At 41.5% G+C, this 72089-nt stretch overlaps 1 protein-coding gene across 1 annotated transcript; it reads right to left on the bottom strand.

Annotated features, from left to right (window-relative positions):
• Positions 1-28525: 28525 nt before the first annotated feature.
• On the bottom strand, positions 28526-56577 carry LOC126284116 (NADH dehydrogenase [ubiquinone] 1 alpha subcomplex assembly factor 3). The gene is made up of 4 exons (XM_049982793.1): positions 56371-56577; positions 56124-56241; positions 47665-47809; positions 28526-29023 (listed from the first exon to the last, which is right to left on the bottom strand). The coding sequence occupies exons 1-4, from the start codon at positions 56439-56441 to the stop codon at positions 28767-28769; spliced, it is 591 nt and encodes a 196-aa protein (XP_049838750.1). The 5' UTR covers positions 56442-56577; the 3' UTR covers positions 28526-28766.
• Positions 56578-72089: the final 15512 nt, after the last annotated feature.

Genomic DNA, 72089 nt, shown 5'->3' with positions numbered 1-72089 from the left:
GCATTAGTATTTTGCAGCTGTGACTTATTAAACTGATAGTTTGGTAATTTTCACATCTGTCAACGCCTGCTTTCTTTGGGATTGGAATTATTATATTCTTCTTGAAGTCTGAGGGTATTTCGCCTGTCTCATACATCTTGCTCACTAGATGGTAGAGTTTTGTCATTACTGGCTCTCCCAAGGCTGTCAGTAGTTCTAATGCAATGTTGTCTACTCCCGGGGCCTTGTTTCAACTCATGTCTTTCAGTGCTCTGTCAAACTCTTCACACAGTATAGTATCTCCCATTTCATCTTCATCTATCTCCTCTTCCATTTCTATAATATTGTCCTCAAGTACACCGTCCTTGTATAGACCCTCTATATACTCCTTCCACCTTTCTGTTCCCTTCTTTGCTTAAAACTGGGTTTCCATCTGAGGTCTTGATATTCATACAAGTGGCTCTCTTTTCTCCAAAGGTCTCTTTAATTTTCCTGTAAGCAGTATCTGTCTTGCCCCTAGTGAGATAAGCCTCTACATCCTTACATTTGTCCTCCAGGTGTCCCTGCTTAGCCATTTTGCACTTCCTGTCAATCTCATTTTTGAGATGATTGTATTCCTTTTTGCCTGTTTCAGTTACTGCATTTTTATATTTTTTCCTTTCATCAATTAAATTCAATATTTCTTCTGTTACCCAAGGATTTCTACTAGCCCTCGTCTTTTTACCTACTTGATCCTCTGCTGCCTTCACTACATCATCCCTCAGAGCTATCCATTCTTCTTCTACTGTATTTCTTTCCCCCATTCCTGTCAATTGTTCCCTTACGCTCTCCCTGAAACTCTGCACAGCCTCTGGTTTAGTCAGTTTATCCAGGTCCCATCTCCTTAAATTCCCACCTTTTTGCAGTTTCTTCAGTTTTAGTCTACAGTTCATAACCAATAGATTGTGGTCAGAGTCCACATCTGCCCCTGGAAATGTCTTACAATTTAAAACCTGGTTCCTAAATCTCTCTCTTACCATTATATAATCTATCTGATACCTACTAGTATCTCCAGGATTCTCCCATGTTTACAACCTTCTTTTATGATTCTTGAACCAAGTGTTAGCTATGATTAAGTTATGCTCTGTGCAAAATTCTACCAGATGGCTTCCTCTGTCATTTCTTAACCCGAATCCATATTCACCTACTATGTTTCATCCTCCCTTTTCCTACTCTCAAATTCCAGTCACCCATGACTATTAAATTTTCTTCTCCTCTCACTACCTGAGTAATTTCTTTTATCTCATCATACATTTCTACAATTTCTTCGTCATCTGCAGAGCTAGTTGGCATATAAACTTGTACTACTGTAGTAGACGTGGGCTTCATGTCTATCTTAGCCACAATAATGCATTCACTATGCTGTTTGTAGTAGCTTATCCGCACTCCTATTTTTTTATTCATTATTAAACCTACTCCTGCATTACCTCTATTTGATTTTGTATTTACAACCCTGTATTCAGCCGACCAAAAGTCCTGTTCCTCCTGCCACCAAATTTCACCAATTCCCACTATATCTAACTTTAACCTATCCATTTCCCTTTGTAAATTTTCTGATCTACCTGCCCAATTAAGGGATCTGACATTCCATGCTCCGATCTGTAGAACGCCAGTTTTCTTTCTCCAGATAACGACGTCCTCTTGAGTAGTCCCTGCCTAGGAGATCCAAATGGGGGACTATTTTACCTCCAGAACAGTTTACCCAAGAGGACTCCATCATCATTAACCATACAGTAAAGCTGCATGCCGTCGGAAAAAATTATGGCTGTAATTTCCCCTTGGTTTCAGCCGTTCCCAGTACCAGCACAGCAAGGCCGTTTTGGTTAGTGCTACGAGGCCAGATCAGTCAATCATCCAGACTGTTGCCCCTGCAACTACTGAAAAGGCTGCTGCCCCTCTTCAGGGACCACACGTTTGTCTGGTCTCTCAACAGATACCCATCCATTGTGGTTGCACCTACGTTACGGCCATCTGTATCACTGAGGCACGCAAGCCTCCCCACCAATGGCAAGGTCCATGGTTCATGGGGGGAGGGGGGAAGAGATGTTGTAAGACAGAAGCTGAACCAGTTCAGAAGGATGCCTCTGATGCCAAGAATTGTTGTTGTCTAGCGGAACTTTGCAGTCTGTAACATCTACTGACTGTTACAGACTGCAAAGTTCCGCTAGACAACAACAATTCTTGGCATCAGAGGCATCCTTCTGAACTGGTTCAGCTCCTGTCTTACAAACAAGGAACAGAAAGTAACAATACTACTTACCACTCTGATTATGCACAAGGCATGCCCCTGGATTCAGTACTTAGAGCACTCTGTTCCAGTGTTACATAAACAACTTCCCATTGAACATCAGTGTCACTATCAGTAACCTCTTTGTTGATGATATCAGTATCATCCTTAGTAGCAGCAATGACTGTGAACTTAAAGAGGCCATAATTAAACGGACAGGTGATTTGTGATTGGCTTCACAGAAATAATCTAATAGTCAACACAAACAAAATACATTCCTGAACACACCTGCAAGCCAAGAAATGAAAAAATATAGCCCGCATTTAGACTTCTGGATCCAACATCCATCCCATAACACTGTTTTCAAATTTCTCCCAAAACTCTGATCCATGCAAAAGTCCCATTACTTTCTAAAGGCCTCACCTGTAACCCAAAATCTAGGTTTAGTTATGCTGGATTTATAAAGGATCTGCTTTCCTTTACTATTTCTATCCAGTGGAAACATTTCTTCACCACACACCCCACTCACAACAGTCCACCAAAATCCCACAAAAACCTTCTTTAAAATAGTTCAACCTCCCTCCAGTCATGATCCTCCTCTCCTGCTACTTATTCATCCCCTGGTATCGTTTTAGGAATTCCTTGCTTCTAACCTGGGCCCACCTTCCTTTTCTAAATCCATTCCCAGTAAGTCCAACATCATTGCTATGGAACATGCAGCTATTTGTAACTTGTAAAGCAATCCAGACATTATACATCCTGCAGACATAGGCTGAACCAAGGTGAGTTTGTGGCTGAGGGGTCTCGACCAACTTTCCGACAAATCTGCATACAAACTTTACAGTCATGATCCCACCCCAGATGCCCAACAGGGCCTCCAGCTGCTCTTTAAGGCCTTGGGTCCATCCCAAAACCTGACATCTAAGTCTACTACCTCCCCACACTGTCAACCCCTGCTCTCCTACCTTTTACCTACTCCACAAACCCTACCCACAGGTATCCCTACAGTTTGTCCCATTGAGACTGGGTACAATGTTTGCACATAATTAACCTCTGCTTTTGTTGACCAACACCTCTAAACTATTGTCCATAATCTCCCATCCACCATTAAATATATCACTCCTTTCCTTGAACACCTTTCCACACTTCCCATTCCATTACCTCCAGATTCGTTGTTGGCTGTGGATATGACATCCTTATACACAAACATATGTCATGCTGATAGTGTTGCAACTATGGAACATTAGCTTTCCCAATGTCCTCCTAACACCAATCCCATTACCTTTTTCCTAATCCTCCTAGTCAGCCACATCCTGCCCCCAATTAGTTCTTCTGATCTTGTCAACATTTAAGACCCCTTGTCTCTTTAGATTAATTGATGACATTTTCATGATCAGGATTAATGGCAGGGACAACCTTTGCTCTTTTCTCTAAATCTCAACTCTACATCTACATGGTTACTCTACAATTCACACTTAAGTGTCTGGCAGAGGGTTCATCGAACCATTTTCATACTACTTCTCTACCATTCCACTCTCTAATGGCGTGTGGAAAAAAGAACACCTAAATATTTCCGTTCAGGCTCTGATTTATCTTATTTTATGATGATCATTTCTCCCTACGTAGGTGGGTTGTTGTTGTTGTGGTCTTCAGTCCTGAGACTGGTTTGATGCAGCTCTCCGTGAGACTCTATCCTGTGCAAGCATCTTCATCTCCCAGTACCTACTGCAGCCTACATCCTTCTGAATCTGCTTAGTGTGTTCATCTCTTGGTCTCCCTCTACGATTTTTACACTTCACGCTGCCCTCCAATACTAAATTGGTGATCCCTTGATGCCTCAGAACATGTCCTACCAACCGATCCCTTCTTCTGGTCAAGTTGTGCCACAACTTCCCCTTCTCCGCAATTCTATTCATTACCTCCTCATTAGATATGTGATCTACCTATCTAATCTTCAGCATTCTTCTGTAGCACCACATTTCAAAAGCTTCTATTCTCTTCTAGTCTAAACTATTTATCGTCCATGTTTCACTTCCATAAAAGGCTACACTCCATGTAAATACTTTAAGAAACAACTTCCCGACAGTTAAATCAGTACTCGATGTTAAAAAATTTCTCTTCTTCAGAAACGCTTTCCTTGCCATTGCATGGGTGTCAACAAAATATTTTCATATTCGGAAGAGAAATGTGGTGATTGAAATTTCATAAATAGATCTCGCCACAACGAAAACCACCTTTGTTTCAATGACTGCCTCCCCAACTTGCGTATCATATCAGTGACATTCTCACCCCCTATTGTGTGATAACACAAAATGAGCTGCCATTCTTTGCACATTTTCGATGTCCTCTGTCATTCGTACCTGGTAAGGATCCCATACTGCACATCAATATTCCAGCAGAGGATGGACAAGTGTAACGTAGGCTGTCTCTTTAGTGGGTTTGTCGCGTCTTTTAAGTGTTCTGCCAACAAAGTGCAGTCTTTGTTTTGTCTTCCCCACAATATTATCTATGTGGTCTTTCTAATTTAAGTTGCTTGTAATGGTAATTCCTAGGTATTTAGTCAAATTGACAGCCCTTAGATTTATGTGATTTAGCATATACCCAAAATTTATCGTATTTCTTTTAGTACCCATGTGGATGACCTCACACTTTTCTTTGTTTAGTGTCAATTGCCACTTTTCACACCATACAGAAATTCTCTTTAGATCATTTGATAATTGGAACTGATTGTCTGATGATTTTAATAGATGGTAAATTACAGGATCATCTGCAAACAATCTTAGGGGACTGCTCAGATTATCACCTAGATCATTTATGTAAATCAGAAACAGCAGAGGGCCTATGACACTACCTTGCGTAATATCAGATATCACTTCTGTTCTACTCGATGATTTACCATCTATCACTACAAACTGTGACCTCTCTGAGAGAAAATCACGAATCCAGTCACACAACTGAGACAATACTCCATATGCATGCAATTTGATTAGTATTCACTTGTGAGGAATGGTAGCAAAAGCCTTCTCGAAATCTAGGAATATGGAATTGATCTGAGATCCCTTGTCAACAACACTCATTACTTCATGTGTTGCACAAGAACAATATTTTCTGAATCCATATTGGTTATGTATCAATGAGTCATTTTCTTAAAGGTGATTCATAATGTTCAAGTACAGTGTATGCTCCAAAATCCTACTGCAAATTGAGGTTATGATATGGGTCTGTAATTCAATGGGTTTCTCCTATTTCCTTTCTTGACTATTGGTGTGACCTGTGCTACTTTCCAGTCTTTAGGAACAGACCTTTCGTCAAGTAAGTGGTTGTATATGATTGCTAAGAAAGGCACTATTGTGTCTGCACACTCTGAAAGGAACCTGACTGGTATACCATCTGGAATGGAAGACTTGCCTTTTTTTAAAGTGATTTGAGTTGTTTTGCAACACCTAAGATATCTACTTTTATGTCGCTCATGCTAACAGCTGTTCTGGCTTCGGATTCTAGAATATTTACTTCATCTTCTTTCATGAAGGAACTATTGAAAACTGTATTTAGTAATTCCTCTTTAGTGACACTATCATTGGTAACATTTCCATCGCTATCGTGCAGTGAGACTATTGACTGTTTTTTGCCACTGGTGTACTTTACATATGACCAGAATCTCTTTGGGTTTTGTACTATATTTTGAGACAATGTTACATTGTGGAAACTATTAAAAGCATCTCGCATTTATATCTGTACTAAATTTCGAGCTTCCGTGAAACTTAGCAAGTCTTGGGGATTTTGTGTTCTTCTGAATTTGGCATGCTTTTTTCATTGCTTCTGCAACAGTTTTCTGACATGTTTTGTACACCATGGTGGATCAGTCCCGTCTCTTATTAACTTATGCGGTATGAATCTATCTATTGCTGTCGATACTGTATCTTTGAATTTGAGCCATATCTGATCTACACTTACATAATTAGCTTGGAAGGAATGGAGATTCTCTCTTAGGAAGGCATCAAGCGAATTTTTATCTGCTGTTTTAATAGATATATTTAGCTTTTACATTTAGTTGTTTTGGTTGATAAGGTGTTAAGCCTTGCTGCAATGACCTTGTGTTCACTAATCCCTGTATCTGGCATGATGCTCTCTGTTAGATCAGAATTATTTGTGGCTAAGTGGTCAAGTGTGTTTTTGCAACCATTTACAATTTGTTTGGGCTCATGAACTAATTGTTCAAAGTAATTCTCGGAGAAAGCATTTAGTAAAATTTTGGAAGATGTTTTCTGTCTTCCACCAGCTTTGAACATGTATTTTCGCCAACAAATCGAGGGCAGATTGAAGTCTCCACTGATTATAAATGTATGAGTAGAGTACTTATTTGTAACGAGATTCAAGTTTTCTTTGAACTGTTCAGGTATTATATCACCTGAGTCAGAAGGGGGAGGGGGGGGGGTTGGTAGAAGGAGCCAATTATTATTTTGGTATGGCTGTTGAGTATAACCTCTACCCATAGTAATTCGCAGGAACTATCTATTTCAACTTCATTACAAGGTAAACTACTGCCAACAGACAAAAGCACACCACCACCTACTTTATTTAATCTATCCTTTCTGAACACGGTTTGCACCTCTGTAAAAATTTTGGCAGAATTTATCCCCAGCTTTAGCCAGCTTTCTGTTCCTAGAATTATTTCAGCTTCAGTGCTTTCTATCAGTGCTTCAAGCTTTGGTACTTTTCCAACACAGCTAAGACAATTTACAAGTACAATACCGACTGTTGCTTGGTCGATTCTTGTCGTTTCTTTGCCCCGTACCCTTTGAGACTGGAACCCATTTTGATCCTTCCCGAGACTGTCTAACCTAGAAAGTTGCCCAGTCCATACCACACAGCCCCTGCTAACCATGTAGCCGCCTCCTGTGTGTAGTGGGCACCTGACCTATTTAGCAGAACTCAAAACCCTACCTCCCTATGGTGCAAGTTGAGGAATCTGCAGCCTACATGGTCACAGAACTGTCTGAGCCTCTGATTCAGACCTGCCACTTGGCTTTGTACCAAAGGTCTGCAATTGGTACTGTTGACATTGCTACAGGTGGTCAGCTCTGCCTTCATTTCGCTAGCAAGCCAGGTAGTCTTCACCAGCTCAGATAGCTGCTGGAAACCAGAGAGAATCTCTTCCGATCCATGAGCCACCACCTGCAGTTGGCTGCAACCTGTTTGCTTCATGGCATCCAGAAGGACCCTTTCCACACCTTGGATGACTCCCCCTGGTATGCACACGGAGTGCACATTGGCTTTCTTCCCATCCTTAGCTGCCATATCCCTAAGAGGCTCCATCACCTGCCTAACATTGGAGCTCCCAATGACAAGCAATCCCACCCTCTGCACTTGTCCAGACCTCTCAGGAAGACCGGCCACTGCCACAACAGGAGAGGCCACCCTTGCTGGCTCAGAAGTACTTTCAGCAGTGGGCAGTACCTCGAACCTGTTACAGAGGCATAAGGGTACACCTTGCGGCCAGCACCAACTTTTGCCTTCCGCCCAGGGATTCACGACCCCGCCACGGTTCGCCAATCACTGTCAGGCAAGTGACGACTGGCAGGGCTGTCCAAATCCAAGGGCACAGTGGCATAAAAGATCCCAGGTGATGCTACAGGTTCCAGAGGCACCAAAGCACTCACTTTGGTTGTCTCAATGTCACCGCCGCCCAGGGCAACAGCTGTTTACAGACTGTGGCCAATTCCCCCTGAATCCATACATAACAGACACAGTCCTTATCCATCCCTATTTTTTTTCCCTCTCTTTTATCTCACAATCCATTCAAAACAAACAGATGTCTGACGACTATGCGAATTTACACTATACGGGTACTAAAACATGATGCTAAAACTCACAAATCCACTTCACCTGGTCCTTCTCAAGTCAGTGAGCCAACTTTCTAGATGTAGATCTCCACATCTCAGGTGGCTCCATAAATACATCTGTTACTATCAAGTGCATCAACCACCAACAGTGCCTCTACTTTGACAACTGTCACCTGCTATGTGTCAAAAAGTCTCTTCCTTACAGTAGTGCCTCCTGTGGTTGCAACATCTGCAGCAGAAAGCAGGAGCTGTCTCAGTTTCACATCCTTTTTTATGTGCAACTGAGATGGCAAAAATAAATTATTAAAAACAAAAAAAGAGAACCTAGAACTTAAGACATGAAGGCTATAAAGTAACACAGAATGCTAACTCTTGATGAAAACAGCAATTTCTGGCCAACTGAGCCATTCGATACCACTTTGCGATGTTGTTGTTGTGGTCTTCAGTCCTCAGACTGGTTTGATGCAGCTCTCCATGCTACTCTCTCCTGTGCAAGCTTCTTCATCTCCCATTACCTGCTGCAACCTACATCCTTCTGAATCTGTTTAGTGTATTCATCTCTTGGTCTCCCTCTACGATTTTTACCCTCCACGCTGCCCTCCAATACTAAATTGGTGATCCCTCGATGTCTCAGAACATGTCCTACCAACCGATCCTTTCTTCTAGTCAAGTTGTGCCACAAACTTCTCTTCTCCCCAATTCTATTCAATACCTCCTCATTAGTTATGTGATCAACCCATCTAATCTTCAGCATTCTTCTGTAGCACCACATTTCGAAAGCTTCTATTCTCTTCTTGTCTAAGCTATTTATCATCCACGTTTCACTTCCATACGTGGCTACACTCCATACAAATACTTTCAGGAACAACTTCCTGGCACTTAAATCAATACTCGATGTTAACAAATTTCTTTTCTTAAGTAACGCTTTCCTTGCCATTGCCAGTCTACATTAGATATCCTCTCTACTTTGACCATCATCAGTTATTTTGCTCCCCAAATAGCAAAACTCCTTTACTACTTTAAGTGTCTCATTTCCTAATCTAATTCCCTCAGCATCACCCGATTTAATTCGACCACATTCCATTATCTTCGTTTTGCGATGTAGCAAATAGTAAGGAGTACGTGTTGTAATGTTGTTAATTGGCTGCATTGATGGAATTGTGGTACATTGAACACGGTTATGATGATTTATTGTGAAATTCTTAGGAAATATAGGTTTTATTTGAACAGTACACAGTGAATGTGAACAAATAGTAAAACAAACATTTATAAAATTTGTATAGCAAAATCTATTTGTTATTACCATTCAGTTTAATGTAAGGACCCAGGACACATGTTATTAATAAAATCTATTCTGTAATTAAAGAGTTATTTTGTTTTGTAAATTATATATTATTGTACAACTACAATTTATTCATTTTGGCAACATAACAAATTTATTAATCTAAATTCTGTAACTCGTCCTCTAAAACTATTCAATTTTTAATTGAAATCATCAAAATTACTATGTTAAACAATGTAAACAGCTATGTTTTGATTGTTAGAATCTATATAAATGTTGGTGTCAACTGCTGGAGGCAGGCCGTTTTATAACAGGTTTTGAAATATTATTATAGATTTTCTGTGGTTCATGTGTATGTGATGTAATCTTGTGAGGCAATAAAGGTGTTGTATAACAGATTTATATGTTTTAGCTCCATCATTTTATAGAACATAAACTATGAAATTAATTGCCTGATCATATGGATAATCCAAACTGGAGCAAAGAGATATGCCACATCTACAATAAAAGCTGAGTATTTTAAGATGAATTCCAACAATAAACAAGTAACTTTTAATGATGTCAGTTCTGCATTTGAGTTCAACATGCTGATGAGTGTCCTTTTGTTATTTAATTACCTGCCACTGGCTCCCTGTCAAAGTGGATTAAGCAAGATAGTGAGAAAGAACAACGTCACAGTTAAGAGACTCCCAACTCTAAGGAAATATAATTGGGTTCCAGATGCATGTAAAGAATTAAAACTCCCAGTGAAAAGGAATATTACGTCTACATACCTCCAAGAGGTACATCGTAAATTTACTTAGGCATCTATGCTTCGGGATTAGAGCTTCAACTTATTTACAAGCTGATGACATAAGTGGTAAATAGCCAAATGGAGGACACTGATGTGTTTTTGAAGCTGCATATACCATTTATTAGCTATCTTTTTAATATCAGGGCTTAAAGTGATTGCAGCTATCATTTATGAATCGTCATCTTTTATGGGGTATAGCTATGTGACTGACAGACTGCAGTGGTGGTGGAAGTATCACTGATATTCTGCTGACTAAACTTGGGACGGCCTCACCTTTACCCACAAAACAAGCAACACAGCAAACACATGGCACTTGAGAAAGAACTGTCCGAGAGGCTGGCGGCTGGCCCCTACCGTTCTATGTGCTGAAATGTCAATGGCGAAGTTATTTAAATCAAAATATATCTAACAAGGCTGCCACAACGTCTGGTGTAAGCTGTGTGGAGCACTGGTGCCAGCTGGTGTGCTGCAGCTTGCTCGTTCTAATCCAACCACTCAGCAATTATTTGTTATTTCATATGTATCATTTGGGGATGGTTCTTGAAATATCTTGTGTTTGTATATCTGTTTGTATTATGGAATATTCCATCCACGAAGTCAGCACTGTTCTGGTTGTACGTTGGCTTCAGTAATAACTGTGATTTCAGTTCTAATTATTGTACTTCAATGATGGCCCTGTTTTCGGATTTTGGCTTGATTGTGGTTTCAATGTGACAATATATTTAGCTCATTTGCCACTAACCCTATGACTTATTTTAGAAGATAGATTGAAGAAAGAAAAACTCACATTTGTAGATTTAGAGAAGGAATCTGACAATATCGACTGGAATACACTCTACATGTAAAAGGGGTATAATACAAGGAATGAACGCTTATCTGCAACATTTACACAATACAGACTGCAATTATAATACTCAAAGGACATGGAAGGAAGGCAGTAGCTGAGAATGTAGGGTAGTAGCATATTCCCAATGTTATTCAATACGCACACTGAGTAAACAGTAAAGGACACCAACGAGAAATTTGCAAATGGAGAAGAAATGAAAGCTGAGGTTTGTGGTTCTGTCAGGCAAAGAGACTTTAAAGATCTGTTGTTTGGAGTGAACAGTTAACCAAAAAGAGGTTTTAAGATGAATACTGACACAAGAAAAACAAGGGTAATGGGGTGTAGTTCAATGCTGAGGGAATTATATTAGAAAATGGCACACTTAAAAGTAGTAGATGGGTTTTGCCATTTGGCCAGCAAAAGAACTAATGATGGCTGAAGTAGAGAGGACATAAAATGCACATTGGCAATAACAAGAAAAGTATTTATGTAAAAAAAAAAGAAACCTGTTAACTTCAAACACAAATTTAAGTGTTAGCAGTTCTTTTTTGAAGGTATTTGTATGGTGTATAACCATGTATGGAAGTGAAGTGTGGATGATTAACAGTTCAGACAAGAACAGAATAGAAGCTCTTGAAATACTGAAGATCAGATGCTTAGATTATAGTATTACTGAGGAGGTTCCAAACAGAATTGGGGGGAGAAAGAAATTCATCGCACAACTTAAAGGGGGGATCAGTTGATATATAAACTCTGAGGTATTGAGGAATCATCAATTTGGTAATGGTGAAAGTGTGGATAGCTGAATCATACAGATCTTTGAATGGTAGACCACCAAACCAACTACAACCACCACTACCTAAATATTTACCACATCATGAAGCATTTAGTAGAGAGGCTTCCTGAGAGTTTCTCAACAAACTTTTCCAACTTATTCTCTGTTTAGGAGATTTCAGTGTACTACGTTTCCTGGTACTGTACCATGACCATTTATAACTATTATGGAAAGTACTGGACTGAAACTACTCTCATATCATTCAAAACTCTGACTTTAGTATGAGAAGTCAGGGCCATTTTCCACATATAGCATTAGCTGCCCCATAAGTTGGACAGAGAATCTTTGTACCACATGGAATGCTACTGACATTTCAGCTCAGGTTCATGACACCTGCCCCACAGTCACAACCACAGCCCAAGCAGACACCTGCAGCAGTGAGCAGTTGGGCCCCATCCATACATTCCATCATGCAGTGTGCCACAAATGCCAGTGGTGCTGGTCATAGCACCCTTCAGAATACCAAAACCATCAGATACCAAATTAGTATGATGTCACACCCATTTACAGTAATCCCTTCCTTCCACATACTGTAGTTTTCTGGACAGTGTACCCATAACAGATAAATCGGTTGATTATATTTATGACATCATCATACTGAAACTTTGGGAAGTTAGCATTGCTCTACAGATTAAGCACTCCAGGTTCAATCTGTGTATCAAAGAACTCATTCTTTCTGAGCTATTGAGTCAATGGTTTTCAGAGTGGTGCTGCAACTAATGTGGTGACTAAAGTAACCTCTCGGGCCACAGACGCAAGCCAACATGACATTTAAGAGGAAAGGGCCTGGAGAGTGCAACTCTCAGTTGCTGATGTACTAGTGATGTTGGCATGTTGAGCAAGACCCAGTGCTACCAGCACTGGGCATTTGGCAAGTTGGGGTGCATGAGCGTCTCCCCCCCCCCCCTCCCCTACCCCTACCCCTACCCCCCCCCCCCCCCCGGTCCATCTCTCTCTCTCTCTCTCTCTCTCTCTCACACACACACACACACACACACACACACACCCAGTTCTGTGAGAGAGCAATGAGTCCATTCACTAGGCTGCAGTTGTCAACAGTTGAGGCTGTGGTTGTAGGCAGTTGTTGTGTTACCAGAAAATGCTATTCAAGTGGTGTTTTTTTTTCAACGCCAGAGCACAGTTGTAGTCATCACATGGATTTACTTGGTATGTTGAACTGGAGCTGTATATGGTTCTGGTCAACATTGTTAATCCTTCGTCTTTTCCTGGCTTGTCAGTTGCTTGTTTGTTCGCAAGTCATTAGTCTGACGAGTGATAGCCTCTTTGTATATTACATTGTGTTTATTTCTAAGTAAAAGCCAGATTGGAAAAAAAGGAAACTTTATAATTAATTGACTATCCTGTGTCTTCAGTTTAGTCATTAAGGTTATGATTACTAAGAATTTTGCAATTTATTGGATAACTTTTAATTGTTTTTTAAGGTGTGTTTCTTGCAAGATTGAATGCAAAAGCTTTTACAGTTTACTGTGTCTCTAATCTAGTTGTTATGGCTAGTAAAAGATTGGTCACTAAATCTATCACCATTTACTGCACAGCATTTTTAAAATTTATATGTTTGTGAAGCATTGGTTGCTAAAACTGTTAAAGGAAATTTTATTGAATCGTTTACCAAGAGAGCTTTTGTGAAACATTTCTTGTTAACATTATTATAGCTTACTGTGACATGTAAATAACCTTAATGAGCATTTGAAGTAAAGATTAATTTATTGAGCTCTGACATTTTCTCAATTAAGCTCTTTGTATGTTGGTAATTATTGAACTGCATAGCATAGCCAAGTATAATCTTTTGGTTGTCTTTATAATGAAATATTTTGCTCTGTAATGTGTCCATAACAACCACCAGCAAATTCCACTTACCATGCCCATACTCCCTATCGACTCACTTTACACATTCGCTTTGTGACATACCTGATCATTCTTCAGCTTGCAGTTCCTCGGTGGCAGCAATCTCAGTGAAAAATCAGCTGTCAACATGGGAGGGTACAGCACTATCTACATCGAATAATGTGGCTGACACACAGACATTTGGTTTCACAGGTTTTCTAAATCTACATCTACATTTATACTCCGCAAGCCACCCAACGGTGTGTGGTGGAGGGCACTTTACGTGCCACTGTCATTACCTCCCTTTTATGTTCCAGTCGCATATGGTTCACGGGAAGAACGACTGTCTGAAAGCCTCCGTGCGCCCTCGAATCTCTCTAATTTTACATTCGTGATCTCCTCGGGAGTTATAAGTAGGGGGAAGCAATATATTCGATACCTCATCCAGAAACGCACCCTCTCGAAACCTGGCGAGCAAGCTACACCGCGATGCTGAGCGCCTCTCTTGCAGAGTCTGCCACTTGAGTTTGCTAAACATCTCCGTAATGCTATCACAGTTACAAAATAACCCTGAGACGAAATGCACCGCTCTTCTGTGAATCTTCTCTATCTCCTCCGTCAACCTGATCTGGTACGGATCCCACACTGATGAGCAATACTCAAGTATAGGTCGAACGAGTGTTTTGTAAGACACCTCCTTTCTTGATGGACTACATTTACTAAGGACTCTCCCAATGAATCTCAATCTGGTACCCACCTTACCAACAATTAATTTTATATGATCATTCCACTTCAGATCATTCCGTACGCATACTCCCAGATATTTTACAGAAGTAACTGCTATCAGTGTTTGTTCCACTATCATATAATCATACAATAAAGGATCGTTCTTTCTATGTATTCGCAATACATTACATTTGTCTATGTTAAGGGTCAGTTGCCACTACCTGCACCAAGTGCCTATCCACTGCAGATCTTCCTGCATTTCGCTACAATTTTCTAATGCTGCAACTTCTCTGTATACTACAGCATCATCCGCGAAAAGCCGCATGGAACTTCCGACACTATCTACTAGGTCATTTATATATATTGTGAAAAGCAATGGTCCCATAACACTCCCCTGTGGCACGCCAGAGGTTACTTTAACGTCTCTCCATTGATAACAACATGCTGTGTTCTGTTTGCTAAAAACTCTTCAATCCAGCCACACAGCTGGTCTGATATTCCGTAGGCTCGTACTTTGTTTATGAGGCGACAGTGCGGAACTGTATCGAATGCTTTCCAGAAGTCAAGGAAAATAGCATCTACCTGGGAGCCTGTATCTAATATTTTCTGGGTCTCATGAACAAATAAAGCGAGTTGGGTCTCACACGATCACTGTTTCCGGAATCCATATTGATTCCTACAGAGTAGATTCTGGGTTTCCAAAAACGACATGATACGCGAGCAAAAAACATGTTATAAAATTCTACAACAGATCGACATCAGAGATATAGGTCTATAGTTTTGTGCATCTGCTCGATGACCCTTCTTGAAGACTGGGACTACCTGTGCTCCGTTCCTCTAGAGACTTGCAGTACATGGCTGTTAAAAGGGGGGCAAGTTCTTTATCGTACTCTGTGTAGAATCGAATTGGTATCCCGTCAGGTCCAGTGGACTTTCCTCTGTTGAGTGATTCCAGTTGCTTTTCTATTCCTTGGACACTTATTTCAAAGTCAGCCATTTTTTCGTTTGTGCGAGGGTTTAGAGAAGGAACTGCAGTGCAGTCTTCTTCTGTGAAACAGCTTTGGAAAAAGGTGTTTAGTATTTCAGCTTTACGCGTGTCATCCTCTGTTTCAACGACATCATCATCCTGGAGTATCTGGATATGCTGTTTCGAGCCACTTATTGATTTAATGTAAGACCAGAACTTCCTAGGATTTTCTGTCAAGTCGGTACATAAAATTTTACTTTCGAATTCACTGAACGCTTCACGCATAGCCCTCCTTACACTAACTTTGACATCATTTAGCTTCTGTTTGTCTGAGAAGTTTTGGCTGTGTTTAAACTTGCAGTGAAGCTCTCTTTGCTTTCGCAGCAGTTTCCTAACTTTGATGTTGAACCACGGTGGGTTTTTCCTGTCCCTCACAGTTTTACTAGGCACGTACCTGTCTAAAATGCATTTTACGATTGCCTTGAACTTTTTCCATAAACACTCAAAATTGTCAGTGTCGGAATAGAAATTTTCATTTTGATCTGTTAGGTAGTCTGAAATCTGCCTTCTATTACTGTTGCTAAACAGATAAACCTTCCTCCCTTTTTTTATATTCCTATTAACTTCCATATTCAGGGATGCTGCAACGGCCTTATGATCACTGATTACCTGTTCTGCACATACAGAGTCAAAAAGTTCGGGTCTGTTTGTTATCAGTAGGTCCAAGATGTCATCTCCACGAGTCGGTCTCTGTTTAATTGCTCAAGGTAATTTTCGGATAATGCACTCAGTATAATGTCACTCAATGCTCTGACCCTACCACCCGTCCTAAACATCTGAGTGCCCCAGCCTATATCTGGTAAATTGAAATCTCCACATGCTGAGAAAATTTATGTGAAATATGTTGTGTTTGGCAGGAGAGCCAACACCGTGTTAATAGAGGAGGCCTAAAGGCACGCGTTTAGCTCACGTAGGCTGGTGTGAGGTCTGGAACAGGACAAGGAAATTAGAATTTAGAAAAACGGACGTAGCTGGTGGCATACTTAACTTTAATCCATTAATGATGAACGTCAGTCTGGACTGTACACGATTCACAATATCAATAGTAACTGACAATGGCGCCTTGCTAGGTTGTAGCAAATGACGTAGCTGAAGGCTATGCTAACTATCGTCTCGGCAAATGAGAGCGTAGAAGCCAGTGAAACATCGCTAGCAAAGTCGGCTGTACAACTGGGGCGAGTGCTAGGAAGTCTCTCTAGACCTGCCATGAGGCGGCGCTCAGTCTGCAATCACTGATAGTGGCGACACGTGGGTCCGACGTATGCTACCGTACGGCGGCCGATTTAAAGGCTACCACCTAGCAAGTGTGGTGTCTGGCGGTGACACCACAAAATATATTCCAAATTTTCTTTCAGTTTTTCTGCCACTAATGCTGCTGAGTCAGGAGGTCAGTAAAAGGTGCCAATTATTAACCTAGCTCGGTTGTTGAGTGTAACCTCCACCCATAATAATTCACAGGAACTATCCACTTCTACCTCACTACAAGATGAACTACTACTAACAGCGACAAACACGCCACCACCAGTTGCATACAATCTGTCCTTTATAAACACCGTCTGTGCCTTTGTAAAAATTTCAGCAGAATTTATATCTGGCTTCAGCCAGCTTTCTGTACCTATAACGGTTTCAGCTTCTGTGCTTTCTATCAGCACTTGAAGTTCCGATACTTTACCAATGCAGATTCGACAGTTTACAATTACAATAACGATTGCTGCTTGGTCCCCGCATGTCCTGACTTTGCCCCACACCCTTTGAGGCTGTTGCCCTTTCTGTACTTGCCCGAGGCCATCTAACCTAAAAAACCACCCAGTCCACACCGCACAACCACTGCTACCCGTGTAGCCGCGTGCTGCGTGTAGTGGACTCCTGACCTATCCAGTGGAACCCGAAACCCCACCACCCTATGGCGCAAGTCGAGGAATCTGCAGCCCACACAGTCGCAGAACCGTCTCAGACTCTGATTCAGACCTTCCACTCGGCTCTGTACCAAAGGTCTGCAGTTAGTCCTGTCGACGATGCTGCAGATGGTGAGCTCTGCTTTCATCCCGCTAGTCAGACTGCCAGTCTTCACCAAATCAGATAGCCGCCGGAAGCCAGAGAGAATTTCCTTCAATCCATAGCGACACACATCATTGGTGCCGACATGAGCGACCACCTGCAGATGGGTGCACCCTGTACCCTTCTTGGCATCTGGAAGGACCTTTTCCACATCTGGAATGACTCCCCCCGCTATGCACACGGAGTGCACATTGGTTTTCTTCCCCTCTCTTGCTGCCATTTCCCTAAGGGGCCCCATTACGCACCTGACATTGGAGCTCCCAACTACCAGTAAGCCCACCCTCTGTGACCGCCCGTATATTGCAGAGTGAGGGGCAGCCTCTGGAACAGGACAAGCAGCCATGTCCAGCTGAAGATTAGCATCAGCCTGAGACAGAGCCTGAAACCGGTTCTTCAGACAAATTGGAGAGGCCTTCCCTTCAGCCCTCCGGAATGTCTTTCGCCCCCTGTCACACCTCGAGACAACCTCCCACTCTACTACAGGCGAGGGGTCAGCCTCAATGTGGGCAGTATCCCGGGCAGCCACAGTCGTAGTCCAATCGGGGGATGCGTGGGACGAGCTGGCCGTCCCCGACAAACCCCCATCCGTGAGACCCCCACAGTGATGTCCATTGGCAACAGCCTTAAGCTGTGTGACCGAAGCCAACACTGCCTGAAGCTGGGAGCGAAGGTATGCCAACTCAGCCTGCATCCGAAAACAGCAGTTGCAGTCCCTATCCATGCTAAAAACTGTTGTGCAAAGAATGTCTGAACTAATCTACAGAGAACACAAACAATTTGACACAAAATTTAAACGGTTATTAAAATACAAGATTGCCTAGTAAATGCAGCAATGCTGCTACTTGCGCATTGCTGACACACTGCTCGGTGGCGGAAGGAGACTACGCGATTTTACACTATTCAGGTACTAAAATGCGATGCTACAACTCTCAAATACTATAATATGCCCAAAATTTATGAATTAAACAATGCAAGTACCAAAAACACGCAAAGAAATTAAGAATTAAACTATGTAACAAATAAGTGAGCTAATAGTATACGACTTGCTGCTGGCAGCTGCTTATCCAATGGCGGCAGGGAGCACACTTGCTTCCATAAACAACATACCCCCTCATTACTGACTTAGTCTTTACTTGACTTAGTCTTTAATTACATACACTACTGGCCACTAAAATTGCTACACCAAGAACAAATCCAGAAGATAAACGGGTATTCATTGGACAAATATACCTTACTAGAACTGACATGTGATTACATTTTCACGCAATTTGGATGCGTAGATCCTGAGAAATCAGTACCCAGAACAACCACCTCTGGCCATAATAACAGCCTCGATACGCCAGGGCATTGAGTCAAACAGAGCTTGGTTGGAGTGCACAGGTACAGTTGCCCACGCAGCTTCAACACGATACCACAGTTCATCAAGAGTAGAGACTGGCATATTGTGGTGAGCCAGTTGCTCAGCCACCATTGACCAGACGTTTTCGATTGGTGAGAGACCTGGAGAATGTGCTGGCCAGTGCAGCAGTCGAACATTTCCTGTATCCAGAAAGGCCGGTACAGGACCTACAACATGCAGTCGTGCATTATCCTGCTGAAATGTAGGGTTTCGCAGGGATCGAATGAAGGGTAGAGCCACGGGTTGTAACACATCTGAAATGTAACGTCCACTGTTCAAAGTACCGTCAATGCAAACAAGAGGTGACCGAGACGTGTAACCACTGGCACCCCCTACCATCATACTGGGTGATATGCCAGTATGGCAATGACGAATACACGCTTCCAATGTGCATTCACCACGATGTCGCCAAACACAGATGTGACCACTATGGTGCTGTAAACAGAACCTGGATTCATCCGAAAAAATGACGTTTTGCCATTCGTGCACCCAGGTTCATCGTCGAGTACACCATCGCAGGTGCTCCTGTCTGTGATGCAGCATCAAGGGTAACTGCAGCCATGGTGTCCGAGCTGATAGTCCATGCTGCTGAAAAATGTCATCAAACTGTTCGTACACATGGTTGTTGTCTTCCAAATGTCCCCATCTGTGGGATCGAGACATGGCTGCATGATCTGTTACAGCCGTGCAGATAAGATGCCTGTCATCTCGACTGCTAGTGATACGAGGCCATTGGGATTCAGCATGGCATTCCATATTACCCTCCTGAACCCACCGATTCCATATCCTGCTAACAGTCATTGGATCTTGACCAACGCAAACAGCAATGTGGCGATACGATGAACACCAATCGCAATAGGCTACCGTCCGACCTTTATCAAAGTCGGAAACATGATGGTACGCATTTCTCCTCCTTACACGAGGCATCACAACAACGTTTTACCAGGCATCGCCAGTCAACTGCTGTTTGTGTATGAGAAATCGGTTGGAAACTTTCCTCATGTCAGCATGTTGTAGGTGTCGCCACCGGCGCTAACCTTGTGTGAATGCTCTGAGAAGCTAATTACTTGTAAATCACAGCTTCTTCTTCCTGTTAGTTAAATTTCGCGTCTGTAGCAAGTCATCTTCCTGGTGTAGCAATTTTAATGGTCATTAGTGTATTAATCAGTAGTTGCTGTTTATTGTCCTAATTCAGTGTCTGCCATCTTATTCACACCAGTACATCACTGCACTATTATATTATCACTGTTTTGACTGACATGGGTTCCACTCTGGAAATCTCGGAACAGACTGACTTAAAAATATCTTCAGGTCCAGTGCTTATATAGGTTTTCAAAAATGGCTACTAAAGTTTCACACCATTAAATACATAATTTCGATGATTTACAATTAGTATTTTACATCTCAGATTAATTGAACAGCGCAGAAAAATTGGTTTTGGCTGAACTTTATGTTACACTAAGAGTTTCGACTGAAATAAGCTTTCTCGACGAAACTGCAGCATACCTGGAAATTAATTAAGTGCTGATGTTCCTGCCGTATTTTCAAAATTAGCTGCACGAATACTTTAAGGATTACTATGGACTATTTTCCTAACTTTATCAATCATACAGTAAATACATCTGTTAATATTTCAACAATGTGACTGGAAGAGGGAATAATTATTGTTAGTTACCTGAATTGACCTTTAGCGAAACTAGTTACTTGAAATGGTTCAAATTAATTAGGATATTATACTGACTAATGTAATTTAGCCAAGTAGGGCCACGTCTTATACACAGAATTAAAGAATGACAGCTTTATCTTATGGAACATCTCTCACTAACACTTATGACAATTAAGAAAAAAATCATAATTACTTTGCTACAGCTTCATTCTGTGTCTTTAATTGCTAAGCAATTAAACAAGTATTACAAAGGAATGGGCACTCACTAAGATCAAATATAGAAAATTTGCGTAGCTTCTTCAGAGCACAAGACATTTCAATCTTCATTCTTGCAGACTTTGTTACAGCTGACTCTACAAATTTCAATTCACAGCAGTCATGTGTAAAATGGAACTGGCTACATGCCCTTGTATTTCACTGCATGTGCAGGGACTGCTAACACATGAGGAGTGAATTTAAAAGCCTCCACACATAATATATACCTCTTATCAATATATCGAGCCCAAGACAGGAATAAAACTCATGAACAACTGCACGATTTGTTCAGCACTATTGATCACCTACAGATAATAATAAGTTTTTAAAAGAGAAACAGTCTTTGTTGCAAAATTATTTTTTAATGTCAGTGACATATTTTAACCTTTTGGGGCATCAGCAGATTGTGTAAAAGTACCTGGGTATGTGACCCATCAGTCATAAAACCACATACAATGTAAAATAAACACCAACATAACTGGAGACATAATCCATCCATCATGGAGCATCTAAACCATGAAGTTGACCTTGAGCACACCAGCCGGCTTTGCTGTGCCAGTACAAGACATGACCATGCTTACAAAACTACAGTACAAAATGAACATGGCGCATTGTCTGTATTGACACACAAATATTACTATGTACAAACCGCACACGGCTCCATCTCTGTATTGGCATGCACAGAAACATTACTATGTAATGTCTGCACACTAATTTGTAAGCAAGCCACTATCTTGTACTGCCACAGCGAAGCCGGCTGATGTGCTCCAGGTCCACTTCATGGTTTAGATGTTTCATGACAGATGGATTATGTATCTGGTTATCTGGTTACCTTGGTGTTTATTTTACATTATAAGAGGTTTTATGACTCATGATTCATGTATCTAGCTGCTTTTATGCAATTTGATGATGCCCCAAAAGTGTGAAACACATCATTGACATTAAAAAATAATTTTGCAACCGAGACTGTTTTTGTTCAGGAAAAACTTTTAAACTTGTTGCTGTAACAGTCTGGCACAATGGAATGGGAAAATTTTTATATTATAATAAGTTATCTCAATGTACATAACCCAGCTAGAGATGCAGCACTTACTGGCAGAGTAGGAAGAATATTTGTGGAGGTGATGGATGAGAACAATCTTCCACTCATGAACAGTGGAACAACTACTTGGCCCGGCAGACCAGGACAATGTCCCAATGCAGTGGACATTTGCTTCTCCTCAGTTACCATTGCAATAGCTGCCACAAGGGAGGTGCAGCAAGAAACCTTGGCTCATTCCAATAATACACATGACTATAAGAAAACCTCTCCCCTATCTACAAGTGGAACACCAGAAGAACTGACTGGGAAGCACATAAAACAATGACAAACTGAACAATTACATTGAATACCACCATTCTTGTGAAGATTATGCCAATATCCTTCAAATAATAGAACATTCAACCAATACTGCAGTCGCATGCTGTATCATGTTCCATCTGAGCAACACAAGTTCATCAATTTGGTGGGATGAAGATTGTAACATTTTTATTGTAGAAAGATGGGAGGCACTGAAAGCACATAGGCTAAAACCTGCAGCTGAGCATTATACACTATTCAATCCCATATGGGCGATGATGTAACACGTAATCAAATGAGAGACAACAGATGGCTGGAAAATATTTTGTGATAGTCTTAGCAAAGCCACTACAATGACTTCTATCTGGAACATGACAAATCATATCCAATGAATGTCCACTAGCTCTGATACATTCTTCACACACTTGCTACACAGTCTGACTACAGTGTTACATTCCATCAGGCCGATTTCAGTGAAACACGATATGGAAAACGTTCAGCCCCGGGACTGACTTGACTGGATTACAGTAGATGCACTTTTTATTCCAGTTGATCCACAGTGATGAGATCCTTTGGTACATGGAACATGTGAGAAATACAATAAGTATTTACAAAATAAGGACAGATATACTAATGTCCCTTCCACAGATCCCAAATGAAATGGCCCTTGTGGATGTGGAATAGATAAAAAAATAATCTTAAGCATATTTACATTTAAAAGGTTATAAGACTTGTCACGAAGTATTAAATGTTCAACACACTTAGGTGCATATGATAATTCTTAGGCTACTGAAGCCACAGCATCTATGAACCTTTCTGTGGAAAGCATCTCCACAGAGCATTGTCATGGGATAAAGTACTGCTCTAGGATCGCACAACATATTGTATACTATTTCTGGAAGTTGGGAAACAACAATTTCTCAAAGTATTTCACACAGTATGGTTCACTCACTCATATTGATATCTTGCAGCTGAAAACTGGCAGAGGAGGAGATTAATGTTTAATGTCCCATAAACAACAAAGTCATTAGAGACATAACACATGCTCAGGTTAGAGAAGGAAATCAGCTGTGCCCTTTCAAAGGAACCAGCCCGGCATTTTCTTCAAATAATTTAGAGAAATCATGGAAAACCTAAATCAGGATGGCCGGATGTGGGTTTGAACCTTTGTTCTCCCGAATGCGAGTCCAGTGTGCAAACAGATGGAAGTCAGATGGTGCTAAATCTGGACTGTATGGAGGATGCCATATGGTGGTGAGATTGTCTTTGAAATTCTACTATGGTGGCACATGAAGTGTGTGGTTTGGCATTGTCATGCTGCAGGAAAGCATTCCCCTTTTCCTTTCAAACCCTTGTTAGCCGTTGTTTCAGAGTTCGCAGCATTGTGATGTAACGCCCTGAATTTATTATTGTTCCACGATTAAGAAAATCAACATGGATAACACCATCCGCGTCCCAGAACACTGTGGCCATGATTTTTCCAGCTGAAGGCTGGGTCTTGAATTTCTTTTTCTGGGGCGAGTCTTTGTGTTGATATTCCATAGATTGTTGTTTCATCTCTGGGTCGTAATGGTGTACCCACATTTTGTCTCCTGTCACAATGGAGAAAGGTATCACCTTCATTCTCATAACGAGAGAGGAGTTCCTGGCAAATTTCAAGTCTGTGTACTTTCATTTCAGGAGTCAGCATCTGGGATACCCATCATGCACAGATCTTCTGACAGCCAAGCAAAACAATAATGTGACCCACACATTCTTGTGAAATGCCAATTGTACTTGCAGTTTTTCTCTGAGTGATACGACGGTTGTCCTGAATCAATGTGTGAACATTTTGCTTGTGAAACTTAGTGGTTTCTGTCACAGAACATCCAACTCTTTGTTTGCCACGCAGGTCAGATATTCCCGTCTCAACATCTTCAAACTTACTTGCCCAGTGATGCACAGTACTCACATCAACACGATCGCCATCAACTGCTTTCATTCTCTGGTGAATTTCCTTTGGGGTGACACCTTGTACCATCAAGAATTCAATGACTGCATGCTGCTTAAATACAATACTTTTATTATAAACAGCTTATTAAATAATGTAATGCCACACTGGTCACTCATATCTCACTATAAGTCACTGCACACACTATACACACATTGTTTCATAACACTTCACTCACTACACACACACACACACACACACACTCACTCACTCACTGGTGATCTTTGAGCCATTTTCTGTACCGCAACTTCCCATTTGCTATTCTGAAAAACTGAGTCAGCATCCCTCCATACTGAGTGACATGTTGAGCTCAGGAAGAGGAAGAGGTGTTAGTATTGTGCTATGCGTAGCTTGGGGGTAAGTATTTCTACAAAGAAAAGAAGAGGGGAAAAAACATAAAGTGAAGGTGTTATGTAGAATTTTGGCTGTTTTATAGTCATTATTATTATTATTATTATTTATTTGTATAACATTTTTTCATCAAACCTGTACTCTGTTTTATCTAAGGAATCCTTCAATGTATAAAATGTATTGCATAACAGGTACTTTTTAGCTGCCTTTTTAAATAAGTGTATTTTTGCAATTTCTTTAATCTCTTTTAGTAACTTATTGTACAGTTTTATTCCTTGGTAGAAAATGCTGTTTTGAGTTTTATGTTTATTTTTTCTTGGTAAATGTAAGTTATCTCTTGTTGCATGGTCATGGACAGAGCTGTTTGTGCAGTAATTACGAATCTTATTTTTGATGTGTGCACATAATTGGTAAATGTATTCACATGGAGCAGTTAAAATCCCTAGTGTTTTGAACAGATCTTTACAGTGAGCTCAACTAGTATTTTTGGTTATTATTCTTATGGCTCTTTTCTTGCGTTTGAAAATTGTGTTCATATTTTGTGCGTTTGCTGCCCAAAAAAGGATGCCATAGCTAAGAATTGAGTGTACATATGAATAATATGTAACTAAAAGGCACTGCATGTTACACACTGATGATAGGATTCTAAGGGCATAACATGCTGATGACATTCTGTTTGCAAGAACCTTTGTGTGTTCACACCACTTCAACTGAGAATCGATATTCATTCCTAGAAATTTTGCATTTGTTACACAGTCTATAGAGGTGCCATCTACAATTCATTTAACACAGTCATTTTTCCTCTTCAAACTGAAATTCATGGCATTAGTTTTCTTTATGTTCAATGTCACTTTATTGTTTATTGAACAATCATAAACTTGACATCTCGTGGAAATTGAGTTTTCTGCCGGATATCAGCATCTTCCAAACACGATATTTCGACGTCATTACTTGACGTCTTCATCAGGTGTTTGGAAGATGCTGATATCCGGCAGAAAACCCGATTTCCACGAGATGTCATCAAATCGCCGGGAAAGTTTAAGAAATTGATCATAAACTTCCTTGAGAGTTTCATTTGCTTCCTCGGCAAGGAGTTCTCTCGTTTTCTCAGTGACTATAATATTGCTCTCATCAGCAAAGAGAATTTTTTCACCATGAGTAACACTACTGGGAAAGTCATTAGTGTATATCAGGAACAGTATTGGTCCTAATATGCTACCTTGCATAACCCCTATATTAATGTATTTTGATTCTGATAGAAGTTTTTCTAAATGTTTAGATCTATTTTATGTATGTGTTATCCCTTCTCTTTGTTCCCTATCTGTTAGGTATGATCAAAACCAGTCATTAGCTACCCCTCTTATTCCTAATGCCTCTAATTTATTTAATAGAATCTTGTGGTAGACTGTATCAAACCCCTTAAAAAGATCCAAAAATGTGCCTCTGACACACTCATCTTTATCAAGAGCATCAAGTACAGCTTTTGTGAATTCTACTACGACTGACTCCGTATTTTTGCCACTTAAGAGATTGTATTTATTCAAGTAATTCATTAATCTGTCTTTCATAATTGCTTCTATTATTTTTGAGAAGGCTGACAGCAGGGAAATGGGCCGGTAATTTTCTATGTATTCTGCATTACCTTTCTTAAGCAAAGGTACAACTCCTGCCTGTTTAAACTGATCTGAAACTGTCCCTGATGTTTCAGTACATACATTGGTACTTCATCTAAGCCTATTGACTTTTTATTTTTTAGTTTTTGAACAGTTTTATTGATTTCATTCTCCATGGTTGGAAGTAACCTCATTGTATTTAGTGCAATGTTATTTAGAGGTGTTATATTTGTTTGCTGAAGGTAAGGTGATGATGTTAATGTCCCCCACACAGAATTATGTTGACCTTTCTACTTGAGACTTTATCTAGAACTTCTTTTAATTTATTGAAAAAAAAAAGTCCGCATTACCACTGGGAGATCTATACACACAAAATGATTAATGTTAATTCAATAGCTGATATTTCAAAGTGTTTGTCTTCACTTACTGTACTGAGGTCATGTCTTGATTTGAACTGTGTTCCTTGTTTGATATAAATGCATGATCCTCCACCCCTTGAAGTAGTAGTAGTTCTGCAGTAAGAGTTTGCCTTTTCATTCAATGATAATACTACATGCTGGATTTCTGTGTCTCTACACCAGTGCTCAGTGATACAAACTACTGTGCAGTTCAAAGATTGGAGCTCAACTTCTAATAGTTGTATTTTATTTTTTATTGATTGCATGTTTTGATGGAGGATTGTTAAGTCTGTGAAATGTCCCATGTTACTATTTCCAATAGTTTGTTTTTCTTTGTGACATCTGTTATATGTGATATTTGAAGTGTTAAAATCTGTCTTGTGAGTGATTGTTCGAGTATTTTTTAAATTGCTGGAGATACTCTTTATGCAGGGGAACCTGTTGTCTGGATTTATCCTTAAAAAAAAAAAAAAAAACCTGCTTAACCTACCTATGACCATGTGTGGTCGGAGATCCACCCCCTATACTTTCATGAATCAGCTGTACCAATCTTCCCTTCCCAGTCCTGTTTAGGTGTAGGCCACGCCTAGTGAAACCCCATCTGTTGATAGTCCCGATGGGCCCCAGAGAAACATGAGCAAAGTTGGCTGTCCTCAGAGCCATCCCTAACACCACATTGATTCGCCTTACAGCTCCATCAAGGTGTGGTCGATCATGATGCCGGAACAGCTCAACAAAGTGTACGTTGGTGCCATGAGTTAGGGAAGCTATCTTGTCCAGGTCATCACCTATGTCATATGCCCCATCCCTGTCCAAACTGTTTCCCGCCCCACCAGCTATCACTACATGGTCCTCTTTTGTAAAGTCCTCACATAAAGACCCTAGGTCCTCTATCACATGACTTAGCCCTGCATTTGGCTTGAAGATACGGGCGGCCTGGTACACTGCCCCTAAACTTTCCTGTAACTGAGGGCCTACGCCTCACCCATGGCTATTACCTAGAAGCAGCACTTTGTAAATTCCTAGGCTTCTTGGCCTTGGTTGAAGTGCACTGCACAACTCCTGCTCCTCATTCTACCTGAGGTTCTTTTCCCCTTAGCTCTGACAATGGCAGATACCTGTTTTCGGTATTGATGATAAAACTGTCATATCACGTTCCCTTTCTTCGTATCCACCTACCAGCTGCCAGTTCCCAATCACCCTCCTCCCCCCGTCTCCTTTTATCCTTATGAGTTCCTTCCTTGGTTCCTCCAACTATGCCTGAAGGGCACATATTTACTCCCTGTTCCCTAATCAAAATGTTCCTACTGCATACTCTGCAGTTCCAGGAGAGAGACTCTTCTGTTCTCCCAATATTCTCCCCACTGCATACCACCCCGGTGGTAATATTTCCTACAAGGTTGGCAACAAATCACTCTACTCACTACCCTATAACAGCTCCCACATTTCTCACTCATAGTCAGTTTTGAAAGAGTAATTAAGTTTAAAGAATATTTTAAATTTGTCTAGGATGCGAGATTGGCAGAGTGTAAACAAAAAATGACACAAAGGTCTTGTGTGCGGTGGTTGTTGTTTTTGTACTGAATTAGAGATACAATGACAGAAGAATGAATTTGTAATTACTTTGCTTATAGAGAATTTACATTATCAGGCGTGTTTGGTCAGGTTTTTAAACTTTATAACTCGGAAAATTTAGGACTAGATCGCGTCAATCTAACTAGTAAACAATACAAAATGTGTTAGTTAAATACGATTTAAAAACGTTTATTTACACTTTTATTGCGACAATAGACACTGACGAAACTAGTACTTGTCTTTTTTTTAAATAATTTTGTACAATCCAGAAAACTTGAATAGAATGTTTTGCGTTTATGTTATGCAAAATTTCGGGTTGTCTCAATTATTGGGACTCAAGCTAAAGAACAAGTTTTTTTCAAGAAAAAGCTCTGCTGGGACACTAATATTCAGTTGTGTGTAAAGAACACTACAGAAAGTATACAAAACAAAGAAAATTTAATGATAATATGCATACTGTTGTAGTTGAATCATCTTTATGTCTTGTGGTTTGTAATTAAATTATTATGTACATATTAATACAACAGATTAGCACAGGAGCATGAAATTAAAGCTGCACATTTGAAAATTTAAAAGAATCTCATCCTCAGTGTTTCATAAATACATATTTCTTTACAGAAAAATAAACATTAATGGCAAATAGCTGGATGACACAATGTCAGCTAAATACAAGCTGTTCTACACAGAGAAAACAGCTTAGTTAATCTTCATCACTTAAAAGCTTTTTTCTTCTTAACTTTGTTATTCTTACATCATCATCAGTTGGGCGAATATGAACCGGAGGAATGAGAGCTCCTGCTACATAACGTCCCTCAGCATTTAGAAAATTAAATGTAGAGCATGCACGTTCAGTTGGAAGCACTTCCAGATTGATGCGGTGTTGCTTTACAATGTCTGCCACTCTTTTTCTAAGATTTATATCGTATGTTGCATCTCCAATTCCAAGCACAAGCAAATCTGGAATACAAAAAATGAAACAGTGAATAATTCACACTGAGAAGTAAGCCTTTAATAGACTAAACCAGGAGATATAAATAACAAGATTTTAACATAAATAAATAAATAAAAACATAACAAACTAAAAGCTGATTCTGCTTGTCTAGTAGTACAAGTAATGGATAAACTTAACAAACGATTTGAATTAAAACCACTATGCAATACAACAACAAAGCTTGAAATACACAGCAACATATACCCTCTGCATTTCCTCTACTGGGGAAAAAAAAAAAAAAAAAAAAAAAAAAAAAAAAAAAAAAAAAAAAAAAAAAAAAATATGCATCTGCCTGTTTACTCTCGATCAGTGCGCACACGTATCAGATTACACCAATTGTGTACTCCATCACTTCCCTTCTGTTTTCCTTCAGAAAAGTGGCAGAGAGCAATGAGAGGTTATCCTCTCCACAACTATAATTATTGATGGGAGAGATGTGAAGGATGCATGCTTTGTTGCAGACATCAATATAGATGGGACCCATAGCAAAAGTGAGGGTCATGTGTAATTTCATCCATAAAGTACTGGAAGGTCTACGCAGGATTGCACAGCCTCAGAGGCATCCTAGTGAACTTGCCGAATAGCAAACAGACTGTAAAGCTTCTGTGATCAGTGTGCAACCTCTTGGCATTTTTGTCCCAGCTATCCAATGATTTGAATATGTCCAAACTGATATTGCTGGCCCACTGTCTTCATCTGTAGGACATATCTTTGTTGTTTTGCTGAGCAAGAAGCATATTCAGTTTGCAAGTTATCATCTAACAGCAAATGCCTGAGTCAAGCACTTATACCACCAATTAACAGCGTGCCTGAGCAACACTGTGTTGGACAGACAGTTTATCCATTCTCCTATCAGGTCTGTGCAACACCACCAGGGAAGATCTTCATGTTACACAGTATAACTGGTCTACAGCCACACAGTTCAGTTACCTGGCAAATTCACCAATACACCAAATGGTTTTATTGAGCCATAAGACCTCATTCCACAATGATATTCACACATTCCCTAATTCCCGTCACAGTTCTTCGCCAAAAGAGAAGACATTTAAGAGCGACGTCAGTGACACTTTTACTATGATTTCCATTGATAGCCTTAAACCAGCTTTCTGCATCTACAATGCTGGTAACTACTAATCAGACAAAACACCAACGGTGCCCTCCTCACGATGCCACAATACTCGGCGTGTTCACACACCCCTCTGCCGATCATCACTCCATCTGGACGTCGTGTGGATTTCAGCAGAAAATGCCATTAGCATTTGGGATAGGAAGTGATGATTAGTAATAAAGTTGTTCTGTTGGGCTGTTTGGCCACTGAAGACATGCAACTTCACATTCAATGTGAGCAATAGTCTTTTACAAACTACCCTATTCCGTATGTGCATTGCATGTAGTTCCCTTTGCTTTGTTTGCTTGGTAACTGGCTAAGATGACCCGGCATTCACTGACAGTAGCAATTCTTGTCAAATCAAAAAGCAGTTGTCACAGGTAAGGGGAGACACTCGTCTCATGTGCCCAACGTTTAGGATATTTTTACGACCACAGTTTTTGTGCAGTGTTACATGACTTAGTGGCACCATTTTTGTAAAAATGTTGAACAGTCCACACTAATCCACCGAGAAATCGGGCAAAATTATCCACATTGTGGTAAAAAATATAAAAGTCTCACGGCGCTATTCGCTAGAATATCCCACTGGTAGTTCAACCACCTAGCGGAAGATGTATTCGTTTTCAATGTGCAAGCAAATCAAGTAGCGAATAAAGAAATAAAAAAGTGTACTTGTGTAACAGTTATTTCCAGAAAAATACTTTTTCATCCACACACAAAAATTTATGTCATAAAATAATGGAGATCATCAGGAGAAATCTACAATTGGGCCAACCATAGACACTCAGTGTTACCTGTTGTGAAGCCAGGGAAGGTGGCAGCCAAAAAAGATGCAAACTACGGTAACCACCGTGTTGTCCTTAGGCTCTCTTATACTCAGTTTTGTTTGCAGGTGGTGTTCTGTATTATTTTAATAAAAAACACTTTCTTTTTATTAGTGTGATAATCTTGTCATAAAGTTGAATGGTTATGTGCTGTTAAGCACCACTATTTGTTTTTATATAATTTTCGCAAGAAATCTGTTCGCTACCTGAAAATGAGTCATACCTAGTTACAGGTAAATAAATTGTTTTATTTAATAATTTTTGAGTGATTTATAATATGTCTCCAACCGATCATGCATTATCCACATAATGAAACTCATCTAAAATAGAATATAATGAGCACAGCATAAATAAAACAGGAGGGCCACCTCTAGAGACAGCATGTTTTGTCTAACTTATTACTTACAATATATGTAAATAGGGAAGCAGGATGTATAAATTTAGTCTAGCAAACACAACAATAATGTGGAGTGTTGTTATTTTGAGTCAGAATATAGGGCGAGATAGTTATGGAGAACACTGGAATAGTGGTGTCTACAAGAACAAGATGTGCACAACCCCATGATGATGCACGGGGCCACGCAGCGGTGGCTGACTACTTTTATCATCTGTCTGTGGCATCATCAGACATAGGTATTCAAGGGCATATTGATATTACACCACTTTTCTGTGCATTCATATCAGTATTTCAAAGCTGTAGGTGTATCTTCTACTTCAAGTAGCTTTCCAATTACCCTCAAAATGCTATGTGCGCCATGTTTCAGCCCAAACACTCAGGAAAAAATCCTTGGTAATGCCAGAAGCAAAGATGGAGGCTTCATTTGTTGGTCAAGCATGCTCACTATTTTACTATGGGGACTAACATAAGAAATGACTTTCCTTCTAAGCTAACTGGACAAAATTTTATTCAACACGTTAAAAGAGGACACTGGTTAGTTTTCAACACTGTAGGAAGTGTAAAAGAACTGGCACCAGATGATTGTGTGGCCTTCCACCACTGACTGAGTCATGGCAATGAAGTGGTGTGTATAAGCCAGTCAGTTGTACTGAATCACTGCAGTACAATGGTCAATGTGTAGATGGGGTACAATGTCAGAAAGGAGCTATTGTGTCTGGATGTGATGTGCACACAACCAAGCCATACCCGAATCTGCAGATGAGGTCAGTAATACAGACCTGTGCAGTGGTGTTTGAAGTACACCAGTTCACATCTTTACGGTGGATGAAATTGTCACTGCCAGTATTTGGTTGGCAAGGTGGTGGAGTGGGGATAGTGTAAAGTTCCTAGTCGCCAGTCTTTGTACCAACTCCTATGATTAAATTTCATGCCTCTCCACAGTGTCTCACGAAGTCAGCAGATGTGACATTGTTAGTGTAGATCTGCTGTCGGATGGGGACATTAAGCTCAACGGGCCCCTTGGTTCTATTCTACAGGAGCAGGTTACATGGCGGCACCAGGTTTCATTCTCCACCTTCTCTCAGTAACATACAACAAAAATGCAATACTAACTACACACACGTTCATTACTCTTATCCATACTCTTAAGATAAGACACAATTCTCGTATGTCGCCAAGGAAAGGGGCTACTACTGATATTGGTGTAATGATAATGAATTACATATGCTAACCTGCTTCACGAATGAGTCTGTCGATACAGCAGTTCCTGAGATAAACCTTCACGTACAAACAGGAAGACACGGAAGTGGACTTTAAATTATGATATGGATACATAAGACAACTGGGGTCAACATGGCAGTAAAAGGAGAAGTCAAGCTTTGTATGTTAATTGATACAAACTGATTTTATATACAAACAAAAAAATGATGCAAAAGATACAACAGAGCATTAAAAAGCTACATACAATAAACAGTTTATTTTATTTTATTTATTTATTTATTTATTTTCTACTTGTCATAACAGTCTGACGCCTATAGCTTTTTCCTTTTTTAAAAATTTCTTTGTTTGCTGCTAGTTTCAGGATTGTAGCCCTATTCTCAAGCATCATCCAAGCTGTCACGCTGTAACCACAAAACAAGTAGTGTACAATGAAATAAGAAAGTACACCTACGGCACTGCAATTTCCAGAGAAAATTCTTCATGGATCTATAGACAAAATTTTCCCTTGTGAGATATTGGAGAGCATGAGGAGTCTACATGTAGTTGTAACTGTGTGTTTGTTTGTGTGTGGCAGGGGGTGAGGGGTGGTGTGGGGGGGGGGGGGGGGGGGGTGAGGGGGAGGGAGCGTATCAGGGCAGTTATGACAAACATATGTTGCATTAGTATCATCTGTCCAAAAAATGGCTTGACACAATCTACAGACTTATCTACCTTGTACAAGCCATTTTGTATCTCTGTAACTGCTACAAACAAAATCCATTTGACGCTACTTATTGTTTCAAGCCTTGATCTCGCTCTGCAATTTCATCCCCCTCTCCAGTTTCACTCCCTCCCACACACTTCCCCATATTACTAACTGAACTATACCTTGACACCTCAGGATGTACCCTGTCAACCTACCCCTTCTCATTGTCAAGGTGTACTACCATAAAGCTATTTTTTCACCAGTAATATTTAGTTATTCGATCTACCCTTTTTGTATAGCAGCACATTAGAAGTTTCAATTTTCTTATTATCTATTGTTTGTCACCCATAATATTTTTGTTACTGAATAGTTTCATATCCTGTGAATAATTAATTTGTAAATGAAAAAGTGTAGGTCAAACTTAATATTTCCAACAGGTTGTGGCCCCAGGCCACATAAAAATGAACATAACACAGTTTTAGCATACATTGGTAGTTGAAATTTTTTGTTGAAACCAGTCATATGGTGTTCTGTGCAATTTTCCTGGTATAGAGTAGTCCATGATGTTTCAGGATTGTAGCCAGATGACACTGACTTCTTGCCACGATATTTTGGCTGATAACCATTTTGCCATCTTCAGGTGAGAGTTTTGCACTGGAGATTGCTAGTTTACATTGCTAGCTTTGTACCAAAAATTGGCGCCATGATGTACACGCAAAGCCAGCCAATACATGAGCAACCTCTGTGAAGTTTAATGCCCTCTTTCTTATACTACCATGGAAATCTTGGCCTCAATGACATCCTTCTGGGATTCAGTTACTAAGGAGATCTTACTAATGGTGATGGCAGCTTTCACCTGGATAAGATGTGGGAGCCAGTGATATCTTCAGAAATAAGACACTTTATGACTGATGGCACATCTAGCGACAGTTAATTTTATTAATTTGACATCTGAATTTTAACTCAATAGCAGGCAGTCTGACAGAGAGCACGCGTGTAGTATCACCATTGCACGTGCGCCTGTGCACCACAAATGGAGCAATATTTGAAGACAGGGATTGCTCTGTACGGCTGCCTTCGCAAACGCATCTCGGCACCAATTTTCGGTATAAAGATAGCTATGTAAACTAGCAACCTCCAGTAAGAAAGACTCACCTGAAGATGGCTGAATAGCTGTCAGCTGAAATAACATGGGAAGAAATTGATGTCATCTGGCTGCAATCCTGGCGTAATAAGTCATACAGTAATAGGGACCTTCTATAAGAACGTAGCTACCAATGTCAGTTATAAAGTGAATATTAATAAACCTGCAGGACGTAATGATTGAGCAAAATGGAAATGGCACATCTCTATGATGCTTCCTTCATTCATATGAACTGGAACACACTATTAATGATAAGTGTGAACTTGTATTGGCATGAGAAATATGATAGTAACTGCTGTAAGTAAACCAGCTGCTGAACATGTGTTAGCTCGCAGTAACACTAAAGAAATATGTGACAAACTATGTGTGTGACCTGAATGTAGCAGAAAACAGTGTTTAAATATGTTAATTCAAACTTTTTATGGGTCCAGAATGTCAACACAGAAGATATTGTGTAGTATGGATGGATTTTAAAGAAATCTACTCACCAAGCAGCAGCAGCAGGAGCAGGACAAAACACAAATACAAAATATGGGAATGTGCAAGCTTTCAGAGCCAGTAGCTTCTCTTTCTGGCAGAAACATTGGAGCGAAAAGGAGGAGGGATGAAGGGAAAGGACTCGCAAGTTTTAGGAAATGGGGAGAGTTATAGGACAGTCCCTCAGAATCCTGGGTCAGGGGGCACTTACTGGATAGGATGAAAGGGAAACCGATTGTTGGTGCCTACACCAGGTGAGACTTTAGTACCTGAGAACTTAAAGGTGGAAAGTAGAGTAATAAGCAAGACAGATATTAATGGGACAAAAATAAAGTAACCAAGTGCAAGAAGAACTAGCATACTGAGGGTTCTGTAAAAACTTAATCATGTATGTAGACAGTTCTCCATTTTGGGAACCGAAAATCTCAAAGATTTTTGATTGTTATTAATACTGACACTAGCAAGATGTAAGTCCTGGAAATTCCAAGACAAAATCAAAACCAGTAGGCCTACAGTAGTTCCTGGGACTAGACCAGACATATGAAAGGAAGCAAGCAGGGGACTTCAGTTTAAATATAGAGAGAAAGAAGATTAAATAAAATACTTTTTATTTACTTACTTAAACATGACTGCAACTAACATTTTATATTTGTGTGTAGTGATATTTTTCTGCTTTTGATGAATGATCAGTGCACTGTATGTTCTAATGGCCAACAGATATTCTTATGCAATATTACAATTTCACAATTTTTGAATTTTTTTTTCCTTTACTTGTACCGTGAAACCCTGCTTCTTGTTGAATTTCATGAGTACAGGTCAACAGGGCCTATACATTTTGATGGGCAAATTTGTGACTGCCAAAATATGTGATGTAATGACAGATGTATTAATTATTTCGAGTTAGAAGCTTAAATGTTGTAGAATGCCAAGGGACCACAGAACTCAGTATGTGACATAATTTTGAAGTTGATACACCTTGTCATTGCTGAGAAGAAGGGGTCTCAACAGTCAGGCAGGCAAATAAAGAAGAAATCCTATAAGTGTTCCCTCTTAGGTACGGAACCTATCATGATGCAAGCGTCAATAACAGTGTATTATATGTGGTAAATACGTGAGATGGTGAGGAAAAAAATAGATAGATTGGAAAATAAAAGATGTAGGAACATAAATGGGAGCAAAGAAAAGTTATAGTTACTGAAATATAAATTTATTCAAAGTGAGTGGCAAGAACTAAGAGCATGGTGTAATGCCTTTTCTCACTTGCACTTTTACAGAGCTTGTGTCCAGGAGTGAATCCAGATGGTACATGTGGTGAAAAAGGCACCGATGTTATGCCTATCGTGCTGTAGAGCGATTTTTTTTCTGAAGGAGCAAAAACGACTGAGGTCATAAATGCACGTCATAACCTTATAACACTAATCCAAAAATAAGTTAAAGGCAACAACATGTTAAGCCCAATTAACGGAAGAAAAGAGAAGAACATGGGCTTCCCCTTGGGGAACAGTCCACAAAATATGCCGTAGAGACAGGATTAAATGTCATTAACCATATTGCTACAAAGGATACAAAATAAAATGCATTTGACAGCCCACACATCATTTGCTAAAACGGCAGATTACTCAGATGGCAAACATACACTAGAATGTAAGTGGTAAAAAAAAGGGCATTCTCTCGGGAAATGACCAACTGTCAAAGGCTGATGACAATGAGCACAAAGTGATGGGGTATCAACACTTAACAAATGATGAGGGCTAAAATGCAAGCACCCAATAAGCAAATACTAAGTAAAATGAATTCCTCACAGTGAGAGGGCCGGGAGGAGGTCGGCTAAGCTGCTGGTGGAGGTTTAATTCCATGGCACTTACTCCCATGAAGAAAAAACCAGTGACGATGCCAAAGTGACACCAGCTGCAAACGGACAGCAACATCGATATCATCTGAAGGGTTGGAAGAGCTGACGTGACCACGACCCACATGAACATCACAGCAGCTCCCTTGACAGTGGGCAAGTGGAAGCTTTCTTGGACCAGTTGTACTAAGTGATGGATTGTGTACAGCACACAGAGGCTCTGACAGGCACCGAGAGAATCAGAGCATATGACACAATTAAAAACCCTGTGTCACTGGATATACCAGGTGGCCTAATAGAGTGCAAAAAGCTCTGCTGTAAATATTGAGCAATGTCCTGGAAGCCAATGCCGAAAATGGTTTGTGCCAATGATGAAGGCACAACAAACACCACAGTCAGTCCTAGAGCCATCAGTGTACATGGAGGTGCTATCACTAAGTTGCATATGAAGGTCAAGAAACTTACCACACTAGATCAAATCTGGGGTAGTTTCCTTAGGAAGCTAATGAAATCCAAGATGAATTTGGGCTCCCGCAAAAATCCAAGGTGGTGAATGGTTCACACCCATCAGGAACATGTCAGACAGTGCGAAGTTAAGTGCCAAAGCAGGAGTCGAAAATGAATCCTGCGAGGTAACAGACAAAAAGGATGTGCCCCATACTGGTAGTCAAGGGAGCCATCAGAAAAGGAGTATACAATGGGCGGCTGGGCAAGGCAGACAAACACCATGCGTATCTGCACAGGAAAACATCATGCCGGTACAACAATGGTAGTTCAACAGCTTCTGCGTAGAAATGCACAACTTGGCTAGTGTAAAAGGTCACAGGTCCCAAATGGATTCTACAATGGTAGATTGTATTAAGACAGAATAAGACGGGTGGATGGATGTGCAGATGAACAAACGAAACATTCATAGTCTACTTTCAAACACACAAGGGATTGGTACAAATGGGGAAGGTGGTCTGATCCGTTCCCCGGGGAATACCACTTAGGGCACGCAAAACACTGAGGGATTGGGTACAGGATGTGGCCAGGTAAAGCATGTGGGAGGACCAAGAAAGTTTTCTATCAAGCATGAACCCCAGGAATTTAGTAGTTTCAATGAACAGAAGAGCCACAGCCCCAAGATGTAAAGACGGTGGAAAAAACCCACTGTGCTGCCAGAAATTCATACAAATGGTTTTGTCAGCAGAAACGTGAAAGCCATTTTTGATGCTCCACGAGTAATGCCAATCGAAATATCACTGCAGACACCGCTCAAGGAGACAAGCCATCGATGAAAATGGAGCCACAGATGTCTGGTGGGAGACAGTCCATAACAGGGTTAATGGATACAGCAAAGAGGACGATGCTCATGACAGAGCCTTGAGCATCCCAATCTCATGCAAAAAGGTGTCCAACAAGGCCAAACACAAATGTACCTTGAAAACTTGGGCTTTTAAAAATTCCTGTAGGAAATGGGGCAGATGGCCTCAGAAGCCCCATGGCTTAGAGTACAGAGGGTAGGAGTCCTCCAGCAGGTGTCATAGGCTTTTTCCAAATAAAAAAACACGACCACAATCTGGTATTTCCACAGAAAACAATTCACGACATGAGTTAACAAAGTGACAAGATGGTAAACTGCAGAACAGCACACCCGAAATCCACAGTGTGCAGTGGTTAGCAGATTGTGAGACATGAGCCACCATACCAGCTGGCCATGAATCACACATTCCATCACCTTGCAAACACAACTGGAGAGAGAAATAGGGAAGTAGCTAGAAGGAAGGTGTTTGTCGTTACCAGCATTAGCTATAGGTATGTATCAGCATCTGGGAAACATGCAATCTTCCCAAATGCGATTGTAAGGAGAAAGGGCTTGCCCGCAAGATAAAGGTGCTGCAACATCCAAGTGTGAACATCGTCTGGCGGAAGATCAGGATAAACTGAGAGAACAATCTAACTCCCTCATAGTAAATGCAGCACTGAAGCATGCACGATTCTGAGAGGATAAGGATATTGCCTGAGCCTCCTCTGTTCGTTTCTGAGGGAGGAAAATGGGAGTGATAGTGGGTGGCGCTCAAAATCTCCACAAAATGGTGGCCTAAGGTGTTGGAGATAGCTAGAGGGTCCACAATGACATTATCTGCTACGGACAGGCCAGAAATCATGGAATGGATCTTGGTCCCAGAGAACCGATGGAGATTGCCCTTACCCCCACACAATGGAAGAGAGAGTGAAACTGTTAAAAGAACGAGTAAGTGAAATCAGGCTAGCCTATTTAATACTGTGAAGAGTGTGATGACGCTGCACACACAACTGTTTGTAATGAATACAGTTTGCCATCACAGGATGACAGGTAACAAGGTAAAGAGCACATCTCTGTGTGCGAATCACATCACAACACACCACAGTCCACCAGGGTGCCAGGACACAGCACGATAAAGAAGTGTGAGGTACGGAACATTCTGCGGCAGTAAGGATAATCTTTATAAGGTACTCTTCCTGATCATCAATCATGACTGGGGAAATGTTGTTCGCTGAAGGCTGCCAGGGAGGAGTAAAGCCTCCAGTTCGCCTTAGAAAGCTGCCATTTGGGTTTACGCGTAGGTGGTATAGGAGTAAGAAAATGGATAACACATGGGAAACGGTCGCTTAAGTGTGTGTCAGACAAACAGACCACTCGAGATGACAGGCAAGCTGGACAGCGCAGAACAAGAGGTCCAAATGTGAATTGGTTTGCGGAGAGTCTGAAAGGAACATGGGTGCTTCAGTGTTAACACAGACAAGATTGAGTTGATTGAAAAGGTCAGGCAAGAGAGCACTTCCAGGGCAGGTTCTGGAAGAGCCCCAACCAGGACGGTCTGCATTAAAGTGACTGAGCAACAAAACAGGTTGAGGGAGTTGACCGGTAAGCTGGAGGAAGCCTGCCCTTGTGACACCCAATGATGGAGGGATGTAGACATTGCAAAGAGAAAAGGTGAAGCAACTAAGGATGATGCAGACTGCAACAGCTTGCAGCTGAGTCTTCAGTGAGACAGTTTGGCTATGAACTTCATCCCAGATGAGCAGCACCACTCTCCCATAACATGGAGTGCCAAACTAGAAGGGAAGATCAAAGATTACCAAAAGGAAATGTGAGAGGTCAAAGCAGTCGTGAGAATGCAAAATTGTTTCTTGGAGGCAGGAAGCATGTGGATGCTGTGATTCCAAGGGCAGTCATAATTCCTCCTTGTTGGATCCAATGCCACGAACGTTCCATTGGAGAAGAGACATAATGGGGAATGGAGAGGAGGGAACAAATGAATGGTAGTCACCTCTGGTGGCTGCCGAATGCCAGCCTTCGAAAACTCTCTGCCACAGGATGCAGATGCTGGAGATCCCATTACACGAGATCTACAGAGGCATCAGTATTCTCCCTGGGTTTGCCTGTGCATTCCAGTGCAGAAAAACGATAGGGGGTGTGCACCAATGAAATGGGAGTCTAGCTGGGTGAGGGTATCACACGGCGACACTGTTGAAGACGATCTCAACATGGAGAAGGGGAAGACCATTTGCTTTTGTTTAATTTGTTAGGGTCTTTGGGGTTGGCAGATATAGACTCAGATGTGTGTTGGCTGGAGGGACGTAAGAAGTCTTCATGGGGGCATTCCTTTTGTCATTTATGGCCTGCAGGCTGTGTAGCAGGTGATTTCGTTGCCAGGGGCGAAGATCTGGTTGCTTGTTGTGCAGCTGGAGGAGGAGACAGGGATGCTAGCATGATACTAAGTAATTTTAGAACTGCAGTGCTGAATTGGAGGTCACAAGTGTGCACGGCCATATGCTACGTGGAGCGAGATGTAGCAAGAATGGTATTATAAGAGCCAGATAATACAATGGGAAAGCTTTCAACTAGCCAACAACTTGCAAGGGTCAAGGTAAGGTACTTTTTCCTTCACCCGAATCCCCTGGAATGTCCTCTCAATGAGATACACAGGACATTCTTGGGATGAGGTGGCATAGTCAACATTACAACTGACACAGTGGGGAGAAGGCAGGCAATTGCCCTCGCGAGTATTCCTACCAGGAGTAACACATTTGGCCACATTTTCATAGGGCGAGGGAGTGTGTTTCTAACGTTGACACTGGTAGCAACACATTAGGTTTGGAATGTACAGTCAGACTGTGATGACTTCATAGCCTGCTTTGATCTTCAATGGAAGCACTACTTGATCAAACATGACAAAAAGAGTGCATGTCGGCACTAACGTTGCATCAAACATTTTCATTACCCGATGAACTGCAATCACGGCTTGGTTTTCTCTCTCATTCAGATCATCAAGCAGCCGAGTGTAAATAACACTACATGAAGAATTCAGCGTTTGATGGGCCTCGACACAAACAGGATAGCTGTCTAGGAGTGAAGATGTGTGCAGCTGCTGAGCATGAAAATCACAATTTTCCTCCATAAGCAAAGTTCCATTACATAAACAAGAACAGGATTTCACAGTGCCTGCAATTGCATGAACACCTTTCTGAATAATAAGCAGTTTGACTGTAGCAAAGGTCTGATCTTTTTTAGTATGTGATAGTCTGAGGTGCGATACGCTGAGATACCGAGGAGCAGCTGGGAGAGTCTTTGAGTCTTTAGCCTCATTCCATTTATGTTTAGTGGATGCAGATTGAGATGGTGATTGGCTCACTGTGAAAAAATTCCCCATAGCTGCCAGTATCTCCGATGGAGAACTCCTGCCAATTCAGGGTCTCCTCAGAGGGGGCTCACCCACCTCAGGTGATTGTTCACACTTCTGGTCACACCTCCCAAACTCCTAACAGAGGGACCTACTGGCAGTTTGGGAAGGTCACAGCTCATGCTATCACCCCTCCCTGGGCCTGGCCTGTACCAGGGGTACGTGCGAACCCTACCTGTCGACCCCCACTGGCCTTCACGAGTGCACAAGGAGGAAGAAGAAATAAAGAGGAAACCCAAATTCTGAAGCGGAGGAATGGTATAAGATGGAGAATGAAAAAAACAGATGAGTGATTGTTCTGATGTCAGGCGATTAAAGCTTCAGAACACATTCCCAAAAATATCCCACATATGTTCCCCAAGGGAGGGGAGAAGGAATAGATAGAGGATAGATATGCAGCATGGAATGGGGAGAGCTGCTTACATCTGGGGTACCGTGGTAGCCAAATGCAAACTCACCAAAGAGTGGTAAGCCCTATGGGGAGGGAAGGAGGGTTGTAAAGTGCACTGAATCAAGATGTAGTGTGTTACCAGTATGCACCCTCCATGCGCATTCATCCTAAATGATACCTTGGTGGTAATCATACCAATGTAGAAGGCCAAACAGTGTTTACGCGGTGGCTAGTACACAACTGGCTATTTCATAGTGGGCTCTTCATTTGGTACTACACGTTTTGCGAGTTACATGGCTGGTAGAGATGGTAGTAGGAGGATGTATTGGGCAAGTCTCACAGTGGAACAATTGCAGGAGTAGGAACCATAGGGTAGGGGAATGGGTGCAGGAGTATACGGTCTGAGCAGGATAGTTTGGAGATTTGGTGGAGGGGGGGGGGGGGGGGGAGGTTTGCTATTCTAGGTTTAGCGGGCAAAATATCAGACACATTGGACCTCATACCAGGGCATGATTTTAGAAAGTCATAGCCTTGTCAAAGTAGCTAATACTTTCAAGGCCAGCACAATACTAGGTAACATGAGATGTACTCTTTAAGTTTTGTTTGGAGGGATCAGCAGTATTAGGATTGGACATAATGGCCTGAAAAATCTGCTATTGAACTAGCCTGTGGAATAATATGTTCAATGAACGCTAAAGTGAGAATCGTGACGTATTGCTGTAAAGAGTTTGCTTCTGAGTAAATATGTTTGCCTCTAATCCGAAGGTTGTAGGGAGGCATTGTTTGACACAAAAAGGATGGTAACTGTTACAATAACAGTACAGTTGTTTGTTTGTAGTTTTAATGTGGACAGAAATGTATAGCTGACCTTCGGTCAGGATGATGTCAACAGCTTGAGATTCAGAATAGGATTATGTGAAATTTAATTGTAAGAGTGTATTTAAAGATTCCAAAAGCTTCAGCAAGTCTGCCTCACCATGAGTCCTTATGGCAAATATATCATCAGTGAACTAAGACCAAACCAGAGGCCGAAGGCCCTCTAAATTCCACACTATCAGCCACCACTCCTGTCCTACACACCGTGTCCAACCTTCTTAACATCCCCCACCTTCACCACTGCTACCCAGAGCAATGGAAAATCAGGAGCACAAATAGACCCAACTGTATAGTGTTCTCAACCTCTAACCTAAGCCACTCCCTCCCCCAAAATTATCCAAGGGTCTCACTTTTAGCCCTAAATTGTCCGTTAATCATGCTGCTTTGATTAAGGACCTGCTGTCCTCAATACAAAAAGTATCACTTTGCAATCCAATCTCAGAACCTTTGCAAAGCAAACCTGTTATTGAGCCTTGGCTTGAATGGCTTTGACCAAGAATCCAACTTGATCCCCCACTGCTACCTCAAAATCACCCCTTTTAAAGGATTTCCAAGAATTCATAAAATCTCCAACTGTTCGCCAACCCTTTCTCAGGTACCTACATCATTATCCTAACCTGTTCTCTGTAGATTTCCATGTGCTTCAGTCCCTAAAAAACTGATGATTCCATCATTATTCTCCAAGCGGACAAGGGATCTACCATGCCATCACGATCCCATCCCTGTGGTACAAACTGACCTGCAGTTCCTCATTAAAACCACAGGCTCCTTAAGAGGATTAGCACGTCAATCCATAGAACTTCTTATCCCACCCAAAACACACACTCACCTTTTACCTTCTTCCTAAGATCCACACACTGAATCCCCCTGGCCATCCCATACTTGGTGACTTCAAAGCACCCACTGATATATCCCTATCTTAGTTGATCAACACCTGCAACTTACAGTACAAAGACTCCCATCCTATGTTAAAGACACCAACCATTTCCTAAATCACCTGAAATTTGTGCCTTTCCCACTCTCACCACACTAGTTGCCATTGATGCCGTCTCCCCTTATACCAACATTTCCCCATTTGCATGATCTGTCTACTGCTGAACACTGCTTTATCCAGCACCCCTCTGATTCCAAACCTACGACACCTTTCCTACTTGCCTTAGTCAACTTCATACTTGTGAACAATTACTTCACCTTTGAGCAGCAGACTTACAAACAGATCAGGGGTATAGCCGTGGGAACCAAGATGGATCCTTCTTATGCCAACCTTTTAATAGGCTGTCCGGAGAGGGTTTCCCTGGAATCTGCAAGCCATCAGCCTCTGGTTTGGTTTTAGATACAGTGATGTCAGCTTTGCCATATGGAGTCATGGTGAGGCTGACCAGGTGAAGTCTTTGAAATCTCAAAATATAGTCTCCCAATTAAATTTCACATTGCCCTATTTCAAGTCTCTCTCACTTTCCTTGATGTTGCTGCACACTTCTGTTCACACTAAAGCTACACACAAACAACAGTAGTAACAGTTTGACAGCTGTCATCCTTTTCATGTCAAAGATTCCCTTACATACAGCCTTGAGATTAGAGGAAAACTTATTTGACTGATGTAAAGTCTTTACAGCAGTACATCGTTGTTCTCACCTCAGCCTTCAGTGCACATATTATTCCACTGGCCTAGTTCAAAAGCAGATTTTTTGGACTATCATATCCAATCCTAGTACTGCTGACCTCTCAACAAAAAACTAGTATTACACCTCCTGTACACAGTGCTAGTAATGAATGTAGTAATCAGCTGCTTTGACAAGACTATGACTTCCTAAAATCATATGCTGAAATGAGATCCCTTCTGTCCGACATTCTGCCCACCACAGCTAGAATAGCTTTTTGTCCCCCTCCTCTCCTGCCACCAATCTCAGCAATATCCTGCTCAAATCCTATGTTCCTTCTGCACCCATTTACCTACTCTATGGTTCCCACCCCTGCAACTGTCCCTGTTGTAAGATTTTCCTGATACACCCTCTTGCTACCATTTGTACTAGCCCTATAACACACAAAATGTATACTACCAAATGAGGAACAGCCTGTGAAACAACATCAACATGTTATGTAATAGTTGTTATACAAACACTGTTTGACCTTCTGCATTGGTATGACTACCATCCACTTAGTTAGGATGAGGATATATATGGGTAACACACAATATCCTGTTGGTGTTTGGACTCTCTCTGGACACCAATTTCTTAGAACTCTACAGGTGGGAAGTGGCGTTACAACATGTGCTTGGTTCTCATCACCCATCTCCCCCAAATTTACGTTAATTTCTGTGATATCAACATTTCTTTTCAGTAATTATAACTCTTCTCTACTCCCGTTATTTTTCTAAACCTTCTGCCTATTTTTTCCCACCCTCTCACCTGTCTTCCATGTGTAATACAATTAGCTTTCAATCATATTGGCTCTTGCACCATGTTGTTTCAGTAATCTATGGCTTAGTTATTAGCCTCTCTCCCTCCTTTAAGTTCTCAGGTATTCAAATCTCATCTGGCACAGGCACCAACAATCAACCTTTCCCTCTCATTCTGTCCAGTAAGTCTCCCCTGATCCAGGATTGTCAGTGACTTCTGAACTCTCACCATTTCCTGAACCATATCAGTCCTTCTTCTTCATCCCTCTTCCTTTCCCTTCAGTCCTTTTGCAGGATGAGCAGCTACTGGCTCCAAAAACTTGGGTGTTCCCATCTCTTTTATATGTGTTCTTTCCTACCACCACTTGGTGAGTAGATTTTTTTATCTATACATACTACATTATATTTTCAAACACTGATTATCATCATTAAAACAGATGATATAAGAAGTAAAAATATTTAATAACACACCTAGCATCCTCAGAGCTGTAGTGTTACAGCAACAATAAGTGCCAAAGCTAGTATATGCAATATTTACATAAAGTAAGGGAAAGGCAATCATTTACCTAAAGCGGACTGGTATGTGGCACACATTAACACTAGCCTTCGAGCTCTTGCTTCTTTTCTAGCTAGAAACACACATTCTCACACCCAACCACACAGACACCCAAACATATACAACATTACAAATGTGGACATTCACATTTGGGTGTCTGCGGGAGCGTACTCTTACTAGGAAAAGAGCAAGAGCTCAAAACCCAATGTTAACTGTTTTCTGTGAAATATTTCTGTGCACGACGCACCAGTCTTCTATAGGTAAGTGGTTGCCTCTCCCCTATTTTTCATACTTTGTCATCCAGGAATTTCCATTATTGTTATACAATAGTATTCTTTACTTTTATACAGCTTTTTGATGTTACTATTAATGCCAAATTTTTGATAGCAATGTATCCGAGAATCTTTGTGTTGCAAATGGCATTTTGTATTTGATGTCAACATGTCGCTAAAAAGGACAAATTGTGGCTAGAGAAAAAAATCACATTATTTGGACCTGGTATCTTGTGCACAGTTTAGTTCATTTTATTTACAGTGTTGTCTAGTATGGGTAAAACACCTATGAAAACTGTTGCTACTTCTCAACACAAACAAATATCAGTTGTTGAAAGCACAACAATGCTAAAAGAAGAAAACAAGACAAAGATAGTTTCAGAAAAAGTACTGTCAAAGTTTTGGCAAAGGCAAATGTTCTACTCGAATAGCTTGGAAATCATGCCTGTGGCATATATTGGTGGATTCTTGAATAAAGATTTAGCACACAAGAGGACTTTGTGCAAGAAATATTAGTCAGACTGGAGGTTAGGGTGTATATTACAAATAACGGGGGAAACAGCCCTGTGATCTAGTACATACACTCTTATGTGCAGAATGTGTGTTTCTTAAACACAACATGAATATCACACTATTTGTAGCCCTCAAGTTGTGAAGTGAACAGCAACACAGTTCTTCTGTTCACTGTTGTTTGTGGTCATTCTCGAATTTTGAAGGAGGCATTATCTGAGGGATAAGTATACAATTAAAATGCATTTCTTGTGCAAAGAATACCACATTTTTTTTCAGAAACATGTCAGAGCCCCGGGCTTTTTTACATCAGCATCCACAAAAGGAGAAATCTAGAAACGAGTTGCATAGAACGTAAATAGTCCATGTTTCCTACTAGAATGAACCTTTTCACAACTTTTATCTCATACAAGTCATACAGTGCAATGCAGTTCGTCAAATTTGCCATTAAGCTCTGTGAAGTTCTGATGCACTGTTACAGAAAACATAAAATGCGTACTCTAGATCTGCAAATAGCGTACGGAACACATAGTGTAAAAAACAAGGTGGCTTCATTTCCTTAAAATTTCCTGATGCCAGTTACAATTTTTTCCCAATTTACTTTATACACAAGAAAATTTGTAAAGTAAGTCCCATACTCAAGTTCATTTTCTGGTAGCACTATAACATCATAAGTAGGATATTTGCTGTGTTTGAGGAGTTGCATCATTGTGGTGACTGCTGTAATGCAACCACATGAAAATTTTACCATGCCTCTTGTCCTACTGGTACGTCAAAAAGTGAAATTAACTGGACTAACAGAATTTTGAATATCTTCTTACGCATACACTCACACCTTGCACACTTCTCATGACACACACAATTCACTTACAAATTATATTAGCACCATTACTTTCACATTTGATACCATTTCACTCATAAAATATCAGTTCTGGTTTTTTTCTAAAAAAAAGAAAAAAAGAAAAAAGAAAAAAGAAAAAAAAAAAGAAAAAAGTAGCAATCAATGAAGTAATTGCCAAGTACAATATGTAAAATACTTATAAATATTAAGAAGTCATGTGTGTTTAAATCTATAGGTCAAATTAGTTAATTTGTGTAAACTTTGAAGCTAATTTCACCCAAAAGAGATGTAACCATTGTCGTGTCCCTACTCATTACAACAACAAAATCATAAGAAAACAAAAGCTCACCTATTTTTGGTTCAAGAAGGAAAAACAAGCAAAGGGAATCTTCATTTATTTCATCTGGGCCAGACACATTCCAGCTGAGAACAGATTTTGGAAAGATTGCCATAGGTCCCACTATGAACAATCCATTATTGAGTCTAAATCCCATCTGAAACATATTTTTTAAATATAATTATTCATCTTGAAATGGAGGAAGAGAGATATGTGCAAACTGCAAAATATTTCACAAAAGCCAAAGTTCCATAAAATATTTGCAGCGATTCTACCACCACTACGTGGAAACTGTATTAGTGACTCGTGTGATGATATGATAATGATGTAAAATTGATTTCCTGCCTGAACACTGATAAATATCAAAAATTAAATTCTGTGAAACAGGAAAATTCATCAGAATCAGCAGCTACAAAACCATATTACTGCCTAAACACTTAGTAAGTCATACATATTTTCAACATAATACACCCTAATCACGATTCATATCACTTACACATTATATTTAATAACCACACAGCCAATGTTACACATATTTCATCACCTTTCCAAGTTTCATTAACCTATGAATTAAAATGTCTCAAGGATATTAAAACACTACATGTGCATTACAATGAACGGTATTCATCTATTGTTCTTCAAAACAGACACTAGCTTCAAGTTGAATCACAGTCTTTGAACAGCACAGCAGTATGCATTAAAGTCCATTGGCATGTAAATATTGAACTATGGCATATGCTGGTAGTCCTTTCATCATATGACTGTGCAAGTTAGCACTGCATACCTACTATAAGGGGTTGGGAATCATGTATTTATATAAGAGGTGGCACACATTTTAAAGCTACAGAAGACCTTATAACGTTTCATGAAGATAATTTGAATTGGCACCTGTCAAACTAACAAAGCTACACATCCCTAAATAGATAGTCATTCTATGAGTGTGCCACTAACCTTGCGAAAAAGTGGACACTTTCAACACATTAACCGAGGTCTTGGAAAGTTCAAACTCCAAAACTAACGTAATTTAACCAACAATACAGGTGTTGTAGGTTAAATTTGTACTAACTTCCTAAATGTTCCTAACACTTTTGGCATGATACAACTGATAAAAAAGGAAAGAGAAAATGTTGTCTTAGCTGTGAGTCCAGGCATTGCAACAACCTATGTTCTTTCTTCCATAACCTCATCATCTACTCTCACATTCTCTTCACCTTGACCTTCTTAACTCAACAGCAGACCTTCTTGGATATCAATCTCCACCTCTCTGATTGTTCCACATCACTATTAAGAGTACCTCCAGCTCGACAGCAGTCACGTATTCCACATCAAAAACTCTCTTTCTTACAGCACTGCCACCCATGGATTCCACATCTGCAGTGGAAAGCAGGAGTTGTTAAAACATACTGACAACCTTGCCAAAGCAGTTACTGACAGACAACAATCCTATCCGCCTCATCCATAGAAAGTACTCCCTTGTCATCTCCTCCTCTGATGCTAGTACATCAGTTAATCAGCCACTGATCAGCACTCCTCTTATCATCCAGTATCACCCTGGCCTCAGAAATGTCAACAACTTCCTCAGGGCTTCAACTGCCTTTCGTCGAGCTCTGAGATGAGGTGTACATATCCAAAATCCTACTCATGTCACCCAAAGTAGTGTTCAACCTACAGAATATCCCTGTTCATCTCTATTCCAATCCCTCTGTCAATTCTGCAACCCCATGGGTCATTCCCTCATGGTTGACGGGGATGCAAGACCTGTCACATACAGCCTTCTTGTACAGCATTCTACATGAGCCTGACTTGTAACCAACTGTCTTCTCACATGAGTGCCTGGTGGGGAACTGCAAAATTGACCATCCAGTTGCCAGTCATAATGCACACCATGACACAAATGAGCTCAACAGCTGCTTCACTATGCGAACCATTTGGATACACCCTGCCAGCCCAAGTTTCTGTGAACCATGCTGATGGGAATTGTCTACATAGCACATCTTGCACTCTCACAATTCCTCTGGCCTAAACCTCTGCTAACCTGTTTCACACTAGCTCAATGTATCTTCTTCCTTCTCTCATCTGTAACTGCACAAACCATTCCTTCCCTGTCCAGATAATATACTGCCTTCTTGCACTGCTCTTCATCTCCTTGTCCCTGCCCACACGGGCAATCTCTCTCTGCTCCCTTTGTGATCCCTCTGTCTTTCTGTCTCCCTCTTCTTTCCTTCCCCACTTCCCTATCTCCCTCTTGTATGGTCTACCACCTAATCTCCACGCAACTTGTTGTCAAGCCACTAAGTCGTGCATCAAAAGACCTGCCTCACTTTATTTCACTACCTCCTCCTTGCTTCCTGCATCCTCCTTGTTTCCATCAGCTCAGGCAACCGCTCTCAATAATCTACAATCAGTAATTAGTCTCACCATAGCTGCAGGAGTGTGGGGCTAGGCGTCTGTACTTGAATAAAAAAAGCCAGAGCTTGAACACTGAAGAATTTTGCTACCTATTACGTTTGTCTATGTGCCACACATAAGCCCACTATAGGTGTGTGATTGCCTTTCCCTTATTTATTAATATGTTCAGAGGGAAAGTTGCTACTCATCATATAAAGGAGATGCTGAGTCGCAGATAGGTGCAACAAAAAGACTTTAACAATTAAACACACACACACACACACACACACACACACACACACACACACACACACACACACACACACAGGACTGCAGTCTCAGGCAACTGAAACCACACTGCCATCTCTGCTATATGGTGAGTAGCAACTTTCCTTCTCATAATTTTGTTACATTCCATCCTAGATTTTCCACTGTTTGGTATCTGCCTGACAGCTTTTCTTTGATCCCAGCCCAGTGCTGTTTTCCTTCATTACTATTTTCTTTTGCATCACTATACTCAATGTTCATCCTTCTTTCTCTTCTTTCATGTGTTTCTCTTGTTGCCTTGCAAACCTTCATTCTCCACACCCACGACATTATCAATTGGCAGTGTAGTTCAGTTGCCTGAGACTGCAGTCATTGAGTGAGTTGCGTTTGCATGTGTGTCTATTGTTGAGGAAGGCCAATGGCCGAAAGCTTTAATTATGGAAGTCTTTTTGTTGTGCCTATCTGCGACTCAGTATCTCTGCTATATGGAGAGCAGCAGCTTTCCTTCTCAATATTGTCACATTCCATCCTGAATTTTCCATTGTTTGATTTTATTAATATGTTCATATGAATTAATCAGTGCTGCTTCTGTCATGTGCCTAATTAACACTGGTTGACAGAGATACAGTAATAGTAGATACACGCAACAATGAATTGGCAGACTACATTGCTGAAAGCACTTTTGTTGTGGTGGAAACTGCATCTTTGTTAAGATAGGAATAGGATCCAAGTCTATAAGCAACTTAAGCTACTAACTACAGAAAAAAGATTTGAAAACATCAGCATTCACAATAACTGTAGTATACCTACACAGATCTGATGAAGATATAAAAAAAATCTCCAAGACCTAGAAAATACAATAACTGCAAAAAATATGCAAACTTTAGTCAGTTTTTGCTGATTTCAGTATAAACTTTGCAAATCAGATAATACAAGAACTGAAATAACAAATCTAGTTACTTTCATGTTACCTAGAAATTACAATATATTCCCCTACATGAGAAACTTCCTGTACACAGCCCACTGTCAATCAAATAATATTCAATGACAACCAGAAGCAACATAAATTAAAAATATTTAGAACAGGAATAACAAGCCACTATGGCCAGATCATAAATTTTGCACTTGGAAATGAATAACTTGCAGAATAATAAACAATGTACAAAATTAGATCTTATAGTAATTAGTAACATGAAGCATTTAGGTGCACTTAAATCGAGAGTCACTGGTGCAAATTTATAGTCCAGGAAGTATATCTGGTATATTTAATATATTCATAGACACATTTAAACAATATTTTGAAATAACGTTTCTACTTCACACCAGCAATTTAAAAATAAGCAGTAGAAACAGCTGGACCACCCCTGGTATAAGAAAATACCTGCAGATTAAAAAAGATAAAAGCATATGTTCTTGACTAACACAAGAGATAGTGGATGTAACTGATGACAGGATACAACATAAAAACACAGGCAAAAGGGGAATAAAGAAATAAAATGAGTTTGAAAATTACAAAACAGCAAAGCAGGAAATGCTAGACAGGGCTGTAGAAGCATGCATGACTAGGGAAAAGATATATGCCGCCCAAAAGAGATTAAAGAAATTTCAAAAATACACTTATTTAAGAAGGCAGCTAAAAAGTACCTGTTATGCAATACATTTTATACATTGAAGGATTACTTAGATAAAGCAGAGTAGGGGTTTGATAAAAAAATGTTATACAAACAAATAATAATAATAATGATGATTATAAAACATCCAATATTCCACATAACACCTTCACTTTATTATTTTTCTTCTTTTTTCCTTTCTAGAGACACTCTCCCCTCAAGCTATGCATAGCACAATACTAACACCTCTTCCTCTTTCTGAGCTCAACATCTCACTCATTATGAAGGGATGCTGACTCAGTTTTTCAGGATAGCAAATGGGAACTTGCAGTACAGAAAATGGCCCAAGGATCACCTCTGTGTGTGTGTGTGTGTGTGTGTGTGTGTGTGTGTGTGTGTGTGTGTGTGTGTGTAGTGAGTGAAGTGTTATGAAACAATGTGTGTATAGTGTGTGCAGTGACTGATAGTGAAATATGAGTGAATAGTGTGGCATTACATTATTTAATGAGTTATTTGTAAATAAATTATTGTATACCAGGAGTAAAATCTAATGATTGTCTCTAACTAGAAGTCTGTAAATATATGTGTATACGAATTAGCTTATTGTAAATTGATCTAAGCTTGTAAATACTTTGACATGTCCTATATCCTTGTAAAAAGAGATCTACGGATGAATAAAACTACTACTACTACTACTACTACACTAGAAAAGTTAATGAAATTTGAACAGAAAGGACACACCTGTCTGAATATTAAGAGCTTGGGTAGCAACACCATACTAACCAAAGAAGGGAAAGCTGAAAGGTGGAGGGAATGTACAGTTAGGATAAATAAGGGAAATGAACTTTAAGTCAATATTGTAGAAAGGGAAGAGATAGTAGGCCTAGTTGAAGATGAATTGGGAGATATGATACTGTGAAAAGAATTTGACAGGTCACTGGGAGGCCCAAGTCAAAACAAAGCTCCTGGAATAAACACTATTTCCTCAGAATTATTGAGATTGTTGGGATACCCAGTGATGATAAAAATGTTCCACCTGATTTGCTGTATATATATGAGACATGTGAAACACACTCAGACTTAAAGAAGAATGTAATAATTCCAGTTTTGAAGAAGGCAGAATTTGCAGACAGGTTTAAATATTACAGAACTCTCAGTTTAATAAATCATGCCTGTAACATACTGAAACAAACTTACAGAATAGAAAAACTGGTAGCAGCCAACCTTGGAGAACATCAGTTTGGGCTTCATACAAATGTATAAATATGTGAAAGCAATACTGATCCTGCATCTTATCTTAACAGATAGGATAATGAAAGCGAATCTTATGGTTTTAATATCTGTAGATTTAGAGATCTGTTAACACCAATTGTAGATTTAAGTGTAAAGCAGTCTTTTCTGGGGGTATGTGTGTGGAGTGTAGCACTGAAAGGAAGTGAAATGTGGATTATAAACAGTTCAGACAAGAGTATGTTGCTACAGAAGAACGCTGCAGATCAGAGGAGAGGATGAAAATAAAGCAGTCGTCAATACAAATTCTTTTGAACACCACAGAGCTTCACTAGGCATGGTCCTGTTGGAGATAGTATGCTGTTGCCTTCCTCCATTCTTTGAACTGATTCAACTAGCCAGTTATAGCAGTGACGTACAGTCTAATGTGGATACCAAACCATGGTGCAACTCAGCATTTTTCATATCAACAAACACTGCCACTGGTGGAAGAAGTAATAAGTGATGGATAAAAATCCTGGGATACTGACTGGAATTAGGCTAAAACAGAAATTTGAGGCACACGTTTACTACATTAAATGATGACACACATCCTTATGCATAAAGGAATTGTGACTATGGTAACAGACGAGGTTGTGCGTGTGTGTGTGTGTGTGTGTGGGGGGGGGGGGGGGGGGGTTTGTAGAGAGAGACCACAACTAGAGTACAGTAAGCCGGTTCAGTTGGCTGGAGGTTGCAGCAGCTGTGTAGATATAAGGAGGCTTGTAGAAAATAGAATAGTGTGGAGAGCTGCATCAAACCAGTCTTTGAGCTGACAGCCACGACGACAACAACAACTTCAGAAAAAGATCATTAGATTAGCACTAGCATTGCAGAGTGAAAATTTCATTCTGGAAATATCCACCAGGCTGTGTCTAAGCCGTGTCTCTGTAATATCCTTTGTTCCAGAAGTGCTAGTTCTGCAAGGTTCACAGAAGAGCTTCTGTGAAGCCTGGAAGGTATGAGATGAAGTACTGGCGGAATTGAAGCTGCAGGGACAGGTTGAGTCGTGCTTGGGTAGATTAGTTGGTAGGGCACGTGCCCATGACAGGCAAAGGGCCCAATTTCGAGGCTCAGTCCAGCACACAGTCTTAATCTGTCAGGAAGTTTCAGCACTCGAAGTAGTTCAGGAAACGTCATGCAGAGAACTATTTAAAGAAAACAAAATTCTATGATGCTCTGAATGTACCTAATCAAATATTAAGTACTATAAAAGAAAAAAAATGAATAGTAGTGATCAGTGTATCGCCAATACTGAATCTGTGCAACAACAAGTAAATGTCATATACACAGTAGACAAATATGCCACTATTCCAAGAAAGACATACTCCACCCAAACAACAAACTGCATTATGGATTACCAAGTTTCATAAAAATAATAATAGGCATTTACAGATAAATTAAGGTCACCAGTAAAAGATAGTTGGTTGATCACTGCTTCCACTCTGTGAGAAAGTAAGTTATCTACAAAAACAAAATTGTCATTTGTTGCTGCAATACTTGTAAAGTGTTCTAAGTAATTGTATTATTATTTCTACATGAAACATAATTGCCATTTACGGCAAGACATTTTTTATTTCTTAAGAACTTGTCAAAGTTACTGTATGCATTACAACACTAGATTTCCAGGATGATTAAATAAAAAAATAAACATGGTCTGAGACTTTATCGATGAACTATGAGAAAAGCAATGTCCCGCAGCCACAGTAGTTGGTATTGTTGCGCAGTGGACAACATCCCACCCAGCCTCGCAACATTTTTTATAGTTTACATGTGATTACACACATAATACTCATTAGAGACTTATTCATTATCTATTGCATGTTTTCAGAATTTAAATGCAATTTTAGTTTTTAAGATGAAAATTCGTGGCAAAGTGCATTTAAAAATATTGCATGAATATAAATATTAGACTACGCAACATGTTAGTCTGTTTGGCATTCATTGGCTTCACCAGCTCACAATCAAAGATCATTTTTCAACCTAACTAGAAGTTGGGCTGTGATACAGATCAGTGTCACAACAACCAAGATTTCAAGGGGAGGGAGATGTGGAGGTAATACTGCACTCTAACTCACTTAAAATGTTGCATGTACCACTACTCAAAGAGTTAACACATGCTAATGACCTAGTTTTTTTCTCACATTTCATACCAGCAAGGCAGTGATTACTATAGTGTAGGGTACGCTGGAGTACATTTGCATGAATAAATTACCAGTGCTCTTAACACCATTGCCCAGCAGCAGAAGCTTTTCCATTCTTTCAAATATGTCAAACTGAAATTGTAAATTTAAATTGACAGTCCCAGATGTCCTGTTTAAAATGCTCGAAGCGTTAAATTGTGTGGTTAAACTGTTCCCACTTTTCATTTGACATTTACAATTGGGAATATGAGCTGTGGTGAAATGATACTATATTTAACTTTGCCTGAATTCCAGGTAGTAGGGAAGCATCGACTGATAGGCCAAGTCCTGAGACATCAAGGAATTGTGAATGTCGTGATGTATGTAAGTGGGGGAGGTAAAATTTATAGGAGGAGGCCACAGATTTATTACACTGAGCACATTCAGATGGTTGGAGGCTGTACGGTTATGCAGAGATTATGAGGCTTGCAGAAGATTGACCTGCATGGAGAGCAGCATGAAACAAGTCTTGGGGCTGAGGACCAGAACGACAACAGTCAACAAGATGACAACTTATTAAAATACATTTCTGTATTCCTAAGGGTGCCCCCTCCATAGGAGCCCAAACACGGCTGGAATTTAATACGGAATCCGCTCATAGTTCTTTGAGAGAAGTATTACGCCTACTCTCGGTTGGGTTCATGTAACACATTTTTCAAATGTTACGAGCATTCAGCATTGACTGCATCGTGTATAACTGTATATTCAGTCTCTGGTCTCTCGAATCTTGAGTGCAAAGTTAGTAAGCATTTACCTGGCTGTAAGAATTAATCATTAAGCCTAGGTCAAATTCTCTATTGAGAATTTGCACAGTTGTCTTGCCATCTGGATCATAGCTGTGCAACGAAGGAGGAGTCCGGAAGTAGTTTCTCCTAACAACAGAAAGTAAGTCCTGTTCACGAAAACTGAAATAATTGCTCGTACAGTTTTATATCCATAACCCAATAACCGGCAAACTCAGTGATTTATACGCTACATTTCGCGTAATAATGAAAGCATACCCCAGTACAGTGACATGCCTCCTACTGAGCACTGCAAACCTCCACGAGAGGTTTGGAGCTAAACTAAACATAAATAACACGGCAAAAATCCACACAAAAACAACAACACAAATAATTTAGCTGCGACAACTGGTTTCAGCAACCCGCCAGAAGCAATGAAATATCTTTCGTGATGAAATATTTGGTTCGTTTGGACTACACGTTCCGCGGTTGCGATATGTCGATTATCTCGTTGGTAAACATCTATTCTGCAACATGTAAAGTGAATGCCAGAGGTTACTTCCAGCGTTTCCGCACGTTCCATTTACGTATGGAATGAGGAAGAGTAACCCTTAAATGCTTCCGTGCTTGTTGTAATTATTCGAATCTTGTCTTTGCATAACCTACGGGAGCGATTCGTAGGAGGCCGATTTCAACCGTCTGGCTTTTCGAAGCTATTTTTAATGTCCAGCTGGCATTTTTGTTTTTCAGATAATGTCCGGCTTTTTGGTATCCTAGCGAAGTTGTATTTCATCATCTATAGAATTTCAATGCAGTGTAATTGGACAGAAGTATAAGCTGCAAACAGTTGTTGTATGTTTTTCACTAAAGAAACTTGAGGATTTTCACAACATGAATTGAGAGCTATGTTCATGTCTGCGACCCTCGCGATATTCCATCCCGAGGCTGCCAAGGAATTGTGTTCCCTGATCGGCTAACGTTCATGACATCGCCGTACTGGTAACCTTCATGACGTGCGTCTGTTCTAAGTCAATAATTCATTTATTTATTCGTCCATAAACCATTCAGTGCAACAGTATTGGACATATCAGATACATTACGTAAATAATATATACATACAGGGCGAGTTTTTTTAGATTGAGACAACGAAATCTCTCATAAACTACGCATCGGATTAAAAACTGGAAAAATACGTGCTGAATATTTTTAGAAGTGCTATTCGGCCATACCTAGTTGACCCCCCAACCCCACCCTGGGGTGGGAGCAACTTTGGAATCTTAATGGAAACATCCTGTTTTTACCGTCAATTCGGATTTGCGGGGAAAAGTTGCGTAGCTTCTGTACATATCACTTTTGTCGTTACGCGATGAATGGCGCTGTGATCCACAAATAACAATTAAGTTCCAAATGGTTATTATCTTGAACAAAATATATTAGATCAAAAAAAGAAAACCAGAGGTGACCAGTAATTGTGGAAAAAGCTTGTGTGAGGCGTATGGTTCAAATGGCTCTGAGCTCTATGGGACTTACCATCTATGGTCATCAGTCCCCTAGAACTTAGAACTACTTAAACCTAACTAACCTAAGGACAGCACACAACACCCAGTCATCACGAGGCAGAGAAAATTCCTGAACCCCCCCCCCCCCCCCCCCCCTCCTGGGAACCCGGGCGTGGGAAGCGAGAACGCTACCACACGACCACGAGCTGCAGTGTGTGAGGTGTATCTCCTCACCAATGGGGTGTTCGTTTGAGGTATGTTCTCTCGTCAACAGGGTGCTTGTTTGCAAAACTAAGTACCGGTACGCACTTGTAAACAAGATCCTATATCCTACCTCAGCGCCAACTCGCTTGGGTACTGTTTAATACTACACTGAAGCGCCAAAGTAACTGGTTTAGGCATGGGTATTCAAGTACAGAAATATGTAAAGAAGCAGAATACGACGTTGCCGTCGGCAAGACAACAAGTGTCTGACGAAGTTGTTAGATCGGTTACTGCTGCTACAATGGCAGGTTATCAAGATTTAAGTCAGTTTGAACGTGGTGTTATAGTCGGCGCACGTGCGATGGTACACAGCATCTCCGAGGTAGCGATGAAGTCGGGATTTTCCCGTTATACCATTTTACGAGTGTACCGTGAATACTAGGAACCTGGAAAAACATAAAATATCTGACATTACTGCGGCCAGAAAAAGATCCTGCAAGAATGGGATCAACGACACCTGAAGAGAATCGTTCAAAATGACAGAAGTGCAGCAATTCCGAAAAATTACTGCACATTTCAATGTTGGGGCATCAACAAGTGTCAGTGTGCGAAGCATTCAACGAAACATCATCGTTATGGGGTTTTGGAGCCACATGCCCACTCGTGGCTGCATGACACAAAGCTTTATGCCTCGCCTGGGCCAGTCAGTACCGACAGTGGACTGTTGATGAATGAAAACATGTTGCCTGGTCGAACAAGTCTCGATTCAAATTGTATCTCACAGATGGACGTGTATGCGTATGGAGACAACCTCATGAATTCATAGATCCTGCATGTCAGCAGGGGACTGTTCAAGTTGGTGGAGGCTCTGTAATGGAGTGAGGCATATGCAGTTGGAGTGATATGGGACCCCTGATACATCTTGATACAACTCTGACAGGTGACACGTCGTGAGCATTCTGTCTGATCACCTGCATCCATTCATGTCCATTGTGCATTCCCACGGACTAGGGGAATTCCAACAGAACAATGCAACACCCCACACTTCCAGAATTGCTACAGAGTGGCTCCAGGAACACTCTTCTGAGTTTAAATACTTCCGCTGGTCACCAGTCTCCCGAGACATGAACGTTATTGAGCATGTCTGGGATGCCTTGCAACATACTGTTCAGAAGATATGTCCACCCCCTCAAATCCTTACAGATTTATGGACAGCCCTGCAGGATTCATATCCATCGTATCAATTCCCTCAAGCACAACTTCAGACATTAGTCGAGTGCCTGCCATGTCGTGTTGCAGCACTTCTGCATGCTTGGGGGAGGGGGGGCTACATGATATTAGTCAGGTGTACCAGTTTCTTTGGCTGTTCAGTGTAATTCTCCTACTACTGCTTTCCTTATCGCATACGCTGATAGGAGCACTCCCAAATGATTTGCATCATACTTGTTCCTTTATGTAGTTTATTGTATCTCTTAGACTTCTTCTCGGTGTGCGCATGCTCATCATCAATACACTTTGTGCATCATCGTCGCCGCCATCATCCCATCAACTGCTGCTTATCGAGGAGCTATCACAGTAGCCACCACTGTTACAGTTGTCTCTGCCATTGTCGGCAGCACCACTGCAGTTGTCTTGCCACCTCTGTCTTCGTCGCCAAAGCCACCACCCTCATTTGCTGTCATCACATCACCCTGGACGTTACAGCCATCAGCTCCCACCATCTTGGCAGCGCTCTGTCCCCAGTAAGTATCAACAACTATTTGCTCCCTTTCTGCTTGTCCCATAGTGGACACTCCCATCAAATCCATCGTTTATAACACCAATTCCTTTTCTCCCACTGGCACTGGACAGAGCAATTGCTCTGGCCCACCACCTTCCCTTCCCACAGTATTGTCCTCATATACAGTGTGTTCCTTTGCGTATCCTGCCCTTTCTCACAACCTCATTGACACATTCTGTTTTATATCCCCCACATCCAACTTACCGCAGAACAACCACATCTCTTGCAAAACCAGCAAAACTACAGACTCATGGTGCTCATGGCAACACCAGGCACCCAACTACAGTCACCAAGCATTTGAACCAACTCCAGCCAAATGGATCTGTACCGTGCCTTATCCCATTTTCTCCGATTTTCGAACCCCCACTCCAATCCACTATCTCCAAAGAAACCTGAGAAGCGCCCTAATTTAGAACCCACTCCCAGTGATGTATCAATAAAAGAAAAAAATACAAATGCAATCCTACTGAACATAGGATCACTGCTCTATGACATACATCTTCTTCTCTGGCTGTTCACACCTTCATCCTCTCCTGCTGTGACCCCAGATTCCTAAATGCCAAATCCCTCACTATTGAAATCAGGAAGTATGTACGTCACATTCCAATCGCCCAAGTCATACCTTAGTAGGGAAGATCCTGATCAGATCTATGATCCCAACTTCCACTCAACTTCCTCCTCAAATGAGACCTCATTTACCTATGGCACATCCCTCACTCCTTTCAACACCACCTCCACAACCTAACAGCTCCAGTCACCTAGCCACTCTCCCACACTCACCAATATGGTAACAAAGGTCAGCCCCAAAGTCACGGCAGTGGAAGTAGTTTCCAAACTAAATTCCAATGTTGCCTTAGAACGTTGTACAGCTCACTGTATCTATATGACACAGGTCCCATCTTCTTAGTGTAAGTCTTCACAGTGACTGGTCACTCCATCAGTTGCTTTCTCACTTTATCCTCAGCCTCTTCTTCAAAACACTGTTACCTATGCTTCTATCTAACCTAACAACCCCATCCTTTACGAATTCCTCACCCATGTTAACCACATCTTTTCATCTGTATTCTTGCTGTTGACCTCAACATCCATAGCAAATCCACTCCAGATCTTCTATTGTGACGTCACTTTAAAGATTCCCTCCAAGGTGACACTGCCTTCATCCCACAGTACACTCATCCTGAAAACAACACCACTCCAGATGTATTCCTAGCATCTCCCAAGCTCCTTGAACTCCTCACTGCAGAAGTTCTCAATCCAGTTGCAAGTGACCATGTACAAGATGTGATCAACAGCATCCATACACCTGCCTGAATATGACCTACAAGCTCATGGCACTCTCGGTGTTGCCCCACCATTAGTCTTGATGACAGCTTGCACTCTCCAGGTGCTGGAAGCTTTCTTGGGGAATAGCAGGCCATTCTTCATGGCATGCTGCACTGAGGAGAGGTACTGATATTGGTTAGTGAGGCCTGGCATGAAGTCGGCCTTCCAAAATATCCCAAAGGTGTTCTATAGGATTCATTACAGGGATGTTATTGTCTTGTAACCACCCGGCCACAGGCCGTACATTATGAACAGGTGCTTGATCGTGTTGAAAGAAGTAATTTCCATCCCCAAATTGCTCTTCAACAGTGGGAAGCAAGACAGTGCTTAAAACATCAATGTAGGCCTGTGCTGTGATAGTGCCAAGCAAAACAATAAGAGGTGCAAGATCCCTCCATGAAAAACACGACCACACAATAACAACACCGCCTCCGAATTTTACTGTTGGCACTATACCCCCTTACAGATGACGTTCACCGGGCATTCGCCATACCCACACCCTGCCATTGGATCGCCACGTTGTGTACCGTGATGGTGTGGATATATGTTTGGCTATTACACTTTATGACTCTCATCAACTGTCAGGACTTCTGAAGTGAGACATCCAAGGAGATTGAGAGTTGCTAGCCTGACACTAGGGATGATGTTGCTAACAGGATGTATATGGTGGAGCCAAAGAGGGTGGGGAGGGACTGGGGCTTCTGGACCCTCCCATCACCCAAATGAAATTACACACCGCCAAACTGCCATGTAGTGGAATTTAAAGATATTTTGATCTTCATTCTTGCGACAAAAGTGATATGCCCTATCGATAGCCAACAAGACCAAATATAGAACTTTGGGGTTCGAATATTTCTGCATTTCACAAGGCAACAGAGTGGTAATCATCATTACAAATAACACTGTTGGTTTTGCCTGTGTCACCCTAAAATCGCGTTGATCAACGAACATATCGCCCGAACGGCAATGGTTCCATTTCTTACAAAAATTGCTCAATATTCTGTAATTAATAGCCTTGATGACAGCACATTCTATAGTCCGTTCGTTTCCAAAATATTTTTTAGAAAGTTAGTTGAATTCGTCTGAGGCAGAATTGCCCTGCATGCTCCCCTCTGTCCCCCTTTTGTCCTGTACCTGCTCATGCTCTTGTGATACTATAAAAACTGAAGCTCTTTCAGATGTAGTGGGACTATCTTCAAGATGTAAGATTTTTAAATAGTGGGAACACTTATATAAAAATGAACTGTTTCGTTGCTTTTGGAGCTGTACTTTTACTTATTTTAATTTGGGACTTTTTTATTTCTTGGGCATTTTAATGTTGGTTTACATAAAATTTTGATAACATACATAGTTCAGCGATATTTACATTGGCAGGTGGCTCGCGATCGTTATTTTGTACTGTGCATATAGATGACTTATTTGTGGAATGACGATGTACCATGCCTGCGAGTCTAACCACAGTTTGGTATATGGTGGTTTTACTGCAGTCTGATTTGTATGTTATAACATTATGTTAGATTGTGGATTTACTACAAGAACGATGTTGTACTGTGAAATGTGTTATTCTTAAAGTCCTTGAAACAGTGAGACAGCTGTCACAACTCTAATATATTTGTAAATAAATATCACATAAACGACAACGTATTTTGTACATCGTAGTTGAGTTTATTGACATCAGAGGCTTTGCAACCATGTTATCATGGATAAATCCAAACTTATTTATGAAATCTTATAGGTCAGAAGTCTAGTTGAAATCAATGTGTGAATCAATGTTAAGATCCCAAAACTGTAGCTCATAATATTTGTGTATCCCAGTTTGGAATTTGGTTGCTGTAGTTTCAAGCTGACTGTTGAAACAATGATTTAAAAAGAATTTCTTGATCATGTAACTAAATTGAGGAATCTTAATCAAATGAAAGTTACTTTAATGAGATATGAGACTGAATTGAGGAAGTTAGGATAGTCTTATGTGTTGAAGAAATTTTGACTTGGTTTCAGACAATACAAGGTTGTAGTAGAGGAAATACACCTAATTTCAAAATACCCATTAAATTTTAATGGTTTTCCAACTGAATATGAAGATTCTTCAGCTCAATGATAGTGAACCATGTATTAGACAAACAAGATGTGTTTGTTAGCAAAGAGGCAATACATTATATGATAATTTTAATTCATTTGGTAATAAAGTGAAGTTACTGTATTGCCAAATAAAGAAATATTTAATTATGCATTAGGATATTTCTCATATAGATACTCAGATGTGATAAAAGCCATGGGATACCTCCTAATATCTCGTTGGACCTTCTTTTGTCCAGTGTAGTGCAGCAACTCGACGTGGCATGGACTGTGCGAGCTGTGGAAGTCACCTGAGCCACACTGCCTCTGTAGCCGCATGGAATTCTGAAAGAGTTGATGGTGCAGGATTTTGTGCATGAACTGACCTCCTGATTATGTCCTGTAAATGTTCGATGGGACTGATGTCGGATAATCTGGGTGGTCAGATCATTCACTCCATTTATCCTGAATGTTCAAATCAATCACAAACAATTGTGGCCCAGTGACATGACATTATTGTTTTGAAACGTGCAACCCATGAATGGCTGTGAAAGGTCTCCTGGTGGCTGAACATAACTGTTTCCAGTCAATGGTCGGTTCAATTGGACCAATGACCCAATCCTTTCCCAGTAAACAGAATGCAAACTATTATGGAGCCACAACCAACTTGCACAGCGCCTTGTTGACAACCTGACTCCACGGGTTTGTAGTGTCTGCGACATGGTTGAACCCTGTCATCAGCTCTTACCAACTGAAATCGGGACTAATGATCAGGCCATGGTTATCCAGTGGCCTAGGATCTAACCAATATGGTCACGAGCCGAGGAGAGTTGCTACAGGCAATCTTGTGCTGTTAGCAGACACTCACGTCAGTCGTCTGCCACCATAGTCCATAGCGCCATATTTCCCTGCACTGTCGTAATCCATACGTTCGTCATACGTCCCACATTGATTTTTGTGGTTATTACATGGAATATTGCTCGTCTGTTAATACTGACAAGTCTATGCAAACGACAATGTTATCCCATCGTTAAGTGAAGGCCAGCGACCACTGAGTTGTCTGTGGTGAGAAGTAATGCCTGAAATTTGGTATGTTCAGCACACTCTTGACACCGTGGGTCCCAGGGTACTAAATTCCCAAAAGATTTGGGAAATGGATGTCCCACACACCTAGCTCCAACCACCACTTCATGTTCGAGGTCTTTTAATTCCCATTGTGCGACCGTAATCACGTCAAAAATCTTTTCACATGAATCACTCATTACAAATGACAGCTCTAATAATGCACTGCCCTTTTATGCTTTATGTTTTTTCATTACTACCGCCATCCATGTATGTGCATATCGCTATCCCATGACATTTGCCACCTCAGTGTACATATGCTCTTTAAAATATGTTATGCCTCTGTAAGAAAAACCTTTCTTGCTTAATTTTGCTGACCAAATACTAATTGTGTTGTGGTTGGCAAGAGAGCCAACACCGTGTTACTAGAGGAGGCCAAAAGGCACGCGTTTTAGCTCACGCAGGCTGGCCTGAGGTCTGGAACAGGACAAGGAAATTAGAATTTAGAAACAATGGACGTAGCTGGTGGAATACTTAACTTTAATCCATTAATGACGAACGTCGCTCTGGACGGCACATGATTCACAATATTAATAGTAACTGAACATGGCGCCTTGCTAGGCTGTAGCAAATAACGTAGCTGAAGGCTATGCTAACTATCGTCTCGGCAAATGAGGGCGTATTTAGTCAGTGAACCATGGCTAGCAAAGTCGGCTGTACAACTGGGGCGAGTGTTAGGAAGTCTCTCAAGACCTGTCGTGTGGCGGCGCTCGGCCTGCATTCACTGATAGTGGCGACACGCGGGTCCGACGTATACTACCGGACCGTGGCCGATTTAAAGGCTACCATCTAGCAAGTGTGGTATCTGGCGGTGACACCCATTCCGCCCCCGCAAATCGGCGGACGGTTGTGGCATAAGGCTTCCGCTCGCCGTGGGGAGGACCCCATGTTGACGTACGCGACAAGGTGTGGGGCCTAACAACAGGCGAGGCTATGCCACCCGCGGGGAGCTAGGAAACGCCTGAAAACCTGCTCCAGGATGAACGCCAACATGCAGTGTATGCGCCCGTAGAGAGTCAGGAGGGGCCGGAGAGTCGACCTCCATCGCGCCGGGGCACCTGACGGGCGAAGACGACATATGGTCCGGAGCGGGCAAGAGTTCCATGTCAGAGGACAACTGGTCACGGGAAGCGATCGGCGGCGCGTGACCCAGGGAGGCGCCCGGCGGTCGCAGCGACGCGTCCACTGCGGGCGTTGCTGGCGGGAGAACAGGTGGCGACGGCGGCGGTGGCGGTGGCGGTGGCAGCAGCGCGTCACCATGGGGCAAAATGGAAGGCAGCGTAGGTAACACCTGGGGCTGAGACGAGCTAGTAGATGGGTCGCCAGGGCGCTGACCGGATGGCACAGTCGCTGAAAGCAGACGGCGAGTGGCAGATCCCGTGCGACGACAGAGGCGCAGCTGATTGAGATGCCAGCGCACCCCACCAGAGGCCCCCAAAACCAGATACATAGCGCGGCTGAGGCAGCGAAGAATGCGCCCTTCGAGCCAACGCCATGAACCTCTATAGTGGCGATAGTAGACAACGTCGCCTGGAGCAAAAGCAGGTGTCTGCCGCTGCAGAGGAGCCTGATGCGGCGGATGTAGCAAAGACATCAAGGTTCGATGATGACGACCTTGGAGCAACTCATCCGGCGAGCGGCTATCTCGGGGCTGAGAGCGATACGAGGACAAAAAGAGCAATAACGCGGCCTCCCGAGAGTGTGACTCTTCCAACTTCAACATCCGTGACTTGAAAGTCCTGACCAATCGTGCAGCGGCACCGTTTGACTGTGGCGAAAACGGCGCGGACGTCAGATGTTGAATACCATTGGCCCTGCAGAATGACTGAAATTCTGCGGACATGGATTGTGGGCCATTGTCGGAAACAATAGTCTGTGAAAGACCTTCAATGCAAAAGATAGCGGATAACGCTTGGATGGTGGCAGATGACGTCGTGGAAGACATCCGGACAACAAAAGGAAAATTAATGAATGAATCTACCACAACCAACCATCGAGCATTCCAGAATGGACCAGCTAAATCGATGTGTAAGCGTTGCCAAGGGGAAGTGGCTCTTGGCCATGCAAAGAATTTCTGCGGTTGTGCTGATAGTTGTTTGGCACACACCATGCAAGAAGAGCACATATTCGTAATCGCGGCATCGATTCCGAACCAGGTACAGTGCTGACGAGCAAGTTGTTTCGTTCTCACTATACCCCAATGTCCTTGGTGGAGCTGTAAGACAGAGGACTGTAACGAACGTGGTACCACGACCCTGGACTGATCGTTATCAGAACGCAACAGCAAAACACGACGTCGTACAAAAAGTCTCTCCTTGTGAGCAAAAAATCGGCGAACCAACAGGTCCCCGATCCGTGACTTTGACAAGGGCCATTGCATAGCAACAAAATACAACACAGGAGCAAGGACAAGGTCGGCAGCTGTGGCTGTAGCTACACGACGAAAATCAATCGGAAAAGATTCGACCACGTCATCAGTTTCCGCATCAATGAACATGCAAGCAAGTTCGGAGGAATCGAATGTCCTATCCTCAGCAACAGGCAAGCGGGACAACGGATCGGCGTTTCTGTGCTTAGCAGTGGATCGATACAAGATATCGTAGCGGTACTGCGAGAGGAAAATAGACCAGCGAATGAATTTCTGCGCTGTACGTGGAGGTACAGGCTTAATCGGATGAAAAAGCGATGTCAAAGGTTTGTGGTCTGTGATTATGGTAAAGTGACGACCATACAAGAAATCATGAAACTTTGTAACACCAAATACGAGAGCCAATGCTTCTTTCTCGATCTGTGAATAATGTCTTTGAGCAGACGAGAGCAATTTGGACGCAAAGGCAATAGGGCGATCGTGCGATCCATCTTTGTGCGCAAGCACAGCACCGATCCCGAAAATCGATGCATCCACCATCAACAAGAGAGGCTCCTGGGGATCGAATGGCGTAAGGCAAGTAGTGGAAAGCAACGCCGATTTCAACTGGCGAAAGGCGCGTTCGCATTCCGTCGTCCAGACGAACGGAACACCTTTACGGCGTAAGCGATGAAGCGGAGCTGAAATGGAAGAGGCATGCGGCACATATTTATGATAATAGTTGATTTTTCCCAGCACACTCTGTAGCTGCTTCAAATTCTGCGGCGAAGGCAAGTCTTGTATGGCACGGAGGTGCGTTGGACTGGGATGTATGACTTGGGCATTGAGTACATATCCCAAGTATGGCAAGTCACGAGCAAAAAACACACATTTGTCCTTCCGCAAGCGAAGACCATTTTGTCGCAAGACCTGAAATAATGTTCTGAGATTGGCCAAATGTTCTTCCTCCGTCTTTCCAGAGATCACAATATCGTCCAGATAATTTGCTGCAGTAGGGACCGACTCACAAACAGTTTGTAGATATTGCTGAAACAATGCAGGGGCGGATGCACACCCGAATGGCAGTCGTTTGAATTGATACAACCCAATATGCGTGTTAACCACCAAAACGCGCTGGGATTCTTTGTCCATCATTATTTGCAAGTACGCATCTGCAAGGCCAACTTCGAAAAATATTTACCCGGGCACAGTTTGTCAAAAATACCTTCCAGACAGGGTAAAGGAAAAGTTGCAATCACTAGTTGTGGATTCACTGTTGCCGTGAAGTCCACAGAAAGTCTCAACTTTCCAGAAAGTTTTGGCAAAATTACTAAGGGTGATGCCCAGAGAGAAGCCTGCACACGTTCAATTACATCTTGTGGTTCCATATCGTGTAATGTTTTTGCGACCTCATCACGCAATGCGTGGGGAACATTACGCGCTCTGAAAAATTTCGGTTGCGCGTTTACTTTCAGTTCCAAATGTGCTTTATAGTTCTTAGCGCAATCGAGGCAATGTCTGCAAATTCTTCACATACACGAGAAACACTGTCTGAAGGCACAGTCTGGTTCACTGATAGGACCTGATTTACTATAGACAAGTTAAACAACTGAAATAAATCGAAACCAGACAAGTTCACTGCAGAAGAAGAACGAAGGACATAAAATGACACAAATTTTGTTTGTCCTTTGTATGTTGCAAGAAGGCTGCACTGTCCTAACACAGGGATCTCTTGACCTGAATAGCTAGTTAACTTAACATTTGCGACACGCAATAGAGGTGTGCCCAGCAGTTTGTAAATGTCTTGATTGATCAGTGAAACTGCAGCTACGGTATCGAGCTGGAATGGTACCACTTTGCCGTTAATGTCCAAGTCTACAAAGAGTTTATTGTCCTGCTGACGACAAGAGCGACTGTCTCGTGCAACGTGAACTGACACTGGTACATAATCACTTGCGACTTGACGGGAGTTCCGGCGATGTCGACGCACACTATTTTTGGGACGAACGCAGTCACTGTTAGAGAGAGTGGCACTACGTGGAGTGGAATTAACTACATGAATTTCCATGGGCGAAGTTTCGCGAGCCTGAGTATCCTTGGGTCGATTCCGATTCCGGTTCGAAGCAAAGGGCCTGGAACGTTTTTGAGCTTCCGATCTGAGCTTTTTCTGGCAAACACTCTGAACATGTCCTTTTTTATTACAATAAAAGCAAATAGCTTGGCGTGACGGGCAATTCTCACGCGAATGTTTAGTAGCACACCGCGGGCATGATTTGATCACTGTATTTGCTTGCCTGCGCGGCACACGTGGCCGAGAGCCTGACGGCAGCGGCGCGGCCGGGGTCGAGGGCTGTTTACTGCTCCGTGCAGCTCGCCCGGCGGGCCGGTTAACCTGACACACTACTGGCGAAGTTTCAAATGATTCCTGAGCAAAGTCAAGTGTGTCCTGCCGATCCAATATGTCCATCACTTGTTGAAGGGAGGAATTGACTAGTTTCAAAATCTGTTCCCTTATACGAACATCAGAAACGTTCTGTGCAATTGCATCACGTACCATAGTATCTGAATAAGGGAGTCCACATTGACACTCAAAAGCACAATCCCTAGTAAGCCCTTGCAAGGTTGCAACCCACTCCCGGTTAGTCTGACCTGCCGTACTTTTTGTACGAATGAAAGTATACCTTTTCGCAACTACATTGACTGATTCTTTGAAATATGCATCTAATGCAGACAAAATTTCCTTCGTAGGACAGAGTTCCTACGTCGCGTCGGGGAAATAATTTGACTATCACACGGTACGTTTGTACCCCGACGGATGAAAGGAGAAAAGGCTGCCGCTCGTTACCTTGAATTCTGTAGGCGGCGAGATGGAATCCAAATCGGCGGGACTACTACGTCCAGCTTTCCGGTGCAGCATCAAAAGGTCGAAAAGTGGGTGCAACAGCGTGTTGTGGCTACGTTAGCGGAGGAGCGGCTGCTGCCGCATCGTTTTGCATTGCACGTTGACCCTGGACGAGCTGTCCAAGGGCATTCAGTAATGCCTGCGTCTGCTGATTCTGTAAACGATAAAATTCGGACAGTACATCTGGAGATTGTGGCGAAGCCATTACACAAGTAAATCAGGGCAATATCGATAAGAACGCGGTTGTGCCTCGTCGCCAATGTTGTGGTTGGCAGGAGAGCCAACACCGTGTTACTAGAGGAGGCCGAAAGGCACGCGTTTTAGCTCACGCAGGCTGTCGTGAGGTCTGCAACAGGACAAGGAAATTAGAATTTAGAAAAACGGGCGTAGCTGGTGGAATACTTTAATCCATTAATGACGAACGTCGGTCTTGACGGTACATGGTTCACAATATCAATAGTAACTGATAATGGCGCCTTGCTAGGTCGTAGCAAATAACGTAGCTGAAGGCTATGCTAACTATCGTCTCGGCAAATGAGAGCGTATTTAGTTAGTGAACAATGGCTGACAAAGTCGGCTGTACAACTGGGGCGAGTGCTAGGAAGTCTCTCAAGACCTGCCGTGTGGCGGCGCTCGGCCTGCATTCACTGATAGTGGCGACACGCGGGTCCGACGTATACTACCGGACCGCCGCCGATTTAAAGGCTACCACCTAGCAAGTGTGGTGTCTGGCGGTGCCACCACAAATTGTATGAAGGCCTCCCAAAGAAATTTATGAGCATAAAATTAAAATTTAAAACATTTTTGTTTTAAGAATAAGCGAAAAGCATGAGCCTTTTAAAGGTCCTCTTTAACAAATTGGACAACCCCAATGCCCTTTGACAAAAGCCTGGCTACATCCGTGGATGTAGGATGGGACCAATATCCTGGAGGGAGTCTGTAAACTGGTGCCACCATTAGAGTTCCGCAGACGATCAACTATGGATGTTGAGGTCTGCATCAATAATGTAGATGGAAAACGTATGATCTGTGTGGGCGAGGAAGACATAGGGAATGGGGTGATTAGGTCAGATGTAAATAGTGTGGACATGTAGATGGGTTTTTGAATCTGCTCATGGTAACAAGGACAATTTTTGGCAACAGTAGGACTGAGAATGGGACTTAAGAAGGAGGAGGTTGATTCAGAGAAGATATGAACAAGGTGAGTGGGGCCAAGGTCATTATTTATCTAAAGGGCTTTTCAGACTTCTAAATCGGAATGGTTGTTCAATTCATATGCCATTTCCTCATCTGTGATCTCAATGACGACTTCTGTGATCACTGTGGTGAGGATAGGAGGACAGCAGTGATGATATGGGCTGGCAATGACCAGTGGAGAGAGGGAAATCTCGATACAAAGATGATGATAGGCTGTGAATGCTGTGATGAGTAGCGTGTACTGGCAGCAAAAGAGACGACAGATAGTGAGGACTGGCAGTGATCGTGTTGAGTGAGATGACTGGAAACTATCCACAATGCTGTTAAACACAGGAACGTATGTGCAGAAGCCATGTAGCATCGACATTTGAGAATGAAACACACTTGTATATGTTTACAAGTTGAATTGTACTCATTAAAACGTGACATATACATCTGATGGCAAAGTATGATATTTTCTTTGAGAGTAAAGGTCTACACCATACTTGTACATCACATTTAAAAACTAAAAACTGAACTGCCATCATCAACAGAGTGCAGCGCCAACTGGTGGTAGATGAGTGTTGCATTGCCCATTGACACAGCACAGGTAATGATATGGGCTGGTGATGACCATCTCTGGTGGAAGAGTATGAACATGGCAGGGTGGAAGAGTATGAACGTGGCACCTCGAGAATGCAAGCAGAAGCTAACAGGAATGATGTGTGCAAGCTCTGTCCACCACACATTATTGCTTATGATTCATGCACACTTGCTGTGCTTCATCTCTCTGGACGGAGACAGCACTGACAGCTGGTGACCTGCAAGCCACATCTCGATGATGCAGCCACCTGAATTTGTTGTCATGTCATCGAACTTTTACGGTGTGCACTTAACATCAGTCTTCTTCACACGGTTTTTAAATGGCGACAGGCTCCATACATGCACCCAATACATCGTTCCCTATAAAATGATCATCAGCAATGGAAAATGTATGTGACGAAACGGCATCGTCTTACAATAGTAATAGTATGTTCCCTTCTTATTCATGACATTTCAGCACGAAAAACAATCACCAGTGCTAGACCACAGGGCATTTTAATACGAAATACAGTCACCAGGCGAGAGCACACCACATCTTTAACTTTCACCAAGAGTGTGCAATGCTAATTTTGGTACCAAGAAATACTTCACAGTCTAATCAAAGAGTAGTTTTAAGATATGTCAATCATAGATTGTGACTTTCTGTAGCGATTCATATTGCAGAGTACAAGTTGCTCAGGTACACCACAAGTGAAAGCTTAAAGCTACTTGCTAAAGGCATGTATATTCATTTCCGAGTTGCTACATATGCATGTGGAATAGCAAAGGGGGTTACTAATTGTGGATACTGGCTCTATGATGTCACAATACAGCTCAGTTGTGCCATGCTATTTGTAACAGTGGAGAATACTAGCATACTAGTCCAGACTTTAGATACTGGAAGTGGTTCTATGACATCAGAATCCAAGTTCTGGAATGCTAGCTCTTTACAGGAAAATGTGCTATAGTAGTTCATATGACAATAGAATGGAAGAGCAGCTATGTCCA

This window comes from Schistocerca gregaria, chromosome 8 (genome assembly GCF_023897955.1).
Source record: "Schistocerca gregaria isolate iqSchGreg1 chromosome 8, iqSchGreg1.2, whole genome shotgun sequence".
Lineage (NCBI taxonomy): Eukaryota > Metazoa > Arthropoda > Insecta > Orthoptera > Acrididae > Schistocerca > Schistocerca gregaria.
Note: the sequence above shows the minus strand (reverse complement) of the source record. Positions and strands in the feature narration are given on the sequence as shown.

Excerpts from the sequence above, each read along its gene's own strand:
- LOC126284116 (XM_049982793.1), bottom strand. The coding sequence starts at position 56,441 with ATGTTTAGTTTAGCTCCAAACCTCTCGTGGAGGTTTGCAGTGCTCAGT. Across the intron at positions 47,810-56,123 it reads TGATTAATTCTTACAGCCAG|ATGGGATTTAGACTCAATAA; the intron begins GTAAATGCTTAC and ends AATATGTTTCAG. Across the intron at positions 29,024-47,664 it reads CCTTCTTGAACCAAAAATAG|ATTTGCTTGTGCTTGGAATT; the intron begins GTGAGCTTTTGT and ends TTTGTATTCCAG.